The sequence below is a fragment of the Bidens hawaiensis genome, unplaced genomic scaffold (genome assembly GCF_021521415.1).
Source record: "Bidens hawaiensis isolate Kalapana, Puna unplaced genomic scaffold, B.hawaiensis_p1.1 tig00027581_1, whole genome shotgun sequence".
Lineage (NCBI taxonomy): Eukaryota > Viridiplantae > Streptophyta > Magnoliopsida > Asterales > Asteraceae > Bidens > Bidens hawaiensis.
The window spans coordinates 76,350-148,438 of NW_027494473.1; positions in this window are offsets into that span (position 1 = coordinate 76,350).

Below are 72,089 nucleotides of genomic sequence, written 5' to 3' on the forward strand. Positions count from 1 at the left end.
ACAACGAACTTCTTGATTAGATCTACAGTTTCACTCTCTTTTGATAAGAAAAATACCCATGTAAAACGTGAGTAATCATCACTAATAACAAGACAATAAGAGCTACGAGATAAACTCAAAACATGAATAGGCCCGAAAAGGTCCATATGAAGTAATTGAAAAACTGACGATATGGTATTAATCAACTTTGGCTTGTGAGATTTCCGATGATGTTTCCCCAAAGCACAAACCACACATTTCTCAACAGTCACAAAATCCTTGATTGGTAAACCACCCACCAAATTATTTTTAGCAAGACGATTCAGACTTTTAGTATTAGCATGACCATGCCGACGATGCCAAAGCATTGCATTATGTTCTGACACTTTTGAGAACAAACAGGTTATTTCGTCAGGAACATTTTTGGTCATGTCGATCACATATGCATTATCTTTTCGTTGTGATCGAACAAGAACCCAGTCTTCTGGTATAATCATACCAGGTTTTAAAATCAGACACTCTTTATTAGTAAAGTGAGTTGAAATATCTTTGTCATAAATTTGTGACACGCTCAAAAGACTGTGCTTCAAATCTGGAACAAAATTAACATTTTCAAACTTTAGAACACCGTTACTTACAGTACCCTTCTGAGTGATCTTTCCTTTCTCCCCCCCCCACAAAAGACATATACCCACCGTTAAATGTTTGAAAGTCGTGTAGCTGGGTAATGTCCCATGTCATGTGCCTGGAACAGCCACTATCAACATACCAAGGTCTGATGATATTCCTCCATAGCTTTTCCTGCACAAAACGCGGGATTAGTTAGTTTTTGGTACGTAGTCCATACTTACACTGGGTGACCCTGATTCATCTACAGTTGTCACGGATTGCCATGACATGTCCTTTTGATCGTCAAACATGGAATTTGTAGAAAATTTTACCGGATTTTTAGGCAACCACCTATGTCTGTATGATTTGGAATTATAGGTACGAATGGTTGTCGTAACCTCCCGTGTTCTGGATGTGGAAGGAGACGAATCAGCCTTTTTCTCCTGTTTTGGTCTAGTCTTAGTGTTCATATTATAATTTGAACTTGAAACACCTTTTCTGACCTTTCTTTTAGACAAGTTAGGTATGGTCTGATGAGGGCTAAACTTGCCAGATTTGTTTAGATTCCAATCATAGTCAAAGGAACTAACTTGATAATGTCTGAATCTTTGCCTGTACGCGTTATGAGGCATGTATGACATATTCCTCTGATAAAATCCATAGTAGGGAATGTACGGACGATGTGGACAATTTCTGGCAATATGACCAGGAGTGCCACAATTAAAACAAGTTTGACGTTTTATGAAAAAGTCATTTTGGGCAACTCCTTGTCTGGACTGGTTATGTGGACCAGTCTGCTTAAATTTGCGAGAACTCCTGTTCTCATTTCTGACCTTATCACCTTGTTTGTCATTAGAGCATCCCTCTTTGACAAATTTAGGTGCAACGTATTTTTTAGGTGTTTTTGAATTTTTAGTTTTATTAGAAACCACATTATTAGAGTTCAAAATTTCAACCGAATCAACCACACAAGAATCCTTGCTCTTTAAAACAGAGCCCACACAAACAGTCGGAATAACAGAATTCAAAACAAGAATTTTTAAAGAAACATCAGAAACAAAGTTATTATCAAATTCAAAACTAGGGTCGTCATCCTCATCAGTCCACTCCTTCACAATTACTTTTTCTGCACATGAGGTAGATACATTAGAATCGTTCATATTTGAAGTGGACGGACCAGCATTTGCAGAACTGGTCCCATCACCTTTGTCTTGTTTACCATACTTCATGTCCTTTATCTTTTCTTCCTGTTCTTTGGTGACAGGTGTAGGGACATAATTATGATTGTAAGGTGGGGGAACTTGACTGTATCCTATTCCCTCACCTTCATTTTCTTTCCACCATAATTGGTTCTCAATCATTGAGTTAACTACATTACTGGAACCATCAAATTTTTTAAAGTCAAGTTCAGCCTTTTCAAACTTACTAGTTAGATTTAAGATTTCTAACTTAGAAGCTTCCAGTTTAGCAGTTAACTCAGCAATTTCTTGTTTGTCATCTAGGTGGTGACAACTTTTCATGCTAAAATCAGACTTAAGCTTAGAAATATCCTTCTTTTATGCTTCTATTTTGTCTAAAAAACCTTTTCATTTTTCTTAAGTTTGAAATTTTCTGATTTTATTTATTCCATATCTCTACTTAGACTATCGTTATGAAGCTTATATATTTCTATTTTTCACCACAATTTAAAGAACATGGTTGAAAACGTACCTCATATGAATCTGGAGAAGTGAACGCTATATACGCAAATTGAAGCTCCTTGACCTTCTCCTCAGCAGCATTTTCTTCTCCAGTGTCTTCAACAATGGCGAATTTGCAGTCTGATTTCCAATGTTAAGCGCTGCCATCTGACTTTCCCAAGAAAACTGTTGAGCAACCTTACTTCTTTCACCATTACCAGAACTACCTCCAGCCTCACCTCGGGCATTTTCAGCTGGAACCAATGCCCTTTTCGTATTTCCATCCTTACCTGGGTTAGTACATTCACGAGCAAAATGACCCGGCTCGTGACAGTTGTAGCACCTGAGAGTGTCTTTGTTAAAACCCACCTTTTGATTATTAGGCATGTTCCAATTATTCCTACCCGTCCTCTTAGTAAACTTCTTTGCACAGAAAACTACCATGGCAATTTGCAACGAGATGTCCATTTCTTCAACATCATCAGGATGAATCTGATCTAGTTCAGCAGCAACCACAAGTTGAACCAAGTCTCCAGCCAGAAATGCATGATAACAATTCATGAATCCCGCCATTATAGCTATATTCTCTTGAGTCTCCTTTGGTATGGTGGGAATCTGGCTGAAGTTCTGACTGGGAGAGTGAGTAGTTTTACCAGTGTCATTTGAAGACTGTCCAGACTTGGTGAAGAACACTGGAGCTGGTTTGGGTGAGTTGGATGATGATGATTGACCTAGAGGATGAGAACATCTGGAAGTTTCCCTGAGGTGGTTGTTGAGTAGGCTTGAACAGTGAGAATCTATCTTGAGACATAAGAGCACTGTTGGAAGCAACATTGTATCCAGCATCACTATAAGAACTAGCATGATTTATTGTTCGCTGTTTATCATCCATATCACAGGCTTTAATAGTGGCTATCATTTCAGTCATACCCATCCTGTTGAGATCTTTAGTCTTTTTGATAACCGCGACATTCATGTCCCAACTTTTCGGCAAGGAGTTCACCAACTAGTTGTTTATTTCTGAAGTTTGCAGATAAATCCCTGCTGTTCTCATTTCAGTCACAAGAGATATGAATCTTTGAAGTTGGGATTCCAACATTTTTCCCAAAACATGATTAAATATATTGAACTTTTGTCGCAGCAGATCTTGGCGACTTCTCTTCATATCTTCATTTCCTTCATAAACTTCTATCAGTGCAGCCCATAACTCTTTAGCAGATTGAAGTTCTCTAAACTGAAGGGCAATCTCAGGTGAGAGTGCCATCGTTAGAGTGGAAAGAGCTCTATAAACTGAAGGGCAATCTCAGGTGAGAGTGCCATCGTTAGAGTGGAAAGAGCTCTCTCATATTCCTCAACTTTAGCGAAGTCATTATCGTCATACTGTGCAACTGGTTTCAAAAGAACTTCGTCAGAACCATCCCTTTGATAGGTGATCCTTTGAGGTCCCCTCACAATGCTTTTCCAAATTTTGGAATCTTTCATCTTGGCATAGTGCTCAAAACAAAATTTCCATTCACTGAACCCCTCATGGTACAAGAGACGGGGTATACGAGTAGCAGTCCCCATGATGGAATCAAGTAATTGATGAAGCGATGAGTTGGTTGAATTGCTACCATTTGTTAACTGGGCCATTATAATTTAAATTAAAGATTGTTTTTTTTAAAGTCCAATTATCATTTAGGTCCAAGTTAAAAATCCAAGTCCAAGTAGAACAGGCCCAAACAGTTAACTGGGCTGTGAACAAGTCCAAACAGGCTGACCCGGACCACCAAATATACCAAATTGTGACCGAGAACTCAAGGTTTAACCAAGAGTTGACCGAAAACTCTAGGTTTGACTGATTATTGACCGAGAACCCAGGAGTTGACTAGATTTTGACTGAGAACACCAAGTTTGACCAGTCTTGACCGAGAACTACCAAAAACTGACCAATCTTAACCGGAAACTACCAGCAGCTGAGAATTTTCTTGGCCGAGAACACCAGTGGACGAGAATACATGTTTTTAAGATTTGTAACAAACTCCCCGAAAATAATTTTTTGATTTGTTTCCAAAATAATAACAATCCTTTCCAAAAAAAATTTAAACTTCTTCTCCGATCAGAGAGTTGCCGGAAGTCACAAACACCACCAAATCTAGATATCTTGAATCCGTTGATATCATAATAACGAGCCTGAATAGGTCTAAGGCTCTGATACCAATTGCAAGTCCCGAATCTGGATCACTACAATTATGATATCAATATAACAAGTATAGGTGCGGAATACCGATACTTGGTGATTGAAGAACATGAGTAAACTCAAGGAAGTGACACGAGATTGCTTCAAAACACACATATATTAAGATACGTCGGGTGCTTAAGCACTTACAATACAATACTCAAAACAAGTGAATGAACAACCTATTCACTATACATGACATCAACTATATATAGAGAAAACAAAACACCTAAGCCCATGTGAACCAAGGCCCACCGGGAACTCTTTAGAGTTCTCGTCCTACATTACAAACTCGCAGCCCAGCCCAATAAATGTATACCAAGTACAAACCACACAAATTAGGCCCAACAATCTCCCCCTTGGTTTGTAGCTTTGTCTTTAATCATGCTTCATGTAGTATATATCAGCATCCTTCAATCCTCCTGCCCAGAACTTACATCTAATGATAGAGGCTACCATACCTGTGAATTCTTTAGCAGCCATTTCAAAAATCGGATCAACAATTATCTGGAAAGTACTGAGGGTCTTGATGTCCCTTTCTCCCGATTTTAATAAGTCTCTTGGATCAACAAATCTGTACTGACCCTTTCCTTTCTCCAGCTTAATAACAATTGTGGCAGTGACACTATCATACATCCAAAATCTCATGTTATCCAAAGTGCCATCTGGAATGGCATCTGGCACATGATTATGAGTAGCTTTCTTTGTGGGAGGCCACATTACATTAACCATTGTTTTCCCTGTCCTTGGAACCATGACCCCTTTAGCTTTCTTTAAAAACGATTCTACAGTAGGCATGTCTAGAAAACCTCTATCAACTTTACTTCTCAAGAAATTCCAAAAATCTCTACCACGTTTGTCGTTTGTCGGGTTGGTGAATGGAGAATTAAACAGGTCACTAAGATCCACTTTGGTCCAGAGCCAAAGTCCTTCATCTTCTTGTAATACTCAGTTGTTCCTAACTTCCTCTTTACCCACTATATATTCTTGTTCGCATCAAAACCCCATGATAGAACTCCCGATCGATCACCATATTTATCCGAGAACCCTTTTTGAAAAGTAACGACGAACCTGTCGGGATGATCCGATGATTCAACGTTCTGATTTGAGTTCTTCATCACTAGCAGTTTCTTCTTCCTATTTTCAAGTAATTTCTTCTGAATTATGTCCGATTTCTCTTTGGTGATGGGGGAGGCATCCATGTATTGTTGCAGTGATTCTTACTCATCAATGTTGTCTACAGGGTGAGTAGTAGAGCTGTACATGACATCAAAACAAGTGAATGAACAACCTATTCCCTATACATGACATCAACTATATATAGAGAAAACAAAACACTCGACCTACATTACAAACTTGCAGCCCAGCCCAATAAATGTATACCAAGTACAAACCACACTGATTAGGCCCAAAAATAACACTCGCGGGTCACCCAGGACACCCGTAAGAATCACCTGTGGGAAACATATGCCAAAAAACAAAAGTTCAAAATATCCTAGAACTACAGAAGTCATTTACAACTGTGAAGGCTTCCCACACAAGAAAGAATATATAGGTGACTTCATGATTCATAAGGCAAATACAACAAATGCCGTCTACAAGGTTGTTAGAGATATTCCCTGATTGAGGCGTCCCCCCCCCCCGCGAGAAAGAATGTGATGACACAGCCAATCTAGAGAGGCCAGCTAGGAGTTTTGTTATAGCCAAGAACATGGCTAGCTGTCATCTCCTATCAAAATTAGCCACATGTCAAATCAGGTAGAAAGAATTATCTTTCATTCTTTCACAACTTCACCAATAATCATATTCCCCCACCCCTCGGGTATAACTATTCTATCAATCATCATGAGGTATTCAATCATAACTTCCATATCACATCAATCACTTTGAATTTTCTCCCTTTATAAGGAAAGTACTTATTCTCACGTCGGAGGATAGATACGGAAAGACCCCCATCTTTTCCTTCTTGTAACGAGCTCACGGTGGGTTTTTTTGCAGGAATTAAATCCGAATCTAGCTTGACTTTTCACTTATTTTAACCTAATTCTATTCGTTAACCCATACCTGGAGGAAACCTGGATCTAATCCTAACCTGATTTGATCCGTGTTTCTTCAATGCCTTAACTACCCAGATGACCTTGGATCTTTCTTTAAAATTGATAATACTTATTATTATAACTTTCATGTGCTGATTATCATTATTACTATTATCATTGTTATCATCAATATTATTATTATTATTATTTGATTATCATTGCATCTTTGTTGCTTTTACAATTACTATTATTATTACATGTATTACTTTAATTATCATCAAGATATATCTTTCCATGAAACAAGGTTCAATCTTTGACTAGTTCGTGTAACCCGATTTACCTAGATCTAGAAATTTAAAAGATCTGAACTAAAATGAACAAGCTTAAATCTTAAAATGTACATCGAACTGATCTAGATCTTTAACGTTATACTTGTTTTCTTGAAACGTGTAAGACTTGCTTTCTTGAAATATCTTTGATTCAAGAAGGGTGTGTTTTGAGTGTGTGTTGGTAAATATGAAAAGCGGCTAGGGTTTAAGTGTAAGGCCCGGTCCTGGTGCCCTACTTGGACGTTGGATTTACTCATAAACACAACTCTAAATATTAGAGTGAATTAAAACTTTTTGCGGAAACAAAACTTCAACCATATATTACATAATCATTTAAATCTTTTCATATTAGACAAACTCTTGTCTTAAAACATAATATAAAAAGTCATTTTTAAACATCATAACATTCTTCTCAAGATACCAGCCTCTTTATTCCAATGATGTGTCTTCATTCAAGCTACTTGTCTTAGCCTATTCACATGCGTGCATACTAAAAGTCAGCTACGCTGAGTGAGCTCTAGTTAGTCAAGCAACGTACTTTAAATTCACATATATATATATATATATATATATACATATCCAAAGATACATATTACATACTTAACCTGTTTACCTTTCTTCCATACGTACATACTTTCATACTTTCTTGCGTTAACTTACGTAGTACATGCGATCCTTATGTTATAAAGAGCATTTCGCCCTACATACGTCGGATATTAATAGGGTCTGGTGCCCTTCATCCTCGTATATTATTAGGGTATGGTGCCCTTCTTTCCATACAATCATAATTCATTTCATTACTTTTATATTTAAATACGTTCATACATACTCTTAACATTTTCTACATCATTCATCAAAACATTCACATATCATACACTTACCACTTAAGGTAAGTGTATCAACTAATCGCATCGACTATGCACATATCCCCTAAAACATAACAAGGAAATGGGGCTAGAAACTCACATGTGTGATGTCCATCTCTAAGTTAATGGTAATACCCCTCCTTAGTTGTGCACAGCTAATTGTGTAATAATTAGAAGTATCAATTAACTACTTCTAACTGTATCATACTTCTAGGTTAGTGAAACCCTTAGCTAAAGGAGGTCCGGGGGCAGTGCCCCTGGCAGCGGGGTCTAGTGGCAACAACCCCTAGTAGGGTCCAAGGGGCAAAGCCCCTGGATGGGGTCGAATTGAGTTTTCAAACCAATTGAAACGAGTTTTCAAACCAATCGAATCAAGTTACAAACCAACCGAATCAGTAAACTGAAGTTTAAACCATTCGAATCGAGTTGTCAAATCAATCAAATCGAGTTTTCAAACCAATCGAATCTATTTTTCAAACCAATCGAATCGAGTTTCAAACCAATCGAATCGAGTTTCAAACCAATTGAATCGAGTTTCAAACCAATCGAATCGAGTTTTAGTTCGATTCAATTCATTCCAATTCGATTCGCTTAGTTCTCCCAATTTGATTCGATTCGTTTCCAGTTTGATTGATTTGTTTTCCAAACAAATCCAGCTTTTTCCAGAACTTGATTCAAACATGGTTTTTCGTGTTTTTCCATTCTAATCACTTCCTCACATCCCTTCATGCCCGTTTTACTGATAAAAGGAGTTCCAGACCATAATAACTTCCTTTCCTCACTCTAACACGGTCCAAAGGTCACTCATTTGTCCCATTTCATTCCAAGCATCCTGTTAATTTCAAGTTTACATTCTTTTTACATAATAAGGCATGATTTGCCTTAGTATCAAATCCTAGGGCAAACCGATCTCAAAAAGATAACCTTTAACCTAAAACATACCTTTTTGGTTCGGTTTTACTTCGGCTCGGATTTAACACGTGAATCTAGACGTGTTTCTCTAGTTGTTATATGACGATTCAAGCCAAAATCCACCCTTTCTTCACTTCGGATATGGTTCGAAAGGTAGGGGAGTGTTTGTGGTGTGTGTTATTGAGTGTGTGGAGGAGGCTGGATGAATGGAAAAAGGGTTTTAGGAAGGTTTAAGGGTGTTTATATACCCATAAGCCCATGGATCTAAGGCCCATCACCATCCCTTATTACATCTTTATTGTCCAAGTCCACACTCTATTTTTTTTTATTTAACTTAGTTATATAATAACACATCATAAAGGTGTTGTTTGGTTTTCTAAAAAAGGTCTGCGCAGCCTCGTTTGTTTGCGCCACGCAGACCACGCGCAGACATTTCCATCTACAGACTGTTTGTTTTCTCGAAGACGTTTTATTAAAAAAACGTCTGCGCAAGCTCTTCTTGGTGCAAACTTGGCCCATCCACTTTTAAGATCTTCCAAGGTCTGCGTAGGGTTAAAACATCGCACCCTACCAACACCCACTATCCACCACCACCACCACCCACCGTTCACCACCTACCACCACCTTCCAACACGCACCCACCGTCCGCCACCCATTTTCCACCAACACCACCACCACCGTTCGCGACTACCACCACCCACCACCGCCTTCTACCACCACCACCACCCTCCACACACCGTCTGTCACCACCACCCACCACTACCCCTATCACCATTCAACACCACCATTACCCACTACCACAGTTCGTACACCACCACCAGATTAGTTTAGCAAGCTACATATGTTAAAAAACAAATAGTCTTTATCATATTGAACAACAAACTCATTCAACATGGTATTTAAATTCACATATCCATCAAAAAAAGAATGAATGCTCTCTCTTCTTCCACATGATGTCATGCCAGCAAAAAAACACTCTTTCAAGAAGGCTTTAGCCCATAATTTGTGTTGCTTATACATCTCCGTTATCCAATTTCCATTTTCAAAATTATATTTAGCACATAAAGATTCCCAACGAGTTTCAAATTCTTCAATTGTATCACTTTTTTCTATTGTTTTTGATCCTCCTCAAAGTCACTATTACAAAATTTAAGACCTTGAAGATGTTTGGTCTCATGTTTTTTAATATGCCATGAACAATAACGATGTCGAGTGTTTGGAAAAATTGTTTTGATTTCATTGCAAAAAGATTTATCTTGATCCATAATTATCTCTAATGGATTCTTATCAAACATGCACTTTATGAAAGTTTGAAATAACCATTCAAAAGTATCTTGATTTTCGTTCTCTAGTAGCGTACCACCAAAGAGTATAGACTAGCCATGATGATTAACCCCCGACAAATGGTGCAAATGGCATTTTAAATTTGTTGCTCATGTATGTGACATCAAAAACCACCACGTCCCTATATTTTATATATGGTTCTCTTGATCTCCCGTCAGCCAAGAAAATATTTCATGGTGACCCAGCGTCAAATAAATCCCCAACAAAATAAAGGTTAGGATCTTCTAGTAATTTATCTTGAAAATGTTTAATAAGCCCGTAAAACTCCATACCTTTGTATTATTTTCGTTGTTCAGCTAAGACGTCAGAACATTGCTTTGATGTAACATCATTTTCATGTGGATTTTTCATGCTATTTATGACTTTATTGATTTGTCATGGTTTCAACCTGGATTGACTCAATTCCACCATTAGAGATTTTCAAACCAATGATCGGTGAAACTTCCCATGAGACTGGTGTTTCATTACTTTGGTGGGAGTAGAAGTCAGTTCATGATTATGTGAATCGTTAAAATGTCCACGAACCATCTCCCATCTTTACCATTTGAAATCCAAAGAAACACTTTGCATCCGGTCCTTAAATCTCTATGACGTTTTTTAACATCTTATATGGAACTTTCACACTTGAAATCTTTAGAACCTTCTTTGTTGCATACATAGTATTTTCGATAATGCTAATTTTTTTCTTATTTTTACAAGCCGTATGAATACGTATTCCAAATCCATGTGATAACTGCATAGCGATTGTAGAAATCATAAGCATCATCAGGAGTATCAAAAACCTTTCCCTTTACATCATTAGCCTCTTTCTCATACCTAGAATCAATGTCTATCTCAACATCTGAAGGACTATTAATGGCCAAAAGCCCTTCTGAATCAATACGATCAATTAGATTTGTTTCAAAAGCTTCCTCATGGACTTCTAAATCCATTGATTTGTCTCTTTCATACATCAACTGATATTTAATTGATGTCAAACTAATTACTAGTATTAAAAATAAAAATAAAGAAAATTGATATTTAAAATTGGGTGTATAATAGCCCCATACTCATTATCCCCATATATATATATATATATATATATATATATATATATATATATATAGGGGTGAGATCTAGAGAGAACTCCTCTTAAAGAGAGAACTAGAGAACTAGTAAAGAATTATTTTTAACTATTTTAAAAAAATTATATTGTGATTTTTTTTCTTTCCTCATTCTAATAACATGATATTGATACTAAAAAAAAACTTTTCGGTGTAGTACTGTAGTGCGTATGTGCACTAATGCCTATTGCATATATACAATAGTGTTTTATTGCATATAATACAACACAATTGCATTATCCAATACACACTATTGAATATATGCAAATACGACACTAATAATTGTATACAAAACACATTATCGCATATATGTAATACAACACTAATGCACATATGCACTATATCGTTTTTTTTTTAATTTTTGTATATAATGTAACACTATTGCAAATAAACAATACAAACAACTATATATATGCTATTCAACACTATTTCAAATATCAAAATGCACACTATTGCACATATGCATTATAAAAAAAGTCGGTGTATTGCATATATGCATTACTCGTTAATTTTTTAATTTTTTTTATTTTTATTTTTTTTTGTGGTGAAGAATAACAACAAATAAGAAGAATGAAAGAAAAAAAATTTTAATTTTTTTTAAATAAATTAAAAATACTTCATTATTAGTTCTCTAATTCTCTCCATAAAATGGAGTTCTCTCATGATCCTCTCCCTATATATATATATATATATATATATATATATATATATATATATATATATATATATAATCATGAAATTTCTCACCAACATTCGGGTTGACAAAATATATTTTATGCAATGCTACAGGTTTGGTAATTGGTTGATTAGAGATTTGAAAAGTTTTTTATTTGAACCTTTTATTTTATTAGTTAAATGAACTATTTATTTCCATTATACATTGTTTTATTTGTATGAACAAGTTGTGTTGTTATGTGATGTTGAATGAAATGAACAAGTTGTTTAAATATTGTCATGTTAATAGTATCGTGTGCATTGAGCAATCATAGTCGCACCCCGACATATTTTGCCGTTTTGTTAGGGGGTGGCATTGATCTTCAGAACAATCATAGGAACAATAAATAGGAACATGCGGTGATTCAAGCAGTTTCAGTTGTTACGTGTTGGACGATCTGAAGAACAAGGAATGATGTGGTTTTTTAACAACATATTGTCTCAATAGCAAAAATGGTGAATGAGATAAAGGCGTTAGATTGGAAGAAATGGTGTGGGTTCAACTTTGTTAACTTTTCTTTATAGGTTTGTTTTGTTAGCTTGGTTTTTCATTGCTTCCTTTATTTTCCTTATACATTTGAGCTCCTTGCGACTTGAAAGTTGCTCCTGATTTTGTTATTATATAATACTAGTTGGCTTACTTGTCGCGTTGCGGCGTAGTTGGGCTGTAAATTGTTTGACACAAACATTTGAGGCCTAGTTCTTTTTAGTTGCCAAAAGATTTTAGTTATAGTTGGTAGTACCCGGAGGTGGTTGAGTTATTTTGGGTTTACATACAAAAGAACTACATGTTTTTTACCAAAAAAAAAACAGGTTGCCGACTATGGTCTATTTGGGGTTTCTTGGATTTACCAAACTACTACATGACTTTTACAAAAACAATATGGCTTGTTTTGCCAAGAGCATTTTCTTCGGTGGTGCCATTCTCAACAATGCTTGTGCCTCCATTTTCTTTATTGCATTTTGCTTCTTTTCTCCTGAACATATCGTTTGATAGAACTTGGGTCCATTAGTTTTCAAGTTATAGTGATGGCATGGGTATGTGTGTTTGGGTTTTGTCAGTACCTGGGCTTTATTGCATAGGTCTTTTGGACTTGGGGTCTGGCGTTGGCGGTGGTAGATAATTTAATCTTATTTAAAGTACTTGATTCATTTTGTTGTTTAGTTTATAATTTTAAATTTCATTTTGTTTGTGCTATTTTATTTTATCTTGAAGGAGAAGGAGGCGGAATTGCTGGTGATTATAGCCATTAACGAACATGATCATATTTGGTGCTTCTTTTGGTAAGACAATCATGAGGAATTTAGTAAAGATAATGACTGATGAAATGGCCAAAAGTGTGACTGCTCCATGAGAAAGGTGGTACAGATGTGCTGTAAAAATTAGTTGTTGCGGAGGTTTACGTTGCACGTTTTGATGTATTATGTTTGTGCTCAATATGATCCGGTTCGCATACCGTTCAGCCTTGTGGTACATGTATGCATGTGTTTTAAATGTCTTTGTGCATAAATTGATTGCATGAACTCAAAGATGCAAATATTTAATGATTAAAAAGATTAAAAAAGTATAAATTATTAATTAATAAAATAACAACTATAGAGTTGCTTGTGGGCTCCCAGCACAGTTCAAACTTCAAGATCTTATTTTCATAATGGAGAACCATTATGTGAAGCCAGTGAAAACATTATTGCTCACATTGGTGGTAGCTTACAATAATATGACCAAACGCAAATGCTACTATTGCATTTCCCTACACCAAATGGCTCTCTTTTGGTACACATATGCTGGCATCTCTCGGATTCACATTTCCTCAAGTTAATCCTCTTTATGCATATGTGCTCCGGGGTTCTGATAGCCCGAACAAAACCGATCATTGTGGTTTATTGAAGAAGTTGTTCAGCCCAAAAGATTTTTTATTAAAATAAAAAATTAACTAATGTTTGTATTATATTAAAAAGTAGTGCAAGGAGAGAAAAACCCAAAAGGAGAATAAGCAAGATGAGCAGAGGTAGGAATGATTTTGCTTATGGTAATTGACATGTCTGTCATCACTGTCAAGGTGAAGTCCCTGGTCACCCCTATCATAGCAGCGATTGGTGTTAGTAGCATCGTTTGTTCGTAGTATCCCATGTCCAGCACTATCACCTGGCAGTCGATTTTCAGGAAGTCTATCATTGTTTCGTTGTAGATTACGACTTCTATTGTATCCGTGTTATCACTAGTTTTTGAATTTAGGCAGTACTTGTGGTATAGTAATTAGTCTTTTAGTTAGGTTGCTATATTTTGTATGGTTAATTGTTGTTTATACTTACTGAAAGTTGGGGGGTCCTAATTTTTTGGTCAGCGTATATGAAAGAAGGTTTCCCATTATGTTGTATTTGCAGTGTGCTTTTGCATTCTGAACATCGTGCAAAGTACCAGTTTCTGTGAGTCTGAACTTCATAGCTACGGGCCTTGTAGGTGTAGTTTTTTCTTTGATGCTGCAAAAATTTAGAAAGTAATTGCATCTAAATTTAAGAAGCAATCTACTAAAACACAATAGGAATTGCAATAACATTATATTGAACGAAAGTGGTGACTCAGTATTTGAGCTGTATTAAGAAAAATAAATTATTAAAATATAGGTTTTGTATTTGTGGCATTCTGAATACTAAACATATTATAGCTTTTGTGTTTGTGGTTTGGTGACGTATTTTAGGTTGAAGCCTGACACGATATTGATAATTTTTAGAAAGTGAAATGTTTTGATACGACCCAATTTGAAACTTTTTTAAAGATGATGTGTATTGACCTAACGGAAATTGGCACTTATTAAAAAATGGCACCTTTTAACCCGGTCGAAGTTTTAATAATTATAAAAAAAAACTCGTTTTAATCGGATGCCAAATTCATGTTATTAATTTAAAAAAAATTAACCCAATTTATTGCCACAGAAAATCTCTACTATTTTTCCGTCTTAATGTATGTTTGGTTTGTGGTTTCTTGCTAGGCTCTGTTGAGGTAGTGTCTACATTAACTCATTGATTGTTATTGGCCTAGTGTCGTCAGTGTCTTGTGGGTTAAATGAAAGTTGTAGCAATATATTTTTCATCTAATGTTTTTGTTAGCATTAACATGAAATTTTTGATGTGTTTTGTTTTAAACGGAAGTTTTGCAGGCTACCTGTCAATGTATTGCTGTAAATAGGGCCTATTAGGTTGACAATGGCATTTGTTAGATGGGTTGCCTCCAGCTGTTTCATATCTGCTTGCATACAATTGATATTTAGTTTTTCTTTGTATCATTAGTTTTTATTTGTAAGTGTACATTCATATTTTCGGGATAAAAAAAATGATCAATGAAGATTGGAATCTTCTCAACCTCATCAAGAAATTAGCTAAGTATAGAGTACCAGAAAACTAGGCATTTCGAGCAAGCCTAACACTTATTCAAGCAAGGTATCTTACATTGAGCACGGTTATCTTCTGGAATTCTTCTAAGTGTTTAGTTCAAGCAAACTACACTTCATCAAGCAAGGTTGTTCTTCGGTCGAGTAAGGTTTGTTTCAGAGCAAACTCTTGACCATATCCAAGGTTAAACCAAGTAATTTGGTGGGTGGACCAAGGTTTAAATAAGGGTGATCTCAAGCACACTTGCAGGAAGTTAATGGAATAATACTTAGGACTTCTACGAGGAAGGTTCAACCTCGAGCAAGCTACAGTACCACCAGCACACTTAGTTTCCTAGAATAAGTTATTAACAAAAGGTTGAAGAGATCAAGGAGAACAAGTTTGCTACGATATTATCAAGAAAAGTTTGATTATATCCTGAAGATTGAATTCTTCTTGAAGAATATTTTCAAAGGAAAATATTTTAAGTAAACTCTTGCTCGGAGAACTGTTCTAGCACACTCATGGATTACAAGGTCTTCTCGATAAGACAAAAGCTTACTCGAATACCTTTCTAAACTTGTAATAATTTTGGATAAGTTTGAATATGTTTTAACAATCATTAGGGTTTCTAGAAGGTGTCAGGTCTGCCTATTTAATGAAATATTAGGTCGCATCTATGAAAAAGGTGAATTACGGCTGATTAGACACTTTATTGGCGTACATAATATCTTTGTACCGAAAGTAGCCACACCTAACATTGTACCTAGAAACCCTAAAGTTATTCCTTGTATTATTGTTTAATATCAATGGAAATCTTTTGAATCTCTTGTATGTTTGTCATCTTTGTGTTATTCTAGCAACATCTTGATTACTTTTGATTCCGCCTCTAGTATTCGTTGGGTCTTTACATTAGCTTAATCGTAACCGTCTTGTCACCTTTAAGTTGTTGGTTACGAGGTTGATAGTGAGTGATAAAATCGATCCTGACAAGTGGTATCAGAGCTTGTGTTTGCTCTTGTGAAGACCGCCGTTTTACTGTGAACATTGATTGTGAAGCTGTTTACTGAATATTATCTGATTTTGAAGATGAAGATGATGACGTCAGCTGAGCACTGTTACAATAAAATGTGACGTCAGCTGTTCTGTTCTTTATTCTTCAGATCTACAATCATTTAAGGTTTAAAAGTATTCTAATATCAGATTTACATTGATTATAGTCTATTTTGAGTATAGATCTTGGTTTAATCCAATGGTTTTCATCAGATTCAAGGATTTTATCCTCATATTTGAGTATTTTTCAAACAAATGGATGACCAAGAAGTGTCTACTAATAAATGGATGACCAAGAAGTGTCTACTAACAAGATTCCAAGATTGTTAGGTCAAGAAAATTATATCAAGTGGCAATTTTTGTTTGAGGCTGTTGTTTGCTACAATGATATTGAAATGTGTAACTCCATAAAAATGATCCTTAGGTTCCCATTAAAGGTGCAAACAACAATCAGGTTCTTGAAAGACAAATGAAGAAGAGAGATGAAAAGGCTCTTTCTATGTTGAAACTGGGTTTGTCATGGGAGATATTGACAAGTGTGAATCATCACACAACTGCAAAAGCAATGTATGATGTTGTGGTAGGAATGTTTGAATGAAACACTGAATTAAAAGACATCAAGAAAGATAGGCTGAAGCAACAACTTGACAGATTCAATTTCAAAGAGGGAGAAAGGTTGAAATCAGTTTGCAAAGATTTGTAGCAATTGTTAATGAAATCAGAACAACTGATCTTTCTATTACTGATAGTGATCTATACAAGAAACTGCTTTTCTCATTATCAGGTAAATGGTATACAGCAAGCAAGTTTATCAAAGAAAAGGAAAATTTTCCCAACTTCAAGATTGATGATGTCATATGCTTTCTACAGGCTTCTAAACATGAAATAATTGAAAATCATATGATCAAAGAAGAGAAGCCAAGTTTTCAAGTTGCAAATGCCTTAATAGCTCCAATGGAAAATCTGTCAACCAAGAATCAACAATAGATTCCCATCATTGAATAGCCTAGTGACTTTAATGCTGAAATTCCAAGGGTTTATGTAGCAAGTCAATTAGGAAGCCAATATGGACAATAAATATTTAATGTTAAATTCATAAATGATGGTGACACATCCTCTATGGCAAGTGGACATGCTCCATATGTTCCTGGAAGCTCAAGTCTAGGAAATGAATATCAGGCCTTGTTTTCCATATTTACTGAATCCTATAATGCATTTGTGGCCAAAAACTTGATTCACACAAGTATTATACAAGAAGATCTAGAACAGATTGATGCAGATGATCTTGAAAATATGGATTTGAAATGGCAAGCTGCAATGTTAGCTGTGAGATGTAAAAAGTTGTACAATAGGAATGGAAGGCCTACATTCTCTGGTCCAAATGGTAGGATTGGATTTGATAAATCAAAGGCAATTTTTTACAGTTGTCAACAACCTGGTCACTTTTCAAGAGAATGCAATCAACCAAGACAATTCAAGAACAACAACAACAATCTCCAAAGAAATCAATTTCAATATCCGAATTAATGTCAAAATCAACAGCAGAGGCAGTTTTATAATAACAAATTTAAACCACAACATAACCAATATCAAATCATTCCCCAAAAACAACCTAACCAAAGAAACCAACAAAACCCTCCTCAAGTTCCTGCAAACCAGAACATAAACAATGCAACTTAGCCAAGAAATCAAGGAAATGTTGTTGTGGATCAACAACCACAAGAAGGTTTGTTTGACCGGAGTAATCATGTTGAGGAGATTGAAAAGGCCAATTTTGCATTTATGGCCAAAATCAATGATCAATCTGAAACTTCAATGTCTTAGGTACATACCAATGTCTCAATCTCAGATTTACTTGCTTTAAATGATTCATTAAGAAAGAGGTTGGTAAGTTGCAAGCTAAATGTTTTAAGACACGAAGGCATAATCAATGCTTATTAAATAAGTGAATAATAACACAATTTTTTTAATCAAATTATACATCACATATATATAATTTACTATAAAACGATTACAATAAAGTGGCAGGCAAACGGGCAACAAGTTGCGCCGCAACCCCCTTTTGAATAGCAAAACTAATCCTGCTAAAAACGAAGCTTTGGGACCTAGAAGCTGAAGAGGTTCCATTTACGACACGCTGAACCCTACTCAAAAACTTCACAGCCTCTGGAGCCAGAAAACCAAATGTACCAAAGGCAAATGGTAGAAAAACATGCTGATTATCTAAACAAGCTTTCTTGTGACCAAATTAAAGGTCTAGAACAAGATTTTTTGGATAGTTGTGAAACTCAGTCAAGGTATACCACAGGAATTGAAGGTTTGAATAAGATGTACATAGAAGAAAAGATCAAATATACTCAACTTCAACTTCAAGTTGAAGTTGATTTTCTTAAGAACCTTGTTCAACTGGTAACATTTGTGGAAAACTGATGAAGATTAAAGAAGAAGATAAATATAAAGTTGTTCCACCACTTTTTAATGACAATTACTCATTGAAATTTGACAGGGATAAAAGAGAGGGTTTTCAAGGAAAAGGAAGAATTTGTTGAAAACTACAAGAAGGTATGTGTGAATGAAGAAGGAGAATTTGATTTGAAGACTGTGGAAACAAAAGAAAGTTAGAATGAAGAATATGGTAAAGATAAAATGTGTGCATCAAGTGAGTCATTTGAAGATAGCTCAAATATCTCAAGTGATAAATGTTCAAGTTGTGGAAGTATCAAAGGTGTGGAGATGAAAAGATTGAATTCAAAGGAAAAGATTCTAAAATAAAAGTAAAGAAGTGAATGATGATGAGAAATTCTTGTTGAAAAGTGGTCATGAATCAAGAGGGTTCTTGTGGAAGCCAAAGGATGAAGCTCCAAAAGAATTCATCAAAAGAGAGTTTGTGATTGAAGAATACAAAAGCATAATTCCCTATTTTGGAAATTTATTTGAATCTGGTTATGAGACTAGTGAGTCTTGTGAATTGGTTTATGAAGATCCAAAACCAAATGCAATTACTGATGTTGTTGATGATGATTTTCAAGGTAGAATAGCTTGTAATTTATCACTTAACTGATTGTTTGGTTTGTCAACTGTCTCATAAACATTCCACAGAAGTCAATGATGTATGATATATGGATAGTGGATGTTCTAAGTACATTACCTGTGACAAGAGATCATTGGTTAACTATGAAGAAAAGTTCGAAGGCCCAGTTGCTTTTGGTAGTGATGAGAAGATTATGGGCAAAGGCATTCTCATAAATGGGAAAGTCTCATTTGATAATGTTTTCTATGTTGAAGGTCTCCAATATAACCTTTTGAGCATTTCTCAAATGTGTGATAAAGGTTATAAAGTTGGTTTTGATGAATCTCATTGTTTCATTTTGAAACCTGAGTTTGTAATCCCACAAGAAATGATAATGATGATTGCACTAAGAAATGGCAAATTGTATGACATTATGGATGAAAGATGATGTTTCTAGAGGTGGTACCTGCTTTGTTTCTACAAGTCCCGAATTTGGATCACTACAATTATGATATCAATATAACAAGTATAGGTGCGGAATACCGATACTTGGTGATTCAAGAACACGAATGAACACAAGTAAGTAACACAAGATTGCTTCAAAATACACGTATATTAAGATACGTCGGGTGCTTAAGCACTTACAATACACAAGACTCAAAACCAGTGAACGAACAACCAGTTTCCTATACAAGACATCAACTATATATAGGAAAACGAAACACCTAAGCCCACATTAACCAAAAAGCCCACCGAGAACTACAAGTTAGTTCTCGGCTTACATAGTAACCTGTAGCCCAAGCCCATATACAAGTCAAACTTAAATAGACTAACTACAAACCAAATAAACTAGGTCCAACAATCCCCCCTTGGTTTGTAGCTTTGTCTTTAATTGTGCTCCATGTAGTCAATGTCAGCATCTTTCAAAGCACCTGCCTGAAACTTGCATCTGATAATAGAGGCTACCATACCGGTGAATTCTTTAGCAGCCATTTCAAAAATCTGATCAAAAATTATCTGGAAAGTGCTGAGCATCTTGATGTCCCTTTCTCCCAACTTTAATAATTCTAGTGGATCAACAAATCGGTACTGACCGTTTCCCTTCCCCAGCTTAATAACAACAGTGGCAGTGACACTATCATATATCCAAAATCTCATGTTGTCCAATGTGCCATCTGGAATCTTTTCAGGAACAGGATTGTGAGTAGCCTTGTTCGTAGCTGGCCACATGACGTTAACCATTGTTTTTCCAGTCCTCGAATCCTGGACTCCCTTGGCTTTCTTTAGAAAAGACTCTGCAGTTGTCATGTCTGGGAAACCACTATCGACTTGACTTCTTAGAAAGTTCCAGAAGTCTATACCACGTTTATCATTCGTCGGGTTGGTGAAAGGAGAGTTAATCAGGTCACTAAGATCCACTTTGGTCCAGGAGCCAAAGTCTTTCATTTTCTTGTAATACTGAGTTGTTCCTGACTTCCTCTTTACCCACCACATATTCTTATCTGCATCAAAACCCCATGATAGAACTCCTGATCAGTCACCATAGTTGTCCGAAAACCCCTTTTGAAAAGTAATGACAAACCTGTCTGGATGATCTGATGATTCAACGTTCTGATTTGAGTTCTTCATCACCAGCAGTTTCTTCTTCTCTTTTTCAATTATTTTCTTCTGAATTCTGTCTGATTTAACTTTGGTGATGGAGGGGGCATCCATGTACTGTTGCAGTGATTCTGACTCATCAATGTTCTCAACAGGGCGAGTAGTAGAACTGCCGCATTGACTAACGTTGGGCATTTTAGAGACCACATCATCATTGCCTTTAAAATCGTCTCCAAACTTTTGAAACAACTTTTGTTGAAGGTCAAGATACAATGCTGTTAACTCTCCCATGTTGTACTGTAGTTCTTTGATCTTGGTATCTTTGTCAGAGTTACCTGCTTCCAACTCTTGAATACTAACATCTTTGACTACTGAATCTTGCTCGAGTTCAAAGACTCGATGTTGTAATGCATGAATGTCAACAGGAGCATCTTCAAGAACCACACCTTTACCTTTGTTTTGAAGGTAAGATTCTTGCATAGCCAGAATTTGGGCAGCCTTGTCTGCCGTACCTGAACTCGACTGACCCTGAGCATTTGGACCAGATGAACCGGAGGGAATATCTGTAGTGTCGGTGTGTGGAATATCTGTCTCAAAATCAAATCCACTAACAAAATCACTGGTCAGAAGATCATGAAATGAAGGCTCAGCAGTAGATGTATTTTGTTCAACTAGTATTTCGGGAGCATGTAGCGCAGTTTGAGCAGTTTCTTGTTGTGGGCTGATTGTTGCATTTGTGGTTGGTGTAGTGGTTGTTTCAGGTTCACTTATCAGCACGCCAGGCCTCAGATCTTTCTTTCTTCGTTTACGTGGACCGAGGTCTGCGGCTGGATCTTCAGCTATATTTTCCTCATTGATTTCAGCAACTGTCTGAAGAGGCTTCAGAGCAGTTGACTGTAACAAAGCTTTTACAGCTTCCAAAGCACTTAAATTCTCAGCACTTGGAGAGGTATCTGTCTGACGGTGTTCAGTTTCATCTTCTTCATCATCAGAAATTTCAAATGACGCAACACGTGGCTGTGTTGGAGGCACATGTTCATCAGTAACCTGAACTATAACCGTCTCAGCTTCTGTTTCCGCAAATCGTCCGAATTTAACCAGATCATGGAGACCCTAATACACAATCTTGGATCCCTTTCTGTTCTGTTTCATCAATCCAAAGGTATTGGGTCCCATTGACTTCATATCCAAGGTGTCAACAGACTTGACAAGATCGGTGTAGTGAGAATCGAAGATCATCTGCAGGAATCTTGGATACATAAGTAACATCTCCTTCTTCTTTCCTTTTAGATTACTCATCATTTCATTGAAAATGAACATGGAATAATTGTAATTCCAATCCATGATCAGAGCAGTGACAGCGGACATCTGAACATGACTAATCTCATCAGAGCCCCCTTTCCTACCGGACACGCAGGTGAAGAACGTGTGAATCAAGAATCTCCAGTATGGATGAAATAGCTTCTTGATTGCCGGAGGATAGGTGCCCTCGTAACCCATTTTGGTGAGGACCTCAGTGAGATCAGCAGTGCGATACTCAGTCGGGTAATCATGTTGATCACCAAACATTAACACCTCTCTCACGATGGCCTCAGTGATACTAACTGGCTTCTTTTGAACTTTGGAGCCTATGGATATAACTCCATCTTGTCCTCGTGGGTTGATTGAAGCATTGTTCCAAAAATCCATGATCATGTTCTTGCATATGCCAGGATTCTCTCGTAGTGCATGAGAGATCCTGCACGTGTTAAGACCGACAATCATACACTTGAATTCCTTGTGAGTCAGAGGTGGATTATATAAGTATCCAGCTATGTTGTGCGTATCAACAACCTTTAACGAATTTTTATCGGCCATTTCTGCACCAAACGTATCAAGTTATATAACTATATGGATTGATTCGATAGTATTAAAAATCGTTCATGACAAATAAAAGATTTGGGCCAGTAAGATGAACCAGGCCTCATATAGAGCCCATTTGAAAGCCTAAAAGTCACATTAATTGGCCCAATGATAAACCAGTACAGAATAAAGGCCCAACAGTGAGAGTTAAGCCCAACTAGTTGGATTTCGGTCAACAGAGAGAGTTCTCGGTCAATGAAAGTCAAAGAAAACAAGTTCTCGGTCACTTAGCCGAGAACGGGAGTTCTCTGTCAATACAAGGTGTTCTCGGTCAATGAAAGTCAACCGAGAACCCCTTGACAGCTGGGGACAGACAACCCCTTGGGTTTCTTCTTGGGAAACGTGCAATTCATCTTCATCCCACCGAAATCTCATCCAAAACGTCCATTAAACCTGCAATTGGTAAAAAACAAACAACCAAAAACACTAAATTAAACCCTAAGATGTCCATTCAAAACCCCTAATTGCTTATGAATTCCTTTTAACTCATCAATCCATCCATGAAATCAGTTCATGTCAACCTCAAGTAAGCCGCTGTCAACACCTAGATCTCATATGGCATAGTTCATTACCTGTGAACCAAACAATGGAACACTAATAGATGATTTGTGAGGATGGTTCAGTTTTCGGCTAAGGAACTTGAGAGAGAAGCAGATTTTTAATTCTTGTGAATAATGAACTTAGGACCTCAAAATCCAAGGTATTTATGTTTCAATCAAACCAGGCCGAAAACTCAAAGATGGGCCGAGAACTCAAGTTGGGCTCAGAATGGCCCAAAACAGAAATCAATCCAAACCACATATGGAACCCTTGTTTAAAATAATCAGCCCAAAACAAAAAATATAGTCCAAATCACATTAAAACTTTTGTTGAAGTAAAATAGTAAAAACAATTTCGAGGAGAGTAGTTTCGGGATAAGACACGTCTACAAAAATAAAGTAACATAGGTAAAAAAATAATTAAGACCAATCAACGAACAGAAGAACTCCCTTTAATTTTTTTTGTAAGATTGGGATCAAATTCCAGTTTTAGTAAAATCTCCGCCTTTTTATGAAAAGATTCGAACATGGAATCATATCGTTTTAAGAGGCTGTCACTAGGATTCATGTTCAGTGATATTATGACATAAACATACAGGTTGATAGCAGGTATAACATACTTAGCATGATTTTCATTGTATCAGTGATATGGATTAGGTTCAGTTCGGCATAAAGCTTAGATGGACATACTCATGGACCTGTGATGCCTCCTATATCTTCTCGAAGCGTATTTGGCTTTCCTCAGATCACCCTAATTTGACTCCAACCCCCTAGTGATTGATCAAAAGATTATATATAGAAGCAAATTTTAGGCTTTAAGGTTGAACGTTGGACTTAATGCCAGTAAACTGACAAGCCTTTCATTCGAGACATGAAAGTACTTACTTGTGTGCCCCCATCCCTGTAGTTCTAGTTTAACCCTCTCAAAATAGTGTTAATATGCTAAAATAAACTCAAATAACTCTTTTGCAGATTTTTTTTAACCTAATAATAATAATAATAATAATAGCATAACACTACTGTATTTTTGGTGATCAAGACACTAGCGGGCTCGTGTATGACTGGGTAATTGCTTTTCTGCCTATCATTCGGAGAGATGTATCTGGAGACATGCACATGTCTTCAAAATGACTCTCTACATTAAGTTTAGCAAATTTAGTTTATATCACTTCAACTTTTACGCATCATGGAAAGCTACCATACAATATCAATGACTGTTCTAGAGCCTTTTAAGCTTAATAACTTCACCCGTTAGGCACACAAAAAAATAATTTATCTATCACTTTCCAAAGGTTGGATCAATTTTCATTTGAAAATATTTTGAAGCTTCTAAAATGCTGTTAACTGAATAGTAATATCACTTCCCAGGGAGTTAAATAAAACACACGTGTTAAGCATTTAGTCACCCCGGTCACTGTTAAGCTTTTAGGTAAATGGCTATCCTGTATGACCACAAGTGGTTAACCGGAACAAACATGTATGAACATACATGTCCTTCCAGCTCAGAGTCACCGACATAATTTTAAGTGAAAGAACACAAAACACAAAAAACATCATAATCGCCCCGGGTGCTTTCAGTCGTTGGGTAAATGGCTATCCTGTGAAACTACAAGTGGAACACCGGACCAACCATATACGAATATATGTCCTTCAAACTTGAGCAACCTACATAATTTTAAGCGAGAATAAATCTTGATAGGCAACATTTTTTTACTTTATAATATTATATTTTTTTAAATAATTTAGCAAATAATAAAGACTATAATATAGCAAATAATAAAGACAACGCACGCACACTATTTTTGACATTTTGATTTTTCTCCCCCTAAATTTGTGCAAAAATAACAAATATGTACAAATTTATACCCAAAAAGACTTAATCCTCGAAACGAAGCATTTTAAGAAAACCCACAAGCACATTAAATTTTGTTGTTCCGACCGTTTTTGTAAATAAGTCCGTCACATTGTTGTCAGTGTGGACTTGTTCAAGGTGAATTAAGTTTCGATCGAAACAGTCACGAATAAAATGAATTTTGATATCAATGTGCTTGGTTTTAGAGTGTTGAACTGGATATTTCACAATTTCAATGGCCGCATCATTATCACAAAAAATAGAAGTATCAATAAATTCCAAACTGTAATCCAGCAGTTGGTTTTGCATCCAGATAACGTGAGAGCAGCAAGCAGATGCGGCAACATAATCTGCTTCGGCAGTCAAAGTGGACATCGTCTGTTGTTCCTTACACTGCCATGAAAAGAGACGGTCTCCTAAGAACTGGCAACTAGCTGACGTGGATTTCCTGTCAATGTCATCTCCAGCATAATTGCTATTAGAAAAAGCATAAAGATCAAATTCTAATTGTTTGGGATACCAAAGACCTAACTTTGGTTGTCCCTTCAGATATCTAAAAATACGTTTAACAACAATTAAATGAGAGAGTTTAGGATTAGCCTGGAATCGAGCACACTGGCAGACTGCAAACATGATGTCAGGACGACTGGCAGTCAGGTACATTAGAGACCCGATCATCGATCGATAGTATGTTTGATCTACGGGACTCCCATCAGGATCAGGTGACAGCAGTGGTCTTTCTGCCATGGGAGTGTTGGCACTCTTTGAATCTTGTAACTCGAACTTTGCTAGCATATCCTCAACGTACTTTCCTTGATGTAGTAAGATTCCTTCTGAGCTTTGGCGAACCTGTAGCCCCAGGAACGTTGTCATTTCACCCAACGAACTCATCTAAAACCTCTTCTTCGTTACACCCTCAAATTTTGTGCACAACTCAACGCTGGTGGATCCAAAGATGATGTCATCAACATAGATCTGGACGAGAATCAAATATTTTCTAACAGTTTTCCGGAACAAGGTTTGATCGATGGTTCCACGCTTGTAGCCATGATCAAGAAGATGCGCGGTCAATGTAGCATACCACGCTCGAGGAGCCTGATGTAACCCGTACAATGCCTTGTCTAACTTGTAGACGTGATTTGGCTTCTTAGAATCAACAAAACCCGGTGGCTGATCAACATAAATCTCCTCCTTGACTTCACCATACAGAACCGCAGTCTTAACATCAATCAGATACACTGTAAACCCCATGTATGATGCATATGCCAGAAAAATTCTAATAGCCTCAAGTCTAGCCACTGGGGCATAGACTTCCGTGTAATCTAAGCCCTCAACCTGACGAAAACCACGAACTACCAATCGTGCCTTATTGCGAACAGTAACCCCGGTGTCATCTTGCTTGTTTCTGAAAACCCATCTTGTATCAAGAGCTTTCTTTCCTTCCGGCAGTTTAACCAATCTCCAGACCTTCAACTTATCAAACTGATTCAAATCTTCATGCATAGAATCAACCCAACTAGGTTCCTAAAGAGCCATTTCAACATTTTTAGGCTCCATTTGAGAGATGAAACAGGAAAACATGCAACTGTTTATGTGTCCTGTCTGACTTCTGGTGGACGCTCCCGCTTCAATGGGACCTATGACATTTTCAATCGGATGATTCTTCTGGATTCTTGACAGAATTAGGTGATCAGAAACATCATTGTTAGGTTGAAGATATGACACATTCTCACTAAAATCAGCAAAGGGATTTTTCCAGCCAGATGTCGCCGTACTATGAGAATACGGAGTAACATCAACATATTCATCGGGAATGGTATCGGGAAACAGTGTGCTCCCGAATATCTGACAGATGGAACTCTCCCCCTCAACAGCAGCCGTATCTTTAGACGTGTTTGTTGAAAATTCTGTTTCTGAGGTATCCTTGGACTTAGTGCCAGTTGCAGGTGAATCAGTTAGCTCGACGACATCATCATCAATGAGAGGAGAAATGTGAGACACTGTCTGTGAGTTATCCTTAGCAGCTTTCACAGTGGGACTACATAGGGGTTCAGTGCTGATGACTGGAAACACATTGAATGGTTTGAAAAAATCGTTGTAGTCAAATAGCCAATCAGGGCTAACACGAGCATCACTCTCATTTTCTTCCAGCTAACGAACCTCATAGGACTCTAGAATCTGTTTGGTGGACTTGTTGTAGACCCTGTAAGCTGTATTTCCCGCATACCCAACAAAGTAACACTCATCGGCTGCGACTCCAAATTTTGGAGTAGTTTCGAGATTCAGGAAAGTGCACGGACACCCAAAAGCTCTGAAGTGTGCAACAGTGGGTAGATGACCGTAAATGATATCATATGGGGTCTTCATCTTGGATTTGTTGATTATCGCCCGATTCTGAACATAACAAGCCATGTTAATAGCTTCTGCCTAGAAGAACAGTGGCAGTTTAGAGTCACGTAACATTGTTCTTGCAGCTTCGATAAGAGTTCTGTTTCTTCTTTCAGCACACCATTTTGTTGAGGTCCGTGGAGCACTGTGCTGATGGAGCACCCCTTTTTCTGAACATAAATGATTCAAAATTGCATTCTTGAACTCCATTCCATTGTCACAGCGGATTCCCTTCAGCTTAAGATTCAGTTGATTCTCTATGAGTACAACAAACTTCTTGATTAGATCTGCAGTTTCACTCTTATTTGACAAGAAAAATACCCATGTAAAACGTGAGTAATCATCAGTAATAACAAGACAATAAGAGCTACGAGACAAACTCAAAACATGAACAGGCCCAAAGAGGTCCATATGAAGTAACTGAAAAACTGACGATATGGTATTAATCAACTTTGGCTTGTGATATTTTCGATGATGTTTACCCAAAGCACAAGCCACACACTTTTCAACAGTTACAAAATCCAGTCTTCTGGTATAATTATACCAGGTTTCAGAATTAAACACTCCTTTTTAGTGAAATGACTTGAAAAATCTTTGTCACAAATTTGTGATACACTCAAAAGACTGTGCTTCAATTCTGGAACAAAATTAACATTTTCAAACTTTAAAACACCGTTACTTACAGTACCCTTTTGAGTGATCTTTCCTTTCTCTCCTCCCGCAAAAGACACATACCCACCGTTGAATGTTTGAATGTCGTGCAGCTGGGTAATGTCCCATGTCATGTTCCTGGAACAACCACTATCAACATACCAAGGTCTAATGATATTCCTCCATAGCTGTCCCTGCACAAAGCGCGGGATTAGTTAGCTTTTGGTACCTAGTCCATGCTTACATTGGGTGATCCTGATTCATCTACTGTTGTCACGGATTACCATGGCAAGTCCTTATGATCGTCAAAAATGGACTTTGTAGAAACTTTTGCCGGAGATTTAGGAAACCATCTATGTCTGTATGATTTGGAGTTGTAGGTATGAATGGTTGTCGTAACCTCCGGTGTTTCTCCTGTTTTGGTCTAGTCTTAGTGTTCATGTTAGAATTTGAACTTGGAACATCTTTTCTGACATTTCTATATGACATATTAGGTTTGGTCTAATGAGGACTAAACCTGACAGATATGTTTCTATTCCAATCATCGTCAAAGGAACTAGCTTGATAGTGCCTGAATCTTTGCCTCTACGCGTTATTAGACATGTATGGCATGTTCCTTTGATAGAATCCATAGTTAGGAATGTACGGACGATGTGGACAATTTCTGGCAATATGAACAGGAGTGCCACAATTAAAAGAAGTTTGACGTTTTATGAAAAAGTCATTTTGGGCAACTCCTTGTCTGGACTGGTTTTGTGGACCAGTCTACTTAAATTTACGAGAACTCTTGTTCTCATTTTTGAACTTATCACCCTGTTTGTCATTAGAGCATCCCTCTTTGACAAACTTAGGTGCAACGTATTTTTTTGATGTTTTTGAATTTTTAGTTTTATTAGAAACCACATTCTCAGAGTTCAAAGTTTCAACCGAATCAACCACACAAGAATCCTTGCTCTTTAAAACAGAGTCCACACAAACAGTCGGAACAACAGAATTCAAAACAGGAAGTTTTAAAGAAACATCAGAAATAAAGTTATTATCAAAATCAAAACTAGGGTCGTCATCCTCATCAGTCCACTCCTTCACAATTACTTTTTCTGCACATGAAGTAGATACGTTAGAACTGTTCATATTTGAAGTGGACGGACTAGCATTTGCAGAGCTGGTCCTATCACCTTTGTCTTGTTTACCATACTTCATGTCCTTTATCTTTTCTTTCTGTTTTTTGGTAACAGGGGTAGGGACATAATTGTGGTTGTGGGGTGGGGGAACTTGACTGAATCCTATTCCCTCACCTTCATTTTCTTTCCACCACAATTGGTTTTCAATCATTGAGTTAACTACTTTACTGTACCCATCGAATTTTTTAAAATCAAGTTCAGCCTTTTCAAACTTACTAGTTAGATTTAAGATTTCTAACTTGGAAGCTTCCAGTTTAGTAGTTAACTCAGCAATTTCTTGTTTGGCATCAAGGTGGTGACAACTTTTTATGCTAAATCAGATTTAAGCTTAGAGATATCTTTCTTTTGTGATTCAATTTTGTCAAGAAAACCTTTTTCATTTTTCTTAAGCTTGAAATTTTCTGAGTTTATTCTTTCCATATCTCTACTCAGACTATCATTATGAAGCTTAAACATTTCTATTTTTTAACCACAATTTAAAGAACATGGTTGAAAACGTACCTCAGATGAGTCTGGAGAAGTAAACACCATATACACAAACTGAAGCTCATTGACCTTCTCCTCAGCAGCATTTTCTTCTCCAGTGTCTTCAACATTGGCGAAATTTGCAGTCTGATTTCCAATGTTAAGTGCATCCATCTTACCTTCCCAAGAAAACTATTGAGCAACCATACTTCTTTCACCATCACCTGAACTACCTCCAGCCTCACCACAAGCATTTCCAACTGGAACCAATGCCCTTTCCGTATTTCCATCCTTAGCTGGGTTAGTACATTCACGAGCAAAATGACTCGGCTCGTGACAATTGTAGCACCTGAGAGTGTCTTTTTTTAAAACCCACCTTTTGATTATTAGGCATGTTACAATTATTTCTACCCGTCCTCTTAGTAAACTTCTTTGCACGGAAAACTGCCATGGCAATTTGCCACGAGATGTCCATTTCTTCAACATCATCTGGATGAATTTGATCTAGTTCAACAGCAACCACAGGTTGAACCAAATCTCCAGCCAAAAAGGCATGATAACAATTCATGAATCCCGCCATTAGAGTTATATTCTCTTGAGTCTCCTTTGGTATGGTGGGGATCTGGCTGAAGTTCTGACTGGGGGAGTGGGTGGTTTTACCAGTGTCATTTGAAGACTGTCCAAACTTAGTGAAAAACACTGGAGCTAGTTTGGGTGAGTTGGATGATGATGATTGACCTATAGTGGATGAGAACATCTGGAAGTTTCCTTGAGGTGGTTGTTGAGTATGCTTGAATAGTGAGAAACTATCTTGAGACATAAGAGCACTGTTGGAAGCAACAGTGTATCCAGCAGCACTATAAGAACTAGCATGATTTATTGCCCGCTGTTTATCATCCATATCACAGACTTTAATAGTGGCTATCATTTCAGTCATACCCATCCTGTTGAGATCCTTAGTCTTTTTGATAACCGCAACATTCATGTCCCAACTTTTCGGTAAGGAGTTTACCAACTTGTTAGTTATCTCTGAAGTTTTGCAGATAAATTCCGCCTGTTCTCATTTCAGTCACAAGAGATATGAATCTTTGAAGTTGGGATTCCAATGTCTCTCCCAAAACATGATTGAACATATTGAACTTTTGTCGCAGCAGATCTTGGCGACTTCTCTTCATATCTTCATTTCCATCATAAACATCTATCAGTGCAGCCCACAACTCTTTAGCGGATTGAATTTCTCTAAACTGAAGGGAAATCTCAGGTGAGAGTGCAATGGTTAGAGTGGAAAGAGCTCTCTCATCTTTCTCAACTTTAGCAAAGTCATCATCATCATACTTAGCAACTTCTTTCACAAGAACCTTGTCAGAACCATCCATTTGATAGGTGATCCTTTGAGGTCCCCTCACAATGCTTTTCCAAATTTGGGAATCTTTCATCTTGATGTAGTGTTCAAAACGAAATTTCCATTCACTGAACCCCTCATGGGACAATAGACGGGGTATACGAGTAGCAGTGCTATGATGGAATCAAGTTCTTGATGAAGCGACGAGTTGGTTGAATTGCTACCATTAGTTAACTGGAACATTTTAATTTGATTAGAGATTGTTTTTAAGTCCAATTTAAGAGTCCAAGTCCAAGTATAACAGGGTTAAGGTTATGAGAAGTGACAATGGATCTGAGTTCAAAAATGGGGTTATGACTGAATTTTGTCTAGAAAAAGGAAGATTTCAATAATTCAGTGTTCCTAGAACTCCAAAACAAAATGGTGTTTCAAAAAGAAGAAATAGAACATTAGTAGAGGCTGCAAGGACCATGCTTGGATATGCTTATTTGCCGGTAACTTTTTGGACAGAAGCAATCAACATTGCATGTTAAGTTCAAAACAGGGTCCTTCTCAAAAAAAGACAAAACAAAACTCCCTATGAGATTTTGTACAAAAGAAAGCCCTACATCAATTTTCTCAAGCCTTTTGGATGCAAATGTTCTCTATTAAACACCAAACTTTACTTGAACAAGTTTCAATCAAATCCCTTAGACTTTTTCTTTGTTGGATGTTCATCACACTCAAAAGCATATAGAGTATATGTGAAAGATCATATGAGTGTGATTGAATTATCTGACATCATCTTCAATGAGAATCAGTTTAATACTATTGATGGAGCAAGTTGGTTGTTTGATTTAGGGAAATTGATTAAGTCATTCAAGATTTATGTTGATGACATTGAAGAATATTTCTATAAAACAAGTCATCCTGAAGTGAACAATGATGAGAAGATCAATTTACATAGATTATGGTCTAAAGTTACACATGAAGACATTGAATTCTCCTTTCAAAGAAAGAATTTACAAAATACTGAAAATGAGGTAAATGAACAAAATGGGGAACCTCAAGAACATGAATACGCTAAAACATCTAGTGAACAGACTGATAATCAACAAAACCAGACTCAACATGACACTCAGTCAATGTATGAAACTTTGTTTCAGAATTTGAATATGTCAAATGATGTTGCATCAACATCTAATCAAAATGTGGAAGTAGCAGACATGAACAATGAAGCACAAGATTTGATCATTGAAGAACTTGATCAAAATGATTCAAATCTAGATTCAAATTTAATTTCCACTCAAATCATTCAAACTTCTTCTTTTCAAAAGAATCATCCTATTGAGAACATCATTGATGACCTACATGAAAGAGTGATCAGAAGTGCCTCTGAAACTACAAACATTTGCTTATAGTCCTGCTTTTTATCTCAAATAGAACCAAAGATCACTATTTAAGCACTAAAGAACAACAGTTGGGTAGAATCTATGCAAGAGGAATTGGCTCAGTTTCGAAACTTGCAAGTCTGGGAGCTAGTTGATAAACCAAGAGGAAAGTATGCAGTAGGCACCAAATGGATTTTCAAAAACAAGAGGGATGAAAGAGCCATTGTAATGAAAAACAAGGAAAGATTAGTTGCTCTTGGTTGCTTACAAGAAGAAGGAAATGATTTTTAAGGAAGTATTTGCTCTTATAGCAAGGTTGGAAGCAATTAGAATCTTTTTAGCATATGCCGCATCAAAGAACATTAGAGTGTTCTAGTTGGATGTTAAATCTGCTTTCTCAAATGGAAAAATAGAAGTTGAGGTGTATGTCACTCAATCTCCAGGTTTTGAGGATCCCGATTATCCACATAGAGTATATAGACTTAACAAGGCTCTATATGGATTACAACAAGCTCCTAGAGCTTGGTTCATGATTTGTTAAATCATCTACTTGCAAAAGGTTTTCAAAGGGGAGCCATTGACAAGACCTGTTCTACAAGAAAAGAGGAAGAGATTTACTCCTACTTCAAGTATATGTTGATGATATCATATTTGGATCTACAAATGAACAAATTTTTTTAGAGTTTGAAGAATTCATGAGTCAAAATACAGTATGAGTTCTACGGGAGAGATTAATTTCTTCCTTGGATTACAAGTTCAACAGAAGATGGATGGAATATGTCACACCCCGATCGTGATGGCGGAATAATCGAGGCGCGGCGACTAAGTCGTGATTGTTGAGCACAATAGTATAAAAGTCTAAATGCATAAACATAACCAAAATGTCAAATATTACACCATCCAGGTAACATGAAACAAACTGTTTTAATACAAAATATCAAGTTTCCAAACAACTCCTAGACTAGCCTTCATCTCTCTAAGGCCTCTAAACTTGCTAGGGATTTCTTGCTGCATTATTTCCTGAAAACATGTAACAAACTGTCAACTACATAAAGTAGATGAGTGAATTCATAGGTTTAAAGAAAAAGAGTTTATACACAAACATACTAGTATAGGTTGTAGGGGTTTATATATAGGGTGTACCTGCGGCTAACCCACCACTCCTACAACTTATACTACTATGTTTGGATATAATACCCGGTTTTAAGATGGTTTGTAAGAAAAGGGCTCTTGGTTTTCCCAAAGAGGTTTTTGTAGTAAGTAAAACATGAAATGTTCTCCTGGACTCTCAGCGGGCTTATTATTCTCCCATTAGAGTCGTTTGTGATAAGATTACTCAAAGATTTGTGGTCTCCCAACGATACATGTAGCACATAGCAGTTAAGCATAAATAAGGACATATAGATTTGAGCATGCTAAGTTTACTAGATAAACCAACACCAAGATCCCACAGTTTACTAGTATCCAAGATGATGGTGAATAAATGATGATGATGATGAATGAAGATGAAACTCAATGATCACACAAGACTTGATTGATCCCACGCAAGACTTAAACCAAGACTACCTCGTTCTTGTCATCCAGGACTCAGCTAGGTTCTACCGAGAGTAGGATAGACTCCCCAAAGAATCCTGGGTTCCCTTGGTCCCTACCGAGACTAGTATAGGTCCTCAAGAGTTATGGATTTCACCGAGACTAGTATGAAATCCCATGAGTTACGAGTGCCACCGAGAATAGAATGCCACTCATGGTCGCGAGTTCTACCGAGAGTAGAATAAACTCTCGCGTCCAATTCAACTCATGATGCTTTGATCTCTAGATTTCCATGCTGACACAATGACTATGATGATATGAATATGATTCCCATTTCCCATGATGTCAATGTTCATAGAATTTCCCATACTCATTGATTTCCAATGTTCTTAGATCTCAATAAGTTGATGGGTTTTCCCCATGTTCATAGATTTCCAAAGTTTATAGATTCTTAAAAAGCTTGTGGATTTCCGCACGTGTGTAGAAATCCAAAAGTTTATAGTTTAAAGAGTGTTTGCATAAATGATTTTTATCCAAACGTGTAAAGTTACCATGTTTCCACCCCATAGTTTTGAAAAGCTTAAATAGGGGCTATGAACTCACCTTGATCTCGGGTTAGGATGGTGCTACAATAGATCTCCTTAGCCTAGAGTTGAACATAAATATGAGGTTAACAACGTGCTATAAGTCTAAGAAAACGAGCTTACGCGGCCTCGAGCAAAAACTGGGTTTTAAAGACGAAACAGCTTGGTTCTGGCTTGATTCGATCGAATAGGAACACGTTCGATCGAATAGACACACATTCGATCGAATCTGTGGCACACTCGATCGAACTAGAAACACATTTGGTCGAACCAGTTGGAAAAACTCGTTCGGTCGAACATGGAACTTGTTCGATCGAATAGACACTCGTTCGATCGAATACGAAACTCATTCGGTCGAATGAGTTGGAGACCATTCGGTTGCTTTCCTATTCGATCGACTGAACTGATTCGATCGACTGGACTGATTCGATCGACTGGTTCGATCGAATGAGTCTGATTCGACTCCTTCAAGCTGGGCGACGGAGAAACCTACGGGTTTTTCAGATTTTCCAGATTTTTGACCCAAAATCGAAGTTTTTGACATGGAAATGCTCGGGATTGAAAGGGCTATCGATTCCTAGTGATTTTAAACACAAAAGCCTGCATTTTGACACCAAAACAAGACGGTTTTTGACCCGAAAACTCTAGAAACGAAAGTGGGTGTTTTTGCTCGATTTGAGGCCGAAAACGGTTATGAAAATGGATGATTTTCAAGAAGATCTTACCAAGAATAACAACAAACAGATTTGTGGACTCGGATTTGAAGTTTGAAGACTTTCTCTCTCTAGTTTCTCTCTCTAGAATGAGAGTGTTTGGGTGGGAAGTGTTGGTGGAAATGAAAGAGATGGTGTAAGAATACTTGATTTTCCGCTTAAATACTCGGGTGACTCGGGTTCGGGTTTAGGCTACCGACGGGTCAAGACTAGTCGAGTTCATAAGTTTTTAAACAAACTAAAACTTTTTCAGCAAAACTTTTATAAAACCATTTTCCGAATAATTATTTGAAATCTTTTTAAATAAGAACATTTAATTTTTCGAAAGCATAAAAATTAATATTTTTCAGGCGTAAATGTCGTTTTATAAAATAAACATTTTAAATGATAAAAGCAGATTTTTCCAATGATATGGGTTCCGAACTTATCGTCCAAAATCCCAAAGTCTATAGTTTCCGATGATTTCACGATCCTAGTTTACCAATCGAATTTCAGGGCGTTACATTCTCCCCAATTTAGAGGAATTTCGTCCCGAAATTTAGAACTTAGTATAGTTGATGCAATGATGTTTTAGATCAAATGATCCCATGATGACCACTATGCGCCACTACCCCTAATTTTCGTCTTGGATACCACCCAAATCAAGTTGAAGGGGTTTATATATAGGGTGTACCAGCGGCTAACCCACCACTCCCTCAACTCCACTTGGGTGTTTCTTTCGACTCCTATTAGTTCAATGACACACAGGACGACACACTATTTTCCACTACAAGGCATCACCTTCAAGCTTTACATCAGACATATTCATTTCGGATTGAAGGGGTTTATATATAGGGTGTACCAGCGGCTAACCCACCACTCCTTCAATCTCCAATGAATAATTCCCTCAATAACTCTTGAATTTAACGCCTCACAGCTGCCACGCTAACTATGAGTCCCTAATTCCAAGTCTCGCTTCAGACATAATCAACTTGTGCCGAAGGGGTTTATGTATAGGGTGTACCAGCGGCTAACCCACCACTCCTTCAACATTCATTGATTAATTCCCTACACGAAGCTTGAGTTCATGACTCATAGTTACACAATAGCATATTGTTTATACACGTATACACCTGTGAACTTGATGTAATTATATTCCGGACTATAATTACGAGTTCACCTTGTATCTATGTATAAACTCCATTGTGTGCGGCTAGAAAAATCGACACGACACCACACACACACCCACAACCATGCTTCATGAATGCTAGAATGATGACAAATTTTGGCTCAATGATACATAGTTTACCCCAATGTTTACATGATTAAGTATGCACAACTTGTGTTTTCCAGCACGAGTCATGGGTAGCCAAACTTGGTGTTATGCAAATAAGAGAATATTTATAAGCAAATAGGAACAACATGATACTTCATTGATTGATATTGGTCCCTGATTACATGATTACGATTACATTGACTCCAAGATTTCTAGAATTACAAAGATGATGACTATGCGAACAGATGAGGGTATTCCTCCTTCATCTTAACCTCTCGCTCCCATGTGAACTCGGGTCCACGATGGTTGTTCCAACGTACCTTGACTATGGGTATCCGGCTTCGCTTAGTCCTTTTGACTTCTCGATCTAGGATCTCGACAGGTTCCTCAACAAAGTGTAGTTTGTCGTCGATGCGAACCGTGTCGATCGGGATTTGAGCGGTCTCGTCAACGAGGCACTTTTTGAGTTGCGACACATGAAAAACGTTGTGAACACGGCTGAGTTCTGGAGGCAATTCCAAGCGATAGGCTACGGGTCCGACCTTTTCGATGATCTTGAAAGGTCCTACGTACCTTGGAGCAAACTTTCCCTTTTTCCCGAAGCGAACAATGCCCTTCCAGGGGGAAACTTTGAGCATTACGCGATCGCCTATTTGGAACTCCAGAGGTTTGCGGCGTTTGTCAGCGTAATACTTGTGTCGACAGCGGGCGTCCTTAAGTCTTTGCTGGATGATGGCGATACTGTCAGTGGTTTCCTGTATCAGTTCCGGGCCGAGGATTTGAGAATCTCCGGTCTCGGACCAACACAGTGGAGAACGACATTTCCTGCCATAGAGTGCCTCGAATGGTGCGCATTTGATGGTAGCATGATAGCTGTTATTGTATGAGAACTCTGCAAGAGGAAGGTGAGTCTCCCAGCTACTACCGAATTCAAGGATACAGGCTCTGAGCATATCCTCCAGGGTTTGTATGGTCCTTTCGCTCTGACCGTCCGTTTCAGGATGATAGGCAGAGCTAAGTTTCACACTTGTCCCAAAGGCTTTCTGAAATGACTTCCAGAACCTTGACGCAAAAGAGGGGTCACGGTCAGACGTGATGCCCTTAGGCACACCGTGACGGGTTACGATCTCACGAATGTAAATCCGCGCCAGCTTCTCCGTAGTGTAGTCCTCGCGGACAGGGAGAAAATGGGCAGACTTGGTCAAGTAATCCACGATAACCCAAATCGTGTCATAACCGCTGGGTGTCCGCGGGAGTTTGGTAATGAAGTCCATAGCGACTTCGTCCCACTTCCACTGCGGTATGATCGGTTGCTGTAGCAGGCCAGATGGTCTCTGATGTTCAGTCTTGATCCGCGAGCATGTTAGACATCTACCGACGTACAAAGCTATGACTTTCTTCATACCCGGCCACCAGAAGTGAGACTTGAGATTCTGATACATTTTATCACTGCCTGGGTGAATAGAGTATCTGGATTTGTGCGCTTCGTTCAGGATGAGTTCTCGAAGTGGTTCAGAGTTTGGAATCCACATGCGATTTAAGTAGTAAAGTATACCATCAGACTTGGTTTCAAACTTCCGTTCGGCACCGCAAGATAGCATATTTTTGAGATCACCACCAGCAATCGCTTGCTTTTGAGCTTCAAGAACCATGGAGGGAAGATTGGACTGAATACGGATCGCATGCAACTGGGTCCTTTCCTTGCGACTTAACGCGTCAGCCACTACGTTAGCCTTTCCAGGGTGGTAGCGGATTTCGCAGTCATAGTCACTTAGGAGTTCAACCCATCGACGTTGTCGCATGTTTAGCTCCCTTTGATTGAGGATGTGATGTAGGCTCTTGTGGTCGGTGAAGATGACACATTTCGTACCGTATAGGTAGTGTCTCCATATTTTTAAGGCAAAGACCACAGCACCCAATTCCAAGTCATGAGTGACATAATTCCTCTCATGACTCTTGAGTTGACGCGAGGCGTAAGCGATGACCTTACCGCGTTGCATTAAGACGCAGCCTAGACCTTGGCTCGAGGCGTCGCAATAAACAACAAAATCATCGTTACCCTCAGGAAGTGACAGGATTGGTGCATGACAGAGTTTATGTTTCAATGTTTGGAAAGCCTCTTCCTGCTCTTGGCTCCAAATGAACGGTTCCCCTTTTTGAGTTAACATTGTGAGAGGCAATACGATCTTTGAAAAGTTCGAGATGAATCGACGGTAGTACCCAGCTAAACCAAGAAATGAACGAATTTCGGTTGGCGTTGTAGGCGCTCCCCAATTTTTGATGGCTTCAATCTTGGCAGGGTCGACATGAATGCCTTCCTTGTTAATGATGTGACCTAAGAATTGAACTTCCCTTAGCCAGAATTCGCATTTGGAGAATTTGGCGTAGAGTTGCTCTTTCCTCAGCAGATCCAAGGTAAGCCTGAGATGAAGCTCATGGTCGGCTAGGAGGTAGTCCGGGTAAGTCTTTAGGAAAAACGTCTGGAAATTCACGCACGACGGGGACATCAGAGAGCTTCTTCCCCAAAGATTTCTTGATGGAGACATGAGCTAGGAAGGCGAGACACTTCTTTCGAAGGCATCGCCGAGCTTTAAAGCAGGAGATTAATATCAGACATCTACCTGATCTTTCTCCTTGAATAATTATGGACTCGCCAGAAGAACAAGGAACGCGAATGAGCTTCTCAGCACACACCACTTCCGCGTGGTTGATGGACAACCAATCCATCCCAACAATTACATCGAAACTTCCTAATTGCATAGGGATGAGGTCAATGCTAAGAGGCGTCTGATCAAACGTAAGCGTGCAATTGCGAACGATTTCGTTCACTTGGGTAGACTCTCCGTTTGCCAATTCGACAGAGAAAGCGGGGTCTAAGACAGAGGTTCCTAGATTAAGCAATGGGACCAATGCGCTAGAAATAAAACTTCTATCTGCACCCGTATCAAATAGAATAGAAACCCAGAGATTGTTGAGAATGAACGTACCAGTAATGACGTCAGGATTTTGGCGAGCTTCAGCAGCGCCAATAGTAAAGGCTCGGCCTCGGGCCGGAGGAAGATTTGCAAGACGAGGACACCTGCTCTTGAAGTGGTCCGTGGCTCCACACTCGAAACAGCCTCGAGTGTTGCTGGGTTGGGAACTGCTGCTCTGTATTGCCAGTTGATTACCTTGAAATCTGCAGCGTTCCGCTAGGTGCCCCAAACGCCCACAGTTCGTGCATTTCCAGCACGGGGTTCCGGCAGGGTGATGAAATTGGCAAGTGCCGCACATGGGGTGAACCCCAGTGTACTCCCTCTTTGGCCTTCCAGAAGGGGTGGGAGCAGGTGCGACAGAGCTGATTGGGGTTGCGGGAGTAACCATCGCGTAACTGCTAGCCTTACGCTTTTTGATGCGGTTGATCTTTTTGGATGAGCCCTCGGCGGCCTTGCCCGTACCTTTGGCTAGGACCCCAGTCTTAACCTGGTCCTGGGTCAGTCGGGCAGCTAGTTCAATGGCCGCTTGTAGGGTTGATGGGTCAGCCCCGATAACGATTCCACGGACAGTGTCAGGTAGGCCATTGATGTAAAGCTCAATAGCCCGGGAGGGAGGGGTGACCAAGTGTGGTACGAGAAGGGAGAGCTCGTGAAAACGCTCCGTGTACCCTTGGTGATCAGCGCCCGTCATTCTGTGCACCCAAAACTCAGCTTCAAGTTTCTGCACCTCACTGCGAGGTACGAACTCGCGGGTAACCAAAGCTACGAATTCCGACCAGGTCATGGCCAAGGCAGCCTCACGCCCGCGGGTTCTTATCTCGTTGTTCCACCAGGTCAGCGCGCGTTTAGACAACATGCTTGCCGCGTGCGTGACCTTCAGTGTCTCAGGGCACGAGCTAATAACAAAGGCAGCCTCCATCTTTTCGATCCACTGGAGGAGACCAACGGCGCCTTCTGAACCGCTGAAGCTGGTGGGTTTGGTAGCCATGAAGTCCTTGTATGGCTTATTTGCTGGTTCATTTGCGTTCTGAGCTGGAATTTGGTTGGCCCCAGAGGTTCCTTCTTGCCTCAGCCCCTGGCTGATGGCTGTTACCATGCCTGGTAACACAGCCGCGATCTGCTGGGCTATAAGGTTGGCTAGATCAGCGGAGTCCAAGGGGGCGGGTGCACGTCTGGGAGGCATTCTTGACAAAACGAAAAAAAAACGAGCGTTAGATAGAATCGATGACACGCCAAAGATTAAGAATAGAGGACATAGATTATACCAAGAACACAGAATGACATGGCTCAAGAGATTAACAGTTAATATACAACACATAAGCACGCAGCACGTATATAAGTGTAGACATGTGATTGTGATGCATGAGCTATCTAGAGTCAAGGATCCTAGGTTATAGTCTAGGTCGGTTTCCTAATTCCCTATAACCACTGGCTCTGATACCAATCTGTCACACCCCGATCGTGATGGCGGAATAATCGAGGCGCGGCGACTAAGTCGTGATTGTTGAGCACAATAGTATAAAAGTCTAAATGCATAAACATAACCAAAATGTCAAATATTACACCATCCAGGTAACATGAAACAAACTGTTTTAATACAAAATATCAAGTTTCCAAACAACTCCTAGACTAGCCTTCATCTCTCTAAGGCCTCTAAACTTGCTAGGGATTTCTTGCTGCATTATTTCCTGAAAACATGTAACAAACTGTCAACTACATAAAGTAGATGAGTGAATTCATAGGTTTAAAGAAAAAGAGTTTATACACAAACATACTAGTATAGGTTGTAGGGGTTTATATATAGGGTGTACCTGCGGCTAACCCACCACTCCTACAACTTATACTACTATGTTTGGATATAATACCCGGTTTTAAGATGGTTTGTAAGAAAAGGGCTCTTGGTTTTCCCAAAGAGGTTTTTGTAGTAAGTAAAACATGAAATGTTCTCCTGGACTCTCAGCGGGCTTATTATTCTCCCATTAGAGTCGTTTGTGATAAGATTACTCAAAGATTTGTGGTCTCCCAACGATACATGTAGCACATAGCAGTTAAGCATAAATAAGGACATATAGATTTGAGCATGCTAAGTTTACTAGATAAACCAACACCAAGATCCCACAGTTTACTAGTATCCAAGATGATGGTGAATAAATGATGATGATGATGAATGAAGATGAAACTCAATGATCACACAAGACTTGATTGATCCCACGCAAGACTTAAACCAAGACTACCTCGTTCTTGTCATCCAGGACTCAGCTAGGTTCTACCGAGAGTAGGATAGACTCCCCAAAGAATCCTGGGTTCCCTTGGTCCCTACCGAGACTAGTATAGGTCCTCAAGAGTTATGGATTTCACCGAGACTAGTATGAAATCCCATGAGTTACGAGTGCCACCGAGAATAGAATGCCACTCATGGTCGCGAGTTCTACCGAGAGTAGAATAAACTCTCGCGTCCAATTCAACTCATGATGCTTTGATCTCTAGATTTCCATGCTGACACAATGACTATGATGATATGAATATGATTCCCATTTCCCATGATGTCAATGTTCATAGAATTTCCCATACTCATTGATTTCCAATGTTCTTAGATCTCAATAAGTTGATGGGTTTTCCCCATGTTCATAGATTTCCAAAGTTTATAGATTCTTAAAAAGCTTGTGGATTTCCGCACGTGTGTAGAAATCCAAAAGTTTATAGTTTAAAGAGTGTTTGCATAAATGATTTTTATCCAAACGTGTAAAGTTACCATGTTTCCACCCCATAGTTTTGAAAAGCTTAAATAGGGGCTATGAACTCACCTTGATCTCGGGTTAGGATGGTGCTACAATAGATCTCCTTAGCCTAGAGTTGAACATAAATATGAGGTTAACAACGTGCTATAAGTCTAAGAAAACGAGCTTACGCGGCCTCGAGCAAAAACTGGGTTTTAAAGACGAAACAGCTTGGTTCTGGCTTGATTCGATCGAATAGGAACACGTTCGATCGAATAGACACACATTCGATCGAATCTGTGGCACACTCGATCGAACTAGAAACACATTTGGTCGAACCAGTTGGAAAAACTCGTTCGGTCGAACATGGAACTTGTTCGATCGAATAGACACTCGTTCGATCGAATACGAAACTCATTCGGTCGAATGAGTTGGAGACCATTCGGTTGCTTTCCTATTCGATCGACTGAACTGATTCGATCGACTGGACTGATTCGATCGACTGGTTCGATCGAATGAGTCTGATTCGACTCCTTCAAGCTGGGCGACGGAGAAACCTACGGGTTTTTCAGATTTTCCAGATTTTTGACCCAAAATCGAAGTTTTTGACATGGAAATGCTCGGGATTGAAAGGGCTATCGATTCCTAGTGATTTTAAACACAAAAGCCTGCATTTTGACACCAAAACAAGACGGTTTTTGACCCGAAAACTCTAGAAACGAAAGTGGGTGTTTTTGCTCGATTTGAGGCCGAAAACGGTTATGAAAATGGATGATTTTCAAGAAGATCTTACCAAGAATAACAACAAACAGATTTGTGGACTCGGATTTGAAGTTTGAAGACTTTCTCTCTCTAGTTTCTCTCTCTAGAATGAGAGTGTTTGGGTGGGAAGTGTTGGTGGAAATGAAAGAGATGGTGTAAGAATACTTGATTTTCCGCTTAAATACTCGGGTGACTCGGGTTCGGGTTTAGGCTACCGACGGGTCAAGACTAGTCGAGTTCATAAGTTTTTAAACAAACTAAAACTTTTTCAGCAAAACTTTTATAAAACCATTTTCCGAATAATTATTTGAAATCTTTTTAAATAAGAACATTTAATTTTTCGAAAGCATAAAAATTAATATTTTTCAGGCGTAAATGTCGTTTTATAAAATAAACATTTTAAATGATAAAAGCAGATTTTTCCAATGATATGGGTTCCGAACTTATCGTCCAAAATCCCAAAGTCTATAGTTTCCGATGATTTCACGATCCTAGTTTACCAATCGAATTTCAGGGCGTTACAGAATATTCATCAGTCAATCCAAGTATGTACAAGACATCTTAACCAAGTTTAAATTCCAAGGTTTGAAGACTGCTTCTACTCCAATGGACACACATGAAAAGATGGTAGCTGAGGAAAAGGGGGAGACTGTAGATCAACATGAATACAAAGCTAAGATTGGATCACTCATGTATCTAACTTCTTCAAGACTAGATATCATGTTTGTTGTATGTGTGTGTGCAAGATCCAAGCTAATCCCAAAGTTTCACATATGATGGCTGCTAGAGAATCTTCAAATACTTGAAGGGAAAGCCAGATTTGGGAATATGGTATCCAAAGAACAATGCTTTTGATTTTCTTACCTATACTGACAGTGAATATGATGGATGCAATATGAGCAGGAAGTCAATATCAACAGCTGAAGCTGAATACATTGTTGCATCTGCTTGTTGTGCTCAAGTCCTCTAGATTCAGAATCAACGGCTTGATTATGGTCTAAATTTCTTGAACACTCCAATTCTCATTGATAATACTGCTGCTTTATTCATTGTAAAAAATCTAGTTAAACACTCAAAGACCAAACATATTGAAATCAGACACCATTTCATCAGAGATTGTAATGATAAAAGACTAATAGAAATGAAAGAGTTAAAACTAGTGATAACTTGGCTTATTTGTTCACCAAGCCACTAGATAAAACTAGATTCAATTTCTTATTAAAGGCTTTAGGCATGATCAACTCTGATGAAGTCTGATTGATGATATATGTTCATATGTGCTAATTGACTAATTGGTTAAAAGGTCTTGAGTGATTTAAAAATGATTATGTGTGACTATGTGTGCTTATGTGATATGTGCAGTGATCAAAATGTGCTTGATTGAATATTTGTTGTTTAATTATCTAAGATGCTTAAATATGGATTTTTTATTATGACTTATGATAATTTGATGAGTATATTTGAAACTAATATGATGTGTCTTATATTCATAATTGTCTGAAAATTGATCATAATATGTGCTGTGAAATGATTATGCATTGTGCGCTTAGAACAAGTAAGGTTATGCATGCTTTATCTCAACGAAATTTCATGTCTGACTGCTTGTGGTTATGCATTAATGTGATTTCTGATTATGCTTAAATATGTAAATAGTTTGTCTTTATCAAAATTACTTTTGTGTTAAAACTTGTGTGATTGAGTGAATTATCATTGAAGTTTTTCAAAAGTAAAATGTTACTGTTAAAAGAGAAAACTTATAGTGTTGAGGTACGGTAAGATTACTCAATTCAAGCTTTAAAGAAGCTTAAAAGGTTTTTAAATTGAAATTGATCTAACCTTACGGGAAATGATAATAAATTGGTTATTTGCACTAATCTTATGGATTTAATAGGCTAAAAGGATTATTAGTGCAGTCATTGATATGTATGGTAACTTTCCATGATGTGTAAAAACTGAGGTGATATAAACTAATGAAAATGCAAAAATTAATGTGGAGATACATTATTGAAATATGCATGTTTCAAGATAAATCTCTTCAAATGATAGGCTGAAAAGTAACTATCCAGTCATACACAAGCCTGTTGGTATTTAGTCACTCAAAATGATTCCTTTTATATATGACAAAGAACAAATTATGCAAAAAGAATATACATCAACCAAAAGTTGATAAAATTACAAACATGATGGTTTAAACTAGAACTACAAAGGCGGGGCATCATTGTAAGTCCTAAACGCCTTGAATGGAAGGTATTTAAGTCTGAACTGCGTGGCATGTAAGTCCAACGTTCAACCTTAAAGTTTGAAAAGATATATTAATTAAAGAAATTTATTCATGTTTTGTCATAAAATATATTTTGACCAAATACTAGGGAGTTGAAGTCAATTTTGATCTGGAGAAAGCCAAATAAGCTTTGAGAAGAGATATGAGACATAATAGTGCAATAGGTGTTATCCATTTTTTTATAATGCAACTAATTGAATCTTAAGCATATCACCAAAGTAATGAAATCCGTGCTAAGTAATTACCTACTATTAACATGTCTAATGTGTCATAATAATGCTGAGAATGAAGTATTGAAAGGTGACTTAATTAATATGATCCTATGTTGAGATCTTTTCATAAAAGAAAAGAATTTGAAATGACAAAACTGAAATTTGATGTCAAAATGCACCATTTGCTCTTAAAATTTGAGCAAAAAAAGAAAAAATGTTTAAAGTAAGGTTTAAGTAAAAAAGTGTTGCATTTAATAGCAAATCTTCTCTCAAAATGAATTATCCATTGATGATTTGTCTATTTTTTAATATGTTGTATGATTAATAAGTATCTTTGAGTATGCTTGTGTAATTTTTACATGAATATGTATTTTCGTTCAAACTTGGATATTTGTTTAAAAACTTGTCTCATTCGAGCATATTCGATAAATTCTTGATATGATTATGTTTTGAGTAAGTCTGAATACTTTATTTTGAAATTTAAGTGTTTTCGAGCGAACTTTGTTTCTCGAGCGCACTTTATGCTAAGAACACACTTGTATGTTAGGATTTAACACTATAAGTGTCCTCCAGCATGCTTTATGTTTTTGATGAAATGTCAAGTAAACTTTGTTTTTCAAGTATACTTGATAGTATATCTATGGACAAAGTTAATTTGTTTCTTGCTTAAGTTCTTTTGAGTAAACTTTAGTTGGTGAGGATATTAGAGCAAGTTTTTACATTTAGGAATATTTCTAAGTTATGTGAGATCTTTATTGATCTCGAGCAAAGTAGTATATTTGAACATATATATTTAATTATCTGGCTAGTGATTAATTTATCAAGCAATCTTGTGTATTCGAGTATACTTCTTTCATTTACTCACTTAGTATGTTTCTAATAAAATTATAAACAAATATACTGAAAATATAAGAGAAATCTTTGGTATAATACTTTGGTCGAGCAATCTTTGTGCTTAAAAATTTGAAACCTGGGTTTTGGCAGTATTCAAATACTAAACAACAAAAATCATTTAAAACCCACTTTCAAATGCACAAGGGTATAGTATAAAAAGGGGACTAAGAAAATTTTAGATCCCAATTATGAAGCATGTAATCGTATAAGTGGTTCTTGATGCCATTGTTGGGTTTTCACAAGATTATCAAAGTCCAAATAAACCCTTCTATTTGGAGAATGCAGCGGACAAAAGGTTTTAAATCTTGTTTACCAATACACATAAAACCCGATTTATGTTAAACCCAATCCAGGATCTATATACGATATACACACTATCAAGAACAACCATAGGGTGTTAGTTTACATACCTTTAATTTCAAGAAATTGAAAGGAACGAATATGTGAATGACAAGTCTCCAAAGAAGGAAACCTCAAGCTTGTATACCCGTTTCAAGCTTCCAACAAAACACCAAGTATGCTAGGATTTCACTTTGCAAGAACTACTTTTCTTCTTCCTTTGTTCGGCCGAGAGGTAGAGAGAAAAGAGAGAACTAGTGTGTATGAGAGAGAGTGTGGTTTTGGTTAAACTAGAAACGTAATCAACCATACATCTCACATGCATGGTCTTGGAAACATAAAGGGAGAGAGAGGAGGGAGGGGCCGGCCTTGGTGGGGCTTTCCCACCCAAAAAAAAATCAAAATCCCATTTTTGTTTAACATCTCTCAAGAAATAAATTATCCATATAATTTATTTAACACACAAGTGCAAACATTTGGAAAACCAATTCTCCAAATATTATAAGTGCTTGATATTTATCAACTAGATCATATCTAATAATAAATATCATCGTGTTTGTCTAGCTTGTTATTGGGTATGACCCGACTTGGATCATAACGTTCTAGCCACATCAACTCAAATTTGTGTCTTGGGCAGATCGATTCCAACAATCTCCCACTTGCACAAGATACATAGAAGATTGATGCAAGTAGCAAATACCGCCTAACAATGGTTTACTGCCCCTAATACGCATGACGAAGTGCCATTCAATAACATCATCCCCTTCAAGTCCCTTACTTGAAAATGATTTAGGTGAGACCATCATTTATCGTTTTGCCTCAAATGTCATGTTAAATCCAGAGACACAGAGTGATCATTCTCTGTTGATTTAACTTATTAGGTCTTAGACATTTAACTCTCAGAGAATAAGAGGGACAAATCCCCTTTTGACTACATACGTCTCTCACTATCACCTCGTACTATACTTGAGCTTAGCCTTAAATGTTGACATATTTCAGAGCAGCTAAGAACAAAGTCAAAGTATAATAGTCAGTGAATATCAAGACCCAATATGTATCTCAGGTCGGAGGATACTATGATGTTCGCCTTTACTCAAATTTACTTATGACCACAAATCACAAGGATTCCATGCAGTAAAACTGAGGGCGGGTCAGTCCAATATTTATCCCATAAATATCTATGAACCTTGGCAGCAAACCCTTGCTATATTCATACCTTAGGAATATCTACCAATCCAAGTTGATAATAGTCTTACCTTCACATTTGTTCCCACAAATATGATCGCTATGGATGTTTAGAATAATTAAATTATTCATGGATTTAAACATGCAAAAATGGAACATAACTCAAAATCATAATCATAACCAAAACCATATGATTGAGTCAAAATAATAATTGTTCCGATATCCAAATACAAAATTTTGATCAAATCCAATCACTAGAATATTGAAGTCCTAAGGCACAAGTATGACTCTCATGCTTTGGCCTTTTTAGGAGCTTCGGGAGTGGATCCTCAATGTTTTGATTAGTGTGAACTTTGCGAATTCATATCTTTCCTTTTTCAACTTCATCCTTTATGTAGTTGAATCTCCACTCAATGTGCCTTGTCTTTTGATGTGCACGGGGTTCCTTGATTTGAGAAATCGCACCCTCGTTGTCACAAAATATTTCTAGAGGGTCCTGAATGGTACGGATTACCCCTAGATCGGCCACGAACTTTCTAATCGATGCAACTTCTTGAGCTGCCAATTAGGCGGCGATGTATTCAGATTTAGTGGTGGACAACGCTACCACATCTTGTTTTGCGGTCTTCCAAGAGACAGCACCACCATTTAGAACGAAAACATATCCCGATTGTGATCGAGAATCATCTCGATCAGTTTGGAAACTCACATCAGAGTTACCCTTTACAACGAGTTCCTCCTCACCAGATTCATATATTAGAAACGTATGGAACCTATACAACGAGAATCATCCCATCCAATGGCTTGTTCCCGGATTTTGTTGGTATCTACTTGTCATGCTCAAAGTGCATGACACATCCGGTCTAGTGCATATCATGGCATACATGATGGAACCTATAGCTGATGCATATGGGATTCCATTCATTTTGTCTTGCTCATCCTTTGAGCTTGGACATTGAGAAGCACTCAAGATTGTTCCTCTTTGAATAGGCACCAAGCCTTCCTTAGAGTTGTCCATATTGAACCTTTTCAAGATTTTGTCAATGTATTCACTTTGATTTAAACCTATCAACCGCCGTGATCTATCACTATATATCCTTATTCCCAGAATATAGGCGGCTTCACTAAGATCCTTGATGGAAAAACAACTTCCAAGCCAGGCGTTTACACCTTCCAAGGTTGGAATATCCTTTCCAAATAGTAGCATGCCATCGACATATAATACCATAAAGGTAATGATGCTCCCACTAGCTTATTTATACACACAAGCTTTATCAGCGTTCTTGATGAATCCAAATTTCTTAACTTCATCATCAAACGGTAATTCCAACTTCTATATGCTTGTTTCAATCCATAGATTGATTTCTTTAACTTGCATACTTTATTAGGATGTTGTGGATCAACAAAACCATTAGGCTGAACCATATAGACATCTTCCTCAAGGTGTCCATATAGAAAAGCGGTTTTAACATCCATTTGCCATATCTCATAGTCATAATATGCGGCTATGGCAAACAGTATCCTAATAGACTTTAGCATCGCAACAGGCGAAAAAGTTTCATCATAGTCAACCCCTTGAGTTTGAGTGAAACCTTTTGCTACAAGTCTAGCTTTATAAGTATCCAAGTTTCCATGCATATCAATTTTCTTCTTGAAAACCCACTTACTTCCAACCAGTTTGGAATTAAGAGGTGGAACAACCAAGTCCTATACTTGGTTGTCATGCATGGATTGCATCTCAACATTCATGGCTTCAAGCCATTTATCACAATCAGATTGTGACATTGCATCTCGGTATGTGGTGGGTTCATCCGAATCCACCACATAGCATCCATCCATGAAAAATCCATATCTCTCAGGTGGGGTGCTAATTCTACCAGATTTGCGAACATTTTGCGTGTCTTGATCAATCATTTGATCATTCTCAACAACCTCTTGTTGATTCCTAGTGTCATCCAAACGTGTATCGGCTTGTGGTTCTCGATCCTCCTCGAGTTCGATAGTTCTATCAGTTCCTTCCATAAGGAACTTTCTTTCCAAGATCCGCCTTTCGAGCAACAAATACCTTTTGCTCGTTTGGATTATAGAAATAATATCCCATCGAATCTTTGGGATATCGTACAAAGATACACTTACTGGATCGGCTTTCAAGTTTGTTTTGGGTGTTGTTCTTGACATAAGCCTCACAACCCCATACCTTTAAATATGATAATGGTGGAACCCTTCAATGCCATATTTCAAAAGGTGTCCTTTCCACTTTCTTGGTCGGTGCCATATTTAGAATACGGGCTGCAGAGATCAATGTGAAACACCAAAATGATAGAGGTAATGTGCTTCTAGCCATCATAGATCGAACCATATCCAATAGAGTTCGATTTATCTTTTCGGACACACCATTATGTTGTGGTGTTCTGGGTGGAGTAAGTTGTGAGACAATCCCACAGCTTCTAAGATGATCTAAAAACGTATCATTGAGGTATTCACCTCCTCTATCGGATCAAAGTACTTTGATTGTTTTATTGAGTTGATTTTGTTCTTCAGTTTGGAAGACTTTGAACACTTCAAAGGCTTCATCTTTGTGTCTTAACAAGAACATATACCCATAGTGAATATAATCTTCAGTAAAGGTAATGAAGTATCTGTCACCATTTCTTGTCATTTTCTTAAAAGAACCACATACATCCGAATGTATGATACCTAATAAGTCTTTCGCCCTTTCATTCGTTCCACTAAAGGGCTCCTTGGTCATCTTTCCCAATAAACAAGATTCACACTTATCAAATGAATCATCATTTAATTCCAAAAGGCCATTCTTTTGAAGTGTATAAATGCGTCCTTGTTTATGTGACCAAGGCGACAATGCCAAAGAAAAGTCTTACTCAAATCCAATTTGAGTCTTTTGGTGCTAGATTGGTACAACGAGTTATCAATGGATGTATTATCATGAACTAATTCATAAATGCCATTAAACGGCATTGCTTTAAAATAAAAGTCATCATTCATGAAAACATAAATACCATTGTCTACAAGCTTTAAATCATAACCAAATTGTCTTAACAATGAAAGAGAGATAATATTCCTAGTCAAACTAGGAGAATACAAAATGTTTTTCAAAATGACCTCCAAACCATTTAGAAGCTTCAAAGCGTAATCTCCTCAGGCTTGGATGTCAACCTTTGCTCAATTGCCCATGAAGAGACTTATATCTCCTTTCTTGTAATCATTTCTTCTTTTGAACTCCTGCAATGAATTGCATATGTGAGTTCCACATCCGGTATTCAATACCCATGTGTTAGAAGAAATAATATTAAGATCAAAATGGATCATGAAAGTTGTACCTGAGGTTTTCCCCGCATCCCTCTTAGCTTTCAACTCCTTGAGATAGGTTGGACAATTTCCCATCCAATGGCCTATCTCTCCACCACCAAAGCACGGATCCTCAGCGCTGACCTTTAACTTCTTTGGTTTCGGTTCTGCTTTTGCCTTTCCCTTGAACCTTCCCATGACTTGCCCCTTACCACTAGCAACCTTTGCCTTGGGGTCTGGATGATGCCACTTCTTCAAGCATCCTTCATTGATCGCAAGAACAGGTAAAACCTTTTTACCCATTCCGGCTTCGGCTGTTTTGAGCATTGCATGAAGCTCACCAATGCTTTTGTCCTATCCGTTCATGTTATAATTCATAACGAATGTCTCAAACCTTTTAGTTAATCCATTAAGGATCATATCCGTGGCTAAATCTTTTGAGACGGGAGAGTTAAGCCGTTCAAGCCGATCACTATGGCTTTTAATCTTAAGCACATAAGATGAGACAGATTGGGTTTCTTCTATACGACATGCATGAAAAGCTCGAACAGTTCCACCCTAGCTTGAGTAAGGAACATTTCCTTAAGCTGGGTGATCATGTCAAATTCCCCATGATTCTCTAAATCTTTTTGGATCTCGGGAATCATTGTTCCCAACATGAGGCAAGAAACATGCACTGAATCCTCGGTGTATTTTAACCAATCATTATTGGCATCTAAGTCATTAACATCAGGTTCATCGGGAATAGGATCGTCCAAAATATAGGATTTCTTTTATTTCTTGAGAACAATTCTCAAGTTTTGATACCAATCCATAAAATTATTATAATTTAGATGATCCTTATCCAGAATGGATCTCAGTGATTGATTATGCACAGGTAGGATAATTGCGTTTGGTGCATTGTTGTTTGCGGCCATCTATAAATTCAACAAAGCTCTATTTTAGTATTATCGATATCATTAATAAATTTTAATCGTTAATACCCTTTAACGTCTCCAAGAAAATTAATGATTAAAACCTAGAATCCATCGTTTCGCTCCAATAGTAGTTAGGTGACCTTTATCCTACTATAAAAATTAACAAGGTAGTCAACGTTTGACAATTGCAACCCTTTGCAACTTCTAGCTTTATGGGATCGGTTAAACATCATATGTTTAGTTGGCTTGTTTAATCCCATCAACACCTTTGTACGTCATGCTTCGGTGACCCTATTCACATGGTTTCCAAATCAAGTCGTCCTACTTACACACACGTGTGAGTTTACACATACAAGTGGTTAGGTGACCTTTATCCCACAAGTATTGTAAATCCACCTCAAGATCACAAGTTTCCTTAAATGTGGTTAGGTGACCTTTATCCCACATCAAGTTCCCAAGTGATTCGAGTGTCGTATAAAAGGATGGTGTTCAACTTGTTTTAAAAGGGATTTAAGTTTTCAAAATTCTAGATTGAAAAACTATTTTATGTACCTTCCATTTGCATGCATTCAAACGTAGGTTACCTTTTGAAAACCATTTTTCAAAGTTCCTTTTAATAAATCCCATTTTATTATGAAACCATTAATAGTTAATAAAACCAATTTTATTACTTAAGAATTTTTAAAGGAGTCAATTTTATGCAAGTTGATGATTTTAGTATGTTAACATCCATATCCAAATATGATAAAATAAAACATAAATCAACCACAGAAGCATAAATAATGACCACAAGTCCATAATCATAGCCACCTAAATTGACAACACTTGTCGACCGAAACAAGTGGGTCATAAGGTCTCTCCTAAGGGTCGAGCGTGACACAAGGTATGTGATGGTGAACTCCCACTTGACTCCGCATCCATATGCTTCAAGTGTCCACCTCTTGTTGTGATCATTTCTCCTTATTTGGGCTTCCATTTGGGCTCCAACCAAAGTGGTATTGTAGTTGCATCTTCTTTTACAAAATATATCCTAATACATTTTTCTAGTAAAAAAAATACAATTATTCTACTTATTATTACAAACCATTTGAAATAGATTACAAACCTGAATAAATAATATTACAATCAAATTGAATAAACCACAACACATCACTTCAATATACACAAGATCATGGCTAGGTTATGAACATCAACACAAGCAGGTCAACCTTTAACCGGAATGGTTCCCATTTGACCCTTTGTTCTCGGCCAGAAACAGAGAACATAGAGTTCTCGGCCAAGAAGCCAAAGCTTCAGAGTTTCGGCCCGGAGTTCTCGGTCAGCTGAGAAACTAGAGTTCTCGGCCAAGACCGAGAACCGAGAACATGAGTTTTCGATCAACCGAGAACCTTAATTTCTCGGTCCAACCGAGAACGTGGGTCTGAGAGTTTTCGGCCAGACTGAAAACCTTGGTTTCCAACCAAGAGTTTTCGACCAGAGCTGAAAACCCAAATTCTGTCCAAACAGAATTTATTATCCAAATGACTTATTTTTTCCAGATTTCCACATGCATGTTGTGGTACAATATTGAAAAACAAAGAGGTAACCAAAAGCCTAAAGTTTTCGGCCAATTTGGTAAAGAATACCATATAACCCGAATACTTTATATCCCAATTATGAATCATGTAATTGTATAAGCGGTTCTTGATGCCATTGTTGGGTTTTCACAAGATTATAAAAGTCCAAATAAACCCTTTTATTAGGAAAATTCAGCGGAAAAAAGGTTTTAAATCTTGTTTACTGATGTGTTGAATAACACACTTATATTTCCTTACAATTTTATGATGTTTTAATGATTTAATATCAAATTTATGTAAGTTTAGGGGGTTAAGTGCAAAGTTTTACAAAGTCGAAATGTTTTGTGTAGGTTATGGAAAGATGTGGAAAAAAAGGCAAGAAAAAGAGAAGTTGGAGGGTTTAAGTGTCAAAGTTTCAAAGTTTAATCAAGGCCCGACCCAAGCCCACATCTTAAAAGCCTTATATTATATTATATTATATTATGAGAATAACACAAGTAACCAGCCATTCTTGAAGCCTTAACCCCGAAATACAAAACCCTAACCCCAAAGGGCAGATTCCGATCGGACTTCAGCAGCCGGCGGCAGAAAAAAGAAAGAAAGAAAAAGAGAAGCTAGAGGCGGCCAGGGTCTTGGACGGCTGGAGAAAGAAGAAGGAACCTTTGGGCAGCAGCTAGGGGCTTCAATACATCACAGATCTCAGCCATACTCTTAAGTAAAACACATCTTTAAACTTTAATTATTGTTCAAGAACCCTAACTTTGATTGATTTGGTCTTTTGTTGTACATTGTTTTGCAATTGTTTGATAGATTGACTTGTTATTGATTGAGTTTGGATCTTGAATGAGTTTTATCATGTTTATATAGATGTTTATGATGTTTACTTTGATTGTTTGTGGCTGTCCAAAAGTGATGAGTAGCTAAACTTGTTTGTTATACCTAGGATAGATGATTGTTGAGTGGTTTTGACTTGTTTAATGGATTGTTAATGTTCAAGACTTGAATTATTGATGTAAAGTTTAACTAAACCATAAATTAGATTGTGTGTGATGGCTGTGTTTTATTTGTTATTAATTATAATCCTCTTGAATTAGTTAATTGAATCGGTTTTGATTAATTGATTGCTTGTTAAGCTCTTTACTTGGTGTTTTGGGTTTATTTGCGGGAAGTACAACCGTAGGGGTAATATATCATCTAAAATCAGTTAAAATACACCTTCTTTGAGACCGAGAGGTGATAAGAAGTAATATTGTCTCGTTGCTTATACTTGTTAGAATTTAGACCGCGCGAGAGCGGGTTTTTGTCTTGTCAAGTTTGAGTGTTTATGTGCAATTAGTTGGTTTAATTTGAGTTAAGTTAAATTGTTCCTCTATCCTTGGTTGCGTAGTATTCGTCTCCATTAGGATAGTGTGTCGAGGAGACCGAGAGGAGAGTCGATATTTGAACACGTTAATAATTGTTTTTCCGGTTTGTTATTTAAAAATCGACTAAAATAAGTTAAAGTTTGTTAGAGAGACTGAGAGGTAATTTGACTTTCTTAAACAAGTTTTGGTTGTGTCATCTTTTATAACCGGTATCTTGAATATTTTCAATCCATTGTCTTGTTATATCTGTCAACATGATTCATTCCTAGGTAGACGTTTTTACATATTGAATTTAAATCAAAGTTTTCTAAAAGTGTTTTGTCAAACGTTTTCGTTTAGTTAAATTAATTTAAGTAGTTAAATAAAATCTTAAAAATTAAATAAATATTATTTTGGTAAGTCTTGGTTAGAGTTTTCTTAATCATAAACGTTTTCACGTGTCTTTGAGTTCGACATCCGGACTTCCTTGATGCTATACTATTTATGATCGGTACACTTGCCGGTTTTGTGTGGTTTCTATAGGATTTTAGTTTTTATAAATTTAAAGCTTAATTGTGATTCGTTCTTTATTTATATTATACATTTTCACACATCAAGTTTTTGGCGCCGTTGCCGGGGACACGGTTTGAAGCGTTTTAAGAACGACTCGAGTTAGGACTTGCTTTGTTACTACTTGTCTTTCTTGATTGTTTTGTTTGTTAGTTTAAAATAGTTTAGTTAATTAATAGTTCTTTTATTTATTTTAATAGTTGTATGCGACGTACTCGATCTCTAGGACCACCAGAAGTTGAAGGATTTCCCGAACCAAAGAGAGAGCTTCTTGAGAGACGTCGTACAAAACCGTCTTCTAGTTCATCTACATCCGTCGGTAATACATTCTTTTCTCCTACTTTATCTGAACCCATCGTTAGGGATAGGATTATGGCCGACGCACCACCGAGGAGGACAGTCGCAGACCAGGCCCGTCCGGTCGATGCTGGCGCGAGATCCAGCATTGCTCCACCAGCTATAGGAGTTCAAACGACCTGGCAGATTCCATCGAACGTTCTGAACACCATTTCCCATTCTACTCAATTTCACGGATTGCTCCACGAAAACCCGCATTCACATCTCACTCGCATCGCACGTATTTGCGACACGTTTCATCTTGCCAACGTATCCGAAGACGCCATCAAACTCCGCATCTTTCCGTTCTCACTCGTTGATCAGGCGAGTCTGTGGCTTGAGTCCCTCCCACAGGGATCCATTTCTACTTGGGCCGCCATGCAGACCCAGTTCCTGGAAAAATACGATTCTCCGGCTAAGACCGCTCGTTTGCGTAACCAGATTCATTCTTTCCAGATGGAGGACACTGAGAGTTTCTACGAGGCGTGGGAGAGATTCAAAAACCTACTTGCTTTATATCCGAACCACGGCTTGCAGGACTGGGCGGTTGTTGAAAAGTTCTATAACGGAGTGACGTACGCGACTCAGAATATGCTTGACACTGCTGCATGAGGCAACTTATTGACGACAAAGGATACCGATGAGTGCATTGCCTTATTTAACGGTTTAGCCATGAGTGGATACCAGCGACCACCTTCTAAGAGCACCAAAACCGTCGACTCGTTATCACGCGGCATACATTCAGTCGACACGAACACCGCCCTCGCGGCACAGGTCGAGGCGTTAGCGAAGATTGTGAAGGACCTGCAGGTGAAGAGTAAGTTGTGCGAGATCTGTAGAGGAGGGCATGATACCGTTCAGTGCCCTGTAGGTTTCCAGGAGGAGGCAGTCGACTATGTTAACAATCCGAACCGAAACCCTAATTCTTTTAATTCTTATAATTCGGGTTGGAGAGGTAACCAAAATCCTAACTGGAGGAACGGAAATCATTCCGGCTTCCAGCCGCGTTAGAGTCTATTCCAGGATTTCGGTGAAGGAGCGAGTGGTGGGGAGAAGAAGCCCACGGTGGAGGAGATGATGGCACAGCAGCCTCAGATGTTGTCGCAGCTTATGACTCGAGAGGATTCCCGTCACAAAGAGACTCAAGAGAAATTTCGGGAACACGAGTCATTCATGAGAAATCAGGGGGCGTCAATTCAAAATCTTGAGAGGCAGATGGGAGAGATAGCGAATAGTCTGAATGAGAGGCCGCCAGGTACACTTCCGAGTAACACTGAGCAGAATCCGAAGGCCTTCGTGAAGGAGGTGATGACGAGGAGCGGGCAGGGGCACGTAGCAAGCCAGTGAATCAAGGGCTTGCGGTAGATGTAGAGGAGCAAGTAGACGAGGAGATTCAGTTGGAGTCTCCACCGGCCGAGGTGCATCAAAGGGACAGACCCGGAAGTTCAACACAGGCCGAGAACCAACCATCACCCAGCACACCGCCGAGGGTCTACAAACCTAGACTCCCATTTCCCGGGAGAGTCCGCAGGGAGAGAGATGAGGAGCAGAACACTAAATTTCTTGATCTCCTGAAGCAACCTCACCTTAACATTCCATTCCTTGAGGCACTAACTCAAATGCCGAAATATGCAAAGTTCCTTAAGGATATTCTTTCTAATAAGGAGAAGTTAGCTGAGGTCTCTTCCATCCCGCTGAGTGCTGGTTGCTCTGCAGTTTTGCAGAGAAAGAAACCGGAAAAGATGTCCGATCCTGGGAGTTTCATGATTCCCTGCATCTTGAGTGATAATACGGTTGTTCATGCACTGGCAGATCTTGGTGCCAGTATTAATCTCATGCCGTATTCCGTGTATCGCAAGTTGGGTTTAGGCGAGCCGAGGCCTACCCGTATGAGTATCCAGCTTGCTGATCGTTCTGTGAAATACCCCCGAGGGGTGGTCGAGAACATGCTTGTTCGTGTCGACAAGTTCATCTTCCCGGTGGACTTTGTCATCCTGGACATGAACGATGACGATAGTGTCCCACTCATCTTGGGCCGACCATTCCTTGCCACTGCACAGGCATTGATCGATGTCTGCGAGGGTAAATTAATCTTAAGAGTTTGGGATGAGAACATCACCTTTGACGTTCGACAGTCACTGAAACACCCCAAGTCTGCTGATGACTCCTTATACTTCATTGATACCATCATGGAGCATGTCGGGGAGTTTTTCAGCGAAATTTGTGGAGGATCTGCCTCCGACACCCAGATTCTCGATAGGGAGATTCCGGAGATTGAAATGGTTGGCCGTAACCAATCAGTCCTCAAATGACGACACCGAGTCGCATACCCCTGAATCAGGCGTGTCTACTGAGATCGTACGAGACGATCCAATGGACCGACCTTCGGTCGAGAGTCCTCCTCTTTCCTTAGAGCTTAAGGATTTACCTTCCCACCTTGAGTATGCTTTTTTAGATGAAGAGAGGAAGCTTCCGGTTATCATTGCATCTGCGTTGACCGAGGTTGAGAAGAAGAAGTTGTTGAGGGTGCTACGAGAGCACAAGGAGGCTATTGCTTGGAAGATTATCGACATCAAGGGTATCAACCCTTCATTCTGCACTCATAAAATCCTCATGGAGGAAAATTTCAAAACTGTCGTCCAGCCGCAATGGCGGCTTAATCCGAAAACATTTCCCATACTGATATTTCCTTCATTACCACCCACCCAAAGCCAAACTCCTTTAATAAAAACCCATTACCACATATAAGTTACCAAATAATTCAAAGCCAAGTACACCAATCTCAAACCCAAACCCAAAATTCTAAATCCTTTGAAACTAATCCATTCAGTTTTAACATTTCACCATCTACCATCCCAACCTATGAAACCTTAAAAAAAATTAATCTCATTGTTGAAAATTGTGATTTAAGAGCTGAAAATTCAGAGTTAAGGGCCAAAAACAAAGAATTGGAACAACAGTTGCAACAATCCCTGCATAAAGTTCAAACCCTAGAATATGAGGTTGAGAAGACCTCATATGCACCAAAACAGGGGAGAATGAGCCTGTTTCTACTGATGACAACTCTCTGAAGATGATTGGAATGATCTATAGTGATAGTGATAATGAGAGATGAATGTGGTTGTGGAGGAAATGGAGAATGTAGATGATGTGATAATGACTAATGTTGACGATAATGATGTAACAGTCGTCCTAAATGAAGATACAGAAGAAGCTGAAACTGAAATAATCCCTGGTGAAACTGTAATCTTATTTGGTGAAACTATGGAACTTGACCCTACTAATGATGAATTTGATGATGTAAGTTTCCTGATTGTAAAAAAGAAGGATGTGGTAGATGAAGATCTAGAAGACTTATTCAGAGAAATAGATGAGATGCCACCTATTGTCATAAGAGAGGTTGGATCATCTAAACTTCTTGATGAGGATGAGGATGAGGAAAAGAGGAACGAAAAGGGGAAGGCAATAGCTGAGAATGAAAGTCAACTACAACCACTTAAGAAGAAAATAGATGAATCAAATGATCATATTTATTTTTTGATGACTCTTCAGTGAAAGCTATGGCTCTACATGATAAAATTATAAAAGATATGTTTGAAAGGGAGTTCTTAAATTTCATGTTGACTGAAAAAGAATTGGATGAACAATGGTTCCTATTGGAACAATTTGAGTTACAAAAGAAGTTGAGAGAAGAAAAAGAAGAAGAAGATGATGAGCTAGATCAAGAGGTCCTTGAGGGAATCTTAAAATTAAAACAATCTGAGGATGCTGAGAAAGCACTAGCTCTGGATGTTCATAAATTCCAAGAAGAAGGGGATTCTGTAAAGACAACACCAACTGAGGAACTTATTTCTGAAAATCATGACAAATAGTTAGTAATTGATTATGATGCAAAGATAATAGAGGATGAGATGGTAAGAGAATCATCTGCAAAGACAATTGAAAGATTACTAAATGAAATCAGGTCTGCTAAGAGAAATTGGCCTGTAAACTTGGTCAAATTTGCCAGAAAGAGGAAAAGGTACGGTCAAAACATACCTAATTTTGAAGAATCCCTTAAAAGGAAGAAAGTTGAAAACGAAAAGGTGAAGATGGATAAAGAAAAAGAAAAATCATCTGAATAACCAATCCATGTTGTACCACTGCAGATGATAAAACCAGAAGAATTTGAACAAGACAAGAATATGAACCTCAATGAACCACAAATCGGTGCATTGGATGGTATATCTGACATGGAAGATGATGAAGAAGGGGAGGAGATCAAAGATAAAGAAGATGAATCCATTTCACCTCAAATTCATTTGTCTGGTGTGCACATTGAAAACATTGAAGTAAGAGTGGAGGAGCTGAAGAGACAAGATCCTAGAGTTGTTAGCCTGATGGGTCATGGTTTTACATATGAAGAAATCAAGGAACTTTCTGAAAAAGATCTTGATTATCTGTTTGAAAATAAGAGAGATGAGGTAAGAAAGAAAAGGGAACACAAGAGAAAACTATTGAATCAATATCTATCACACATGAAACAAAGAAACTACTCTGATGAACAATTAAGTAAGATGAGCTTTGAAGATATTAAAGGTTTGTGCAAAGCCTTCGGAGCAAAATAAGAAGAAGATGAAAAGAAAAGAAATGAACAAAGAGCCATTGATAAACTGAAATAAAAAGCCAGTGTCCTTAGGAAATATGAAGAAAAAACTAGATTTTTGGTGGAACATGGGTATGTGTTAGTGAACGGTTTTGCGTCTCGAGTCTTTGTATTTATTAATGAAAGAATTATTTTTGTATAAGTTAGTTCGTTAAGGATGTTTAACGAACTAAATGTTAAGTTAAGTTCCCCCCTAATTTGTTAAGGATGTTTAACAAATTAGGGAGAAGTTCGTTAAGTCTATTATTATTTATTGTAATGTAGCGAAGTGGATCTAGTTCGTTACGGAATGTGTAACGAACTAGAATCCATCTTCTATATATAGAGGTATTCATCCTCTGTTTAATTTAAGTTTTGGTTTAATCTTATCGAATTGTTGTCCAAGTATTCTCTCAATCAAAGCTTCTTATATAACATATTAATATATTATATACACATATATATAACTGATATAACATATAGTTAAAGAGTAATCATGAACAAGATCCCCACGGAATTAGATCTAAGTGTTAATCGTTATAGATCTGAGCTAGATCTGTGTATTTACAAGTGGTATCAGAGCTTTCGGGGTTCGATTGCTCTTGATCTATTTATTTAATTTGTTAATTAAAGGTTAAATCATATAAATTTTGTTATATGTTGCTTTTTTGATTTGAATTCAATCAAATTCAGTGTTGATTTGATGGCTTATGGATTGATTTTGGTTGGATTGTTGTTTGTTACGGTATTGGGAAGGTTTGGTGGACAGGAATTGGGAAATGGTCTGAATAACTGTTATTATTGGTTGGATATGAGATTGACCGAAAACAGGGGATTTGTTTTTTTGGTTAATTGGATTGGTTAGTGATTGATTTGGGATATGGATTGGTGCGATTTGGTTTCGCGATGGATTGATGAGTAATTTGAGCTATTATTTGTGTGATTTGATGTATTATCGAGTTAGTATTACGGATTTGAGATAGTATTTGGTGTTCCTCATTTTTCCAGAAATCTGGAAATTTAGAATGAAGATTTGAAGATCTTCATCTGTTGTTGAAGATACATTAAATCTTCATATAATTCGTTAAAGTATTTCGTTAAATATTTTGATTCGTTATCATTCCGTTGCAAAGTTCGTTAACAGATCTGATTCGTGTCATCTAATTCGTCAGACGCGTGGTCTGATTCGTTAACTTTAAATCTAACAAACTTTTGCCACGTGGCAAAAGTTGTCAGAGTTTGTTATAACCGTGTTAACAAACTGATTCGTTATAGTTGATTCGTTGTCAACTGTAGCAAGTTCGTTATCATAATTCGGTATCTTGAATAACAGATTCGTTACTTTAATTCGTTAAGTTGACATTGTGATTCGTTAAGATTTCACTTAGTGATTCGTTACTTGATTCGTTAAGTGAACTCAGAGATTCGTTACTTGGTTCGTTATATTGAATTCAGATTCGTTAATCTGATTTGTTGACCTGTTTCGTCAAACTAATTCGTCATTTTGACCTGATTCGTTGACTCAGTTCGTGTAATACTGCTCCTGGTTCGTTACTCAGATAACTTTCAATTCGTTATAATTGTTTTGTTATCTTAGTTCGTTACAAACACTGTTCACAGTTCATTATATTTATTGTTCCAAGTTCGTTAAACATATTTTCAAGTTTAGTCCTTGAAGATGGATGGTTTGTACGCGTTAGCTTTCCAAAATGTACTTATGCAGCAAATGTTAAAATTAGACACGGAAATTGGATCTCATTCTAAGTGTCCGCTTTTAATGAAATTTAGTGACTTAGCTAAGTGGGAACCTCATTTCCGTGCTCATCTAGGATCGGTTCACCCTGATTGTTCTTATTGCTTGGATGAAGTGTATACCGTTCCGATGATTGGAGATGAGACTATCGGATTTACACCTAAAGTCATCTCACAATACTCTCAAGAAGAAAAGAAAGCGTTAGAGATTGAAACGAAAGCATACTCTACTCTTACAACGGCGTTACCTGAAAATATATTTCATCAAGTCGGTAGCATCAAGATTTGTGCTTCGTTGTTTCAACATATTCGTATGAGGAGTATGGGTAACACTGCAGAAAGCAAGAAGGTGATGTTAAAGTTTCAATTTAGAAACTTTAACTTACTTAAAGGTGAGACTGTCGAAGAGATGACAACACAGTTTAATCATCTGATAGCCAAAATGGACAAGATGAAAATGGAACCTTCTGAATCAGAAAGATAGACATAATTAAGGGTGCTTTACTGAGTTCTTATTCGACTTTCTTAATGGTGCTGAAAGAGAATAATTACTTCAACAATGAAGATCTGACGGCCTCTGAATTCATGCAAAAGATCGAAGCACGAGAATATGATCTTAAATGTCAAAAATCTTCTAAGGATAGACAAGATCCAGCTTTTTAGGGTGGGAGTATGCCCTTGAGTTCAACAATCTCTCCAATCACCACACTTCTTACACAAAATGCAAGTGATAATGCTACAACTATCTATAATGATCCACGAGCATGTTTCTACACTGCTGGAAGTTCTGGGTCACCTGGTGCTTCTAGTTCTTCTGGTGGATCTGGAAAGTCACCCACTGCAAATCCATTCTCACCTCCACCTATTGTAAACATGAAGGAGGCTGAACAAACCTTTGCCTTCTTGTCTGCCTTCATGACCTCATATGAGAATCAGGTGAGTAGTAAGATTGCAACGAGTGATTTGACTGATGAAGACTATGATCAAATTGATCCTGATGAGTTAGAGCTCATGGATTTGAAATGGAACATTGCGATGATTGTCCTAAAGGTTAAAAGGTTTATGCAAAGAACTGGCAAAGATATTCCTGCTTTAAACAAGAAGGTTGGGTTCGATAAACTGAAGGTTAAATGTTATAACTTCCAAGAGTTTGGACATATTGCAAAGGAGTGTGATAAACCGAATAAAGAGTATACTGGTCCTCGTAATAAAGATCAAAGTTCTTCAGCAAAACGAGGAAATGATGCTGATAAGAAACCATCTGCTTCTGGATCACAAACTATGTTAGCTGATGGAACTGATTGGTCCCAAAGACTGTTGTGCAATGATAATCAAGCTAATCTGGTTATGTTCAAGTCAACTGAAAATTTCCAAGATGCAAGTGGGAGTGATCTGTCTTCTAATAATGACACTGAATCGGATTCTGATGATTCATGTGACAAGCTTCCAACCACTTTCGCTTGCATGGCTAAAATTAATGAGGTTAGTTCTTCTGCTCCTATCGCTGTTAACGTGTCTGCTAATGTGTCTTGTGTTGAATGTGAGAAAAACAAACCTAAGTTAGAGTCTTTGAAAAATCACAATGATTTTTTAATTAGAGAAATTGCTTCACTTAAAGATACTCATCGACAATCTTTAGAATCTCAAATGAGATCTAGGGAGAAAATTGAATCATTGTCGACAAGTAATCATGATCTCAAGCTGAGTTATCTGTCAAAATAACAATCAATGATCAAAAATTTCAAGAAATCTTGAAACATCGTTCTAAGATAACTGAGCTTGAGAATGAAGTTCTTGAGTTGAAAAATAAGTTAAGGCAGGTTTCGAAACTCATCATTTTTGCTAAATGAGATAATCGAAGTATCTGGTAAACAAAAAGATTCTAAAAAGGGTATTGGTTTTGTTGAAGTTTCACCACAATTTCACAATGAGTATACATCAAATCCTTTTGCTAGAAAAGAAAAAGAAGTGCTTGTGAAAGAACCTATTGTTTCTGACAAATCTAAACCAGTAAAAACTGAAAATGTTAAAGCCCAACCACCAACTCAAAAACATCATGTCGAAATAAAGTATTTACAGAAAATGTTGAGAAGGTGATCATTGAGGATGTGTTTGAACCTGAAGTAGTACACAAAAACCAGAACATTCCAAGTTCTAATCACATTTTATGTGAACCTCATGAATTTGAGGAGGCTGTGTATGGTTCACACACAACTCAAGTGAAAAAAGAGGAACAAGTTAAGGTTAAGCCAGTGACGGCTAAGAAACCAGAAAAATCTAAAGTTTCTGATGAGGATTTGATGCGTTTTATCAATCCTACTGTTTCCAAGCCATCAACTGGTCGTCTGTTTAAGTTGAAAGGAATAGACACTATGTTCACTAAGAAAGACATTCCGATTAGCATTATCAAACCAGAATTGATCGAAAGTGTCTTTTACAATGAAACTTCCAAGATACAAGATCTTGAACGTCAATATGCTTGTGCCAAAACATCAAACACATCAGACCCATTGATTAAAGCTAAGCAACAGTTAAAAACTGCTGAAAAGGTTCATTTTGTGAAATAAATTGGAACTGACACATTGCAAAGTTTTTCCACCTGTTCTAATCTTGATTTCTATATGAAAAAGAAATCTGTATCGTCTGATGGGTTGGCTAAGAATTTTACAAGAACTATGAGTCATCAACCTTCTGTCGCATCTGTTTTTGCCAAATATCAACATGATCGTGTGGACATGAGAAGTTTCTTTCTTTGTGGTCAACAAGGTCATGTTGTGAGAAACTGTGGACAGAAGAAATCTCAAAACCTTCATCCGTTTGTCATGGACCAATCAAAACCGGTTCCTGTGATAAAAGAGATTCTGAAACGACCTTTGTTGTGTGATGATGATACTCACATCATGTTTTCAAATGTGAATCCACGTAAGGTAATTCATGTGAATGAAACATACGGTCAAGTAAAACCCAAGTTTGTTCCAACAGATCCAATCTGTAAGAACGTGAACTCAAATGTCGTTCAAGCTGCCTATTTAAGACGAAACTCTAAGAGGCCTGTTACTTATTCTTAAGTTTCTATACAACAATTGAATTATGTTAAATTTGATTCTTCTCATGAAACTCAAAAGGTGCCCAAGACTGAGGCATGGGCTGCCTTTGTGAACTAATCACTTTCATTTTTGTGTAGGGTACATCCAACGGATGTTCTCGTCATATTACTGGAAATCTCAACCTCTTAACAAATGTTAGAAATATCCAAGGAGGGTATGTGGCTTTTGCTAGGATTTCCGGTAGTATGATTACACAAGAGGGTGAAGTTTTAAATGGGCATATTACGTTTGAGAAAGTCAATTACTGTGATAAAGTTGATCATAATTTATTAAGTGTGTCGCAAATCTGTGACAAGAAGTACACGACAATATTTACCGATAAAGAATGTCTGATTTTGAAACCGGGATACGTCATTCCCGAGGACATGGTTGTCATGCGATCCCCTCGATCGAATGATATTTATGTCTTGAATATGTCTTCTAAGGCGTCAACTTCTGTGAAAACGTGTTTCGTTTCTAAAGCAACTGAAAAAGACTCTATTCTATGGCATCGTAGGATGGGTCATATTCATGTGAGGAAGATGAATTATTTAATGGCAAATGACTTGGTTGAAGGTGTTTCTTTGAAGAATTTTAAATTATCTGGCCACTGTGTTGCTTGCAAGAAAGGCAAACAGAAGAAAAAGTCACATCCAGCTAAGTTATTAAATTCCATTGATACTCCTCTTGAACGACTTCATATGGATCTTTTTGGTCCTGTGAATGGTGCTAGTATCGCTAGAGATTGGTATTGTCTTGTGGTTACCGTTGACTATTCAAGATATTCATGGGTCTTATTTATGAGTTCAAAAGATCAAACACATGTTCTAGTTCAAAATTTAATCACTAAAATCGAATCACTATACAAGCAAAAGGTGAGTAGAATTCGAAGTGATAATGGTACTGAATTTAAAAACACTGTATTGGATTTCTTTTGCGTTCAAAAAGGAATTCACCGTGAATATAGTGCCCCTTATGTACCACAACAGAACGGTGTTGCTGAAAGGAAAAACAGAACTTTGATTGAAGCAGCTAGAACTATGCTAGCCGATTCTAAGCTTCATGTCCAATTTTGGAACGAGGCTGTGAATACTGCTTGTTATACGCTTAGTCGGGTTCTGACAGTTAAGACACTCCAAAAGACGAGTTATGAGCTTTTGAACAAACGAAAACCTACTTTAAAGTACTTGGAACCATTTGGGTGTCCCTGTACGATGTTGAAAAGAGATGTGGGTAAATTTGAAGAAAAAGCCATTGAGGGTTATTTCTTGGGTTACGATTCTCTGAAGAAAAGGGTATTTAACTTTACTTCTGGTTGTGTAGAAGAATGGTACAATGTGGATTGTCAAAAGTACACCACTCCTCCTCAAGGAAAAGGTCCTGACTGGATGTTTGATTATGATGGTTTATTTAACTTGTTTTCTCCATCAACTGAGCAACTAGATGAAGACCTGGTTCATGCATATTTTGAAGATCAATTGGTAATTCCGAGGTTTTCTAGTTCTAATGATGTTGAAGCACCTACTGTAGCTCCAACTGAAGATCCACGTGATGATCCTCCAGCTTCTTCTGATAATGTTTATACTTCTTCTGATGATACTCAAGTTGTTTGTCAAGTTATTGAACCTGATGTTGCTGATACAGCTGAAAGTGATGATTCATATAAGCTGGGAGAACATTACACTAATTTATTCGAAAATGTTGTTGTTCCTGAGAATCCCATTCTTCGGATTCATAACTATCATCCAAAGGAAAACATCATTGGAGAACTCGATGCGGGTGTACAAACGCGTCATCAAGTTGCTTCTTCGAGTGAAAATAATGTATTGTGTGCTTATGTGGATTTACATTCATCTGGATTCGTAAATCTTGCCAAATACACTTCCTTTCTATCTCAAGTAGAGCCAACATCGACTCGTAAGGCACCTGAAGATCCTTCTTGGGTAGAGGCAATGCAAGAGGAATTGCAACAGTTTAACCGACTGGGTGTATAAGATCTTATCGATAAACCTGCTAGAGTCAAAAAGCCTATTCTGACTAAGTGGGTATTTAAATGTAAAAAGGACGATCATGGTGTTATCGTGAGAAACAAAGCACGGCTAGTGGTGCAAGGTTTCCATCAGCAAGAGGGTATTGACTACACTGAGGTATATGCTCTAGTTGCAAGATTGGAAGCTATACGAATCTTTCTGGCTTATGCGGCTTACAAGAATATTAAAGTCTATCAAATGGATGTGAAAAGTGCTTTTCTCAATGGTCAATTACTCGAAGAAGTGTTTGTTTTACAGCCTCCTGGCTTTGAAGATCCTGATAAACAAGGCCCTGTATGGTCTACATCAAGCCCCGAGAGCTTGGTATGGCATGCTTGCCGACCATCTGACTGATAATGGCTTCAAGCGAGGGACTGTCGACTGCACTCTTTTTTATAAGAATATTGGTGATGATCTTCTCCTCGTTCAGATATATGTCGACGACATTATCTTTGGGTCAACAAACAACATGTTATGTAAGGAATTCGAGAAGTCAGAGTAAACAAAGTTCGAGATGAGCTAGATGGGAGAGATGAACTTCTTTCTAAGGTTGCAAGTTCACCAGTCAGCAAAGGGAATCTTTATTCACCAGACTAAGTATGTGAACGATGTCTTGAGCCGATTCAAGATATCTTCCGGTAAAATCCCTTCAAATCCTCTCCCCGTGGGTCACAATTTATCACCGGATCAATTGGTGGACACCGTCGATCCTACCCTCTATCGTTCTATGATTGGATCTTTAATGTATCTTACCACTTCTCGCCCTGATATAATGTTTTGCTGTTTGTTTATGTGCTAGGTACCAAGCTAGTCCCCGAGTGACTCACCTGGCAGCGGTCAAGCGTATTCTTCAATATATGAGGGGCAATCCAAACATCGGGTTATGGTACCCCAAGGATGATAACTTTGAATTTACCTCCTTTTCTGACTCAGACTACGCATGGTGCAAGATTAATTTCAAATCGACTACCGCAGGGTGTCAATTCTTAGGAAACCGGCTTGTTTCCTGGAAGTGTAAGAAGAAGACGACGGCCTCCACTTCAACCGCTGAGGCAGAATATGTTGCAGCTTCGAGTTGCTGTTCCCAGGTTTTCTGGATCCAACAACATCTGCACAACTACGGTTTGAAGTTACTTACTACTCCAATTTTAATTGATAACTCTGATGCCATTAGCATCACTAAAAATCCCATCAACACTCTAAAACGAAACATATCGAAATTCGATATCATTTCATACGGGATTGTATTGAAAAGAAATTAATCGATCTTGAGAAAGTACATACCGATTTTCAAAAAGTCGATCTTTTTACCAAAGCCTTCGACAAAACTTGATTTAAATTTTTGCTTGGTTTAAATGGCATGAAGACCCTTGCTGATATCCTGAAACAAGGATGACTATCTTTATTTTTGGTTTCGTTTTCTTTTAAATTTTATTTTGGTTTTTGATTTAGGGGTGAAAAATAGAAAATACAAAAATATTGTGCTTTCAGTTTGTATAGATAAAACCCAAAAACATTGAAAAATTTGAAAAAAAAAAAAAAGTATTGTGTTTTCAGTCTGTAAAGAGAAATCCGAAAAACCAAAAAGATTGTGAAGTTTTATTCTGTTTATAAGTAAATTGAAAAAGACAAAAAGATTGTGTTTACGTATGTAAAGAGAAAATCCAAAAAGATTTTTGCATATTTTCGCTGAAAATCATGTCAATTACCTACATTTGAAGGACATATACATGTATATGTTTGGTCCTGATGTTTACTTATAAACGTTTGGGATAGCCATTTACCTGAAAATAAAAATTAATTGGGGCGACTGTTATGCGTTTTATTTTCTCGCTGATAATTATGTCGGTTATTTAAGTTTGTGGAGCATGCTTGCATGTCTTGGTCCTATTATTCACTTGTGAATTGATAGGATAGCCATTAATCTACAGACTGAACGTAACTGGGGAAATTAAATTCATATTGTTTTATGCTCCTCAAAAATTTTGAGTTTTGAAGCAAAAAGAGAAAATGATAGTACATTGATTGTTTGACCCCATATCCAGCAAGAAAAAAGCTTAAAAGACTGAGTGCTTAATTGCATTGGTGCATTGATAGGTCTTAAACAAGATGTTAGAGTAAAGTATGTGATATAAACTTAAAGAAATGCCAAATTGAAAGAGGTGTTAGTCTCTAACAAAAATCTCGGTGAGGATGGCAGAAATGTAATAACCTGTCATACTCAAGCCTTATATTTGTTTGATCACCAAAAATAAAATAAAGCAAATAACAAGCGTTGAGGTTATGGACAATGTGAGTCTTTATGCGCCTTAAACATCTGGGTATTCATATGCATGAATATTTCATTCGCTTTTAGAGCAAACCCAAAGTCATTAAACTTGATCACTGTTGTACATCGTACAAATTTAAACTACTGAATTGATCAGAATCCGTTCTTAGTCATACATTTGTTCATTCCTTGCGCGCGTCTCAATACCAATAAGAAACGGACCCAAGGGGATACAGTGTATGTAAGCCGATAGATGGACTCGTGTATACTCACTCATAGTAAATGAAAATCAATGCATTACTCACAAATTTCTATACAATTCAAATTTTGATCAACATTATAATGGTTTAAGTCAATTGGGGTGATATGGCAAAAATCAAATTAAGCTTGAACCGAGATTAAAGGCTAATAGTTTCTGATATTCTGTGCTCTAATTGAACATTTAATCATATCACAGAAACACTTGAAAGTTTGTTATAAGATTTAAGTGGACAGCAATATCAATGACCAACTTAACGCCAGTTACAATATCGCTAAAATATAAAACTGTGATGGAAGGGCAATTTGGTCAATATGATTCTCTGCTCAAACTCACCAAAAATCCAAAAAAAAATATATGTATTGCTTTTGAAAACTCATACAAAATTACAAAAATATTCTTTCTATTTTTATTTTAGTTTCGGATAATTTTGTAGTAAATATATTTCATCTAAAATTCAAAATGCCAAAAATATTCTACTTTTTCGTTTACATATTATTTAATGGTCTTTAAGTTTAGTGTTTCTAAGAGTAAAACACGTTAATGTATTTGATCATCGAGATACGGGATTTCGTTGATTTATTTATTTAACAATTGGTATAAATAAATAATTATTAATTTAATTATTCTTTTATTTAATTGATTTAATTATTTAGTTATTTAAATTTAAAATTACATTAAAGTAATTCGTTAGTAATGATTAACGAATCAAAGTCCTTCATAACGAATTGTATTCCAATTCGTTAACTTATTTCGCTTCTGCCACTCTGTAACGAATGACTCCTAATTCGTTAAACATAACTTAACGAATAAGCACGAATTATAGCTAATTCGTTATTGTTTCGTCTTAAACTTTAACGAATTAACTTTAATTCGTTATTGATAATTTAAACGAATCAAGCATGAATTATCACCTGATTCGTTAGTTCAAACTTAAACGAATCTGATGACTCGGCATATTGGAGATTGTGCTGCGTCAGAGTATTTAGGGATTCGTGAAGGCGGTTCGTATTCACTATTCACCTTTCTTCTTCCTTTAGTAACGAAACTCTGTCGAATTTCGATCATCATTATATTCATTTATAATCCGTGCTTTTGATTCATAAGGTAAAGGCAATCAAGGCGTAATGATTTTCGTTATATCTAATGCACATTTGCAGGGTTAATTTGTTGGTTAAGTTATCGGGTTTTCAAGTTATTGATAAACCTTAATTTACCCTAACTATACCACGATTTGGTACAAAAGATCAATACAATTACATTCGCAATGTGTTTCCGAGATCTCTATGATCATCTGTTCGGCTATACATCGTTGATTATGGTTGAATTGCTTCAGTTTGCAATATTTGGCTGTTGATGTTCTAAGTAATTTTGACCTTGACTTAATTAGTCAAAGATTAAGCTTAAAGAGCCATTCGCTATATTGTAACGAATTGGAACTGTTTCGTGTCCATTTCGTTACACAAATCACACGAATCAGAATCTAACTCATTAATTATAACGAATCATACTTTAATTCCTTATTTATAACGAATCAAAATTTAATTCTTTATTTATAACGAATCACACTATAACTCGTTATACTTTCAATCATGATTCGTTAGATTTAATTTGCATTATTTACTTGATAGCGAAGTAGCTAATTCGTTATACTGAACTACCAGTTCGTTATAACGAATCAAAATATTTAACGAATGACATTCTTAATTTATTTTAAAATTAAAAGTTTATAAATTAGTTTAATTTTAAATCTTTTAATTACTCATTATCGCTAATTCTCGGTGTTTATTTATATAGTGTAATGGCTGATAATATGGAGCAAGATCCTCCCGCCGCTGCGCCACAACAACAACAGGCACAAGATCTTCCTTTACTTCCATATGACAAGAGACATAAAGTTTGTGCCTTCGTCGGTACAAATTTTGCTGACGAAAATATGTTTGGAGAGATGTTGGCGTTTATACGTCGCTCGCGTATTCATTATGTTGTCATCGCAAATCCAGACGTTCGTTTCATCATCGTTCGTCAATTTTGGAATACTTCTAGATATGTGGAGACTGAGAACCACATTGCTGCTGAAG